The following is a 54723-nucleotide window of genomic DNA, read 5'->3' on the forward strand; positions in this document are numbered from 1 at the left end:
ACATTTAGACGTCTCCATCAAGCTAGCAGAAGCAACAAACAGTTTTTCTCTACCTGGGGGACTGTGCTGATGTGCAAGCAAGAGAAAAGTTCTGAAAGAGGGCGATGATTGCTTGTTACTAATCAGATGTTACAAAAAGAAAAACTATTGTTGCCAAAGTAAAAGCAACACTGTAGGGGTGGGGGGACCTATAGGACAGCTCTCTGTCTCCACATAAAGCAAGAGAGAATTGGATATCTGTCTTGTCTGAGAGACAGGAGGTTGCTGGCTGCTAAACATGAACCACTGAAAGAAAATTGAATGAAGCTCCACCTTTCAGGGACCCTGCCATCAGTGTTTTGTTCTCATGCCAAATTCCTGGGCTATAAAAATCTGCTTATAAGCCAAGGAAAAAACACTCCCCTGGAAGGATTTTCAAGTTACTGCTTCATGGCAAGATGGAAATAAAAAAGCAGAGGTCATTTTGGATCTTCTGCCTAATTTGGAGTTGTTGCAAGGGCAAAGAACCAGTTCAGATAGGTAAGAAAAAATCTAATTCTCAGATTATTTGCTCACATATTGCTTTCCATAGGTGACAAATAGACTTTTCAAATGATAATGTGTAACATATTCGTGTAAGAGCTGTAGGATGCCAGATACTGTTTAACTGTACATTTTCACCCTTAATGTCAATCATTTAAGTATTTTACATTTTTTCTTTCACTACTAGGTAGCTTATCAACTGTTTCATGTCCTAAGTGACTAATCTTAAAGAGGAGACTCCTGGATGCAGTTTGCATCACAAAAAAATGGTGACACCCTTTTCAACACAGTTCACATATATTCTTTATAGAAGAAGTATGTTACCATAATGCCTGCTAGGCTTGATAGACAAGTATGAAATACTGCATTAGGAGTAATCACATTTTTTGTGGTCTGCTGCATTGTTACCTCCTGGTTTGGTTTTGAATGTCGTACACTTTTCCCAGTTGATTAATACACAAACAATTGATGTCACAGTTATTGCTGTCTTAGTAATTCCAGCAACTCCACTTCCAAGAATAGCCAAACTTTCTCATTTGCCCTCATTATTGTGTAGAAAAGTGCTAAATTAGCCTACTCTACTTTAGTGCTGCAAACACCTATGGCAGATTACAGTCCCTTTAAAAAGCTGTTTCTGTAAGCACTTCTTGGCACTTGAGTTTGTGTTGCACATTTCTGACATCAAGATCTGAATTTTTCAGTGTTCCCCTGCTGGTTCTTAGCTAGGAATATTTAATAATATTTTAGAGTTCACTAAATACATTAATGACTGCTTTTGATTTGATCTGTGATGGATGTCGCTATGTTGATTTTCCTAAACATGCTACATAAACAACACAAAGAAATTTGCCTGTTTTCATTTCCCATTCTTTCAGGTGGGCCTAGAAGAAATGCTAAAAACATTTTGTAGCAAGCATATCTTATTTAATTCAAGGCGATTCCTATTGGCTTTCTGCAGCTCGGTGGTATGAAAACTACTTTCTGAAGTGATGTCTTATATGCACTTAACGTGTGTATCAATACATTCAAGAGAGGTACAACTCAGAGGTCCAAGACATGAGTTTTGGTTGAGATGAAAAACAAGTAGCTCTGAGCTGACTGCTGAAGCTGGTGGCAGCCTCAATTGCTGAGATCAGCGGCTGCCATTTTGCTGAAGAGTCATGCTACCTGTGGTATCTCCTGGAAGGGACTCAATTCAAGGCTTTGGACCAAAGTCTTGCCTGGGTTAAGAAGCAGGATTTCAAAAGTAGAAATGAGATTTAGGCAGCCTAGATGGGATTTCCCTCACTTCACTTTAGATACCTACAGTGTAAATGCTGAGGGGTGCCATCTACATTGGCACCCCTCAGCAACCTTTATAGACAATGGAGACTATCATGCAGTCTTGGAGCATCTTCTTCCGAGGTAGGTATGTAAGGTAGGGAAGCTGAACCTCTTCTGCTTCTCACTGTTAACTTCAAAGGAGCCTGGGCTCATCTGCTCACAATGGAGGTATCTCTGGCACGGACTTCAAAAGTTCAGTGAGACGAAACTGCTTCCCACAAGCTAGTATCTTCCGGGGTTAATATTTTTGCCTGTGAAAATCTCTCCTTTTAATGTTTTCAACAAAAAAAAGAGCAAAGTACCTCATGCGGGGTGAATTTCTAAGCTCCCCTCCTATGACTCCTTCTTTAGTCCAGGTCTCTACTGTCAGTAGGAGTGAATGTGCCACCTGGGGCAATTTCCACTTTCATACATTTGACCATGTTAAGTTCACCTTTCCTGGAACCTGTACATATGTCTTCGCTTCACACTGCAATGACAGCTACCAGGACTTTAACATCCAAATCAGGCGCAGTGACAAGAATAGCTTCCTGATTTACTTCACTGTCACCATTGATGGAGTGATCTTGGAGGTGAAGGAGACAGGCATCACAGTGAACGGGAACAAGTGAGTAAAGACCATACTGTTGTTTTCTTGTGGGGCAGTTTTATTGCTATGTATTAGCAACAGGTGGCCTGTCTAGAAGGTGGTCCTATTCTGAAGAGGTGCAAATGGCTGTGTATGATATGTTCATAGCACTTTGAACTGGGTATTGTGAAGAGTCCACCCCATAGTGGTGGAGGAGGCAAGATGCATATAAACTACATCTCCCAGGGATCAACACCAACATGTTAAGCAAAAGGCTATGTGTATGTTATAAAAACAGAAGGTGTAGATTTCCTTAACATTGCTTTGATTTGGGAGGGAGAGGTGGAGGGAAGGAGTTAAAATCAACACTTTATTTACAGAAGGTTTTAATTTTGTAGAAACTTTGAATTTTTTCATCAAAACATTGTTTCTGTGGTACTAACCCTACTGTTGTATGTTGCTGTTCAGGACCAAATGGTCCTCTTAGAAAAAGTTTTCTGTTGCCAGATGATAGATTAGTCTAGAAAATAGCACTGCTTTGCAGATCACAGCTTGCCTTGGGATCTACTTACACAAAAGACATAAGTTTCAGAAGTCAAAATCCACACCTTTAATTCTAATCTGAAATGAACAAGAAAGCAAACTGCAAACAGAAGGGTAAAAATACTCCATAAGTAAAAAGTCATATGCAACAGTAGCTGAAAGTTGGGCACAATAAAATTATGATGTGATCATACCTGCCCTTAAAAAGGGCAGCCCTCATGAGAAGTGCAATGACCTGCTCCCAGCATATAGATATGAAGGGCCAAGGCAAGCTTTGATTTTGGGAAAAACCCTCACAATCTTGTTGGAGAGAAAATTGCAAGTATATAGGGTGTATTCTCTTGACAGCCTTCTAGAAATAACCAAATGTAGAATAGCATCACTCAGTTGTATTTATAGTAGCAAAGCCCAGATGTATCTTCTAAATAAAAAGGGCAAGAAATCTCCTATCCTTTAGCCATTTTCTGATTTTCTAAGTTTTTCAGGGAAAATGAATGGTAATTGTCTTGGTGAGATGAAAAAGTAATGTAGGTCTGAGTCATGTCAGTACATGAGTAATAGAACAGAGCTTTTTTCACACCTCTGTGAATCCCAAATGTCAAGGAAAGCCCGGAGGGATGATGAGAACCTACAGTACCCTCATGCGGAGGGCCATTTTCCCAGTATTGTGGTCTTGCTCCTTGTAACATTTTGGGCTGGGTCCTCGGGATATGTAAACAAGCAGAGCTGCATTGGTATCACTTGAGTGACTAATGTAGTATTGACATGCTCATGACCAAAATACATTGTGTTATGGGTTAAGGTTGGTAAAAGGTCACAGTGGACAAGGTGATTATACCTAAATTTAATGCATTGTGTGGATGAAGGCTGACCTTGAAAAGAATGTCCCCATGGGTTATTTAGCTCCTTTTGACTCTAGTTTTTCTTCCTATATCTCTGAGAGGATTTCATCACTTTTTTTCAATGCAATCTGTTTTCTTTTTTTCAATGCAATCTGTTTTGTTCCCTCCAATTTCCAGGATCCCCCTGCCCTTCAGCTTGAAAAGCATCCTGATTGAGGACACCTGTACTTACTTCCAAGTCACTTCCAAGCTGGGCCTGACACTCAAGTGGAACTGGGCTGACACTCTCCTAGTATGAACAGCCAGTTAGATGTTTTTCTCTTGGTGAACCTCATCAATGGCAAAAAGCAGAGCTGGATGCAGGCACTGTGTTGGTATAAGAGATTGTGAGGGGGAGGTATCACTGTATCCATAAGCTGATAGGGACATACCAAACTAGGTAATAGTTTCATGGGGTAGGGGCATGGAGTCACAATGCTCAGGCATTCCAAACTAATTTTATGTGACAAAAGGTGCCACTGTTAACCCTGGAGATAGCAACTCTGTAGTTATCTGCTTTCTCCATGGGGCACTGGCAGCAGAACAGCTAGTGCTTCCAGTTCTGACTTGTTAGTTAACCCTCTGTCTCCATGCACATCTTGTGTGGGATACTAATCTGTGTGGCCAGTTCAGACCTTAGCCTCTCTCATTCCAAAGCCTTGCTATGCGGGAGTTCCCCTCTATACATCCACCCCCAAATATCCTCTTTTGAAACAGTCTATTTACACTTTTGTGTGTGAACACTTACCCTCCACAATCAGCACTGAGATTAAATAAATGAAAGTTGTATGTCATGTTTTGCAGTTCAGAGAGACAGAGAGAGGGTAGAAGGTGAATAGAGAGAAAAAAAATCAGGAAGCAATCAAGTGGTATTCAAATTCTGATTTAATGAAGCATTTACGTTCCCCCTTCCCCTGTACTAATTAATACCTGAAGTATTACAGGCACCACCTGTAGCGTGGACAAAATTTTAGGGTGACACACCTGTAGGTAAAGCACCGCCTTTTTTTGGTGGACCTGAGTGATGCCAGTACTACCCTCCAAGCATGTAGGAGTGATTAGGTGCAATAGTTTTATCTAGCAAGGCAATAATGTGCTAACCTGGCTCTTCATTGCCCCCAAGTATAGGCAGAACAAGTTATGCTAGACAGACCCATCCCTAGAAATGCTATGAAGTTTTCCATACAGCCTATGGACTAGAAAAAGCCTTAGATATGGCTAAAAGCTGACCAGCAGCATCCAGCATCAAAGCAGTGTTATCTGACCTGCTCAGAGTGGAGCTGTGGTACCTTGCAAGAGGTACCACATGTCTATATACCAGTGTCTCTATACTGGGAGACACTGGTCCAAGGATTACTCCAGCATTCAGCGTGCTTCAGTTAGCTCTTTAGTAGATGGCAATGACAATTGCTAGAAGATTATCTTCTCATTTAAATTCAACCTGTCTGCAGGTAAGTTTTATGGCAGATTTGTAATGGAAAAGCAGACTGCTGCAAATTGTTAATGAGCATTTCTGCTACTGTGCTTTTCTATTGTGAACCACTTTGTAACATGTGCTGCTGATGTGGGGAAAAGCCTTTAAACTCTTTCCTTTTGTTTTGTAGCTGGACCTGGAAGAAACATATAAAGAGAAAATATGTGGTCTATGTGGAAACTATGATGGCAGTGAGAAGAATGATTTGGTTTTGGATGGTAGGCCATGAATACACAATATTCCACATAGAACAGAACTGTTAAAATGTGACACAAAACTTGGTATCTGTTTCCTCTAAGCAGGGTTTCAGATTTCCTGACAGACACTCTGAAATACATGAACTTTTCTGTATACAGGAGATGTATCTTAAGAGGTTCTGGGATGATTTAGGTTCCTCTGCTGTCTGCAAACTTGCAAGAGTCTCAACCCTTTTTGACCCAAATTAATTGCCTGGCTATCATGCAGAAACATTGCCAAGTTTCCCACTGATAGTAGTAAACTTTAAGGAACTTGTAGTCTCAAATGAGGCATGAACGCATTTTCTGTCCTTCCATTTTCATCATTTTACAATTGGGTATCAAGTGTGATCATTCTTGCCTTTGTAATGAAATGAAAGCATCATCACCGAGCCAGAGAGATTTCACTGAGCATCTTTGCAGAAACCATGGTGCTATCCACGGATACCTTCAGATATTGTACTGAACTGGAAATTGGCCAACAGAGCAAACAGCTGAAGCTACAATTCTGCATCAGGTTGTAAGAGCAGAAAGAAACCTGCATCCTGGGATATTAGCTGCAGGACGGAAGCCAAAGTTATAACATCATCCCTTCAAGTAATACTTGGGGTTCTTAAGTCACCAGAAAAATATTGTCATCTACCTCACTTATTCAGAAAGAATCCTGAGATTCAATTAAAAATACCGCTTGTATTTTTACATAGATAGATAGATTTGGGGTTCATTTTCATATTTCATATTAAGCTTTTTGGATGCATCTTAGTCATGTTTCTGCCCTTTACTTCATAAGCTCAATAGGTAAAAACTAAAGGTGGCTCACATTTTTCTGAAGAAACAGTTTGGTACTGAGAAGCATTGCTCTAAGAAAAACAGGCTCTTCTTTTATGCCTTTGGTTCCACAGATAACAGGTTCCCACACCCAGGGACCAGGTGGCCTCCCACGTCCCTCCTTTCTGCTCTGAACACATCCTTCTCCCTGGGCTGAGCAGGCAGCAGTCTGCCTGCCCAGGCTAAGATCCACTGCACGTAAAGGTCCAAAATTTATTCTCACTTTCAGACTCTCTTCACTTGAGGAAAACAATTATCAGGAAATAAAATGCCATTTTTGCATGGGGTAGCTCTTCTTGAAACTTTATATTCTTTAATGTCAATTGAGATCCTTGGCAAATCACATGGTTCAAAGAGCTTGGGGCTTTAGAATGGCCTTTGTTTCCAGAAAAGTTAGTGGTAAAGCACCTGAAACCAAAGTTTTTTGGAAGCCATTCTCTCAGGCCTGCACTTAGTTAAGGGACTGAGCCAGTATAGGAGGATAGACCTGGTCAGAAATCTGTCTATTAAACCTTTTCTTAAGAAAAAAAAAAAAAAAAAATTAAAAAAAAATCAAAGAACAGCAATTTATGCATACTTTCTGTAAAAATATATAAATTTCAAACAGTCAGAAAGATTTCTCACATCCAGGATCAAGTTTCTGGTAATGCTTTGGAAAAATGCACCCCGCTAGCTAGTGTAATGGTTACATACATGTATTGTGTGCCTGTCTTCTTCCTGCTCCCTCTTCCCATCTTCTCCAGCCTGTAAAAAGTCATAGATTTCCAGATGATTAGAAACATATGCACCTAAGATGGTACTTTAGGTTGTGATAGTAGAAGGCAAACTAAAATGTGTGACCATTACACATGCAACTACAAAACTCTGTAAGATAAAATACATCCATAATGAACAGAAGTCTTTGGAAGTGATGAGGTGCAATAAGAAAGGTCAAGAGTCTCATGCGATTAAAAATGCCCAGGCTGACAGCAAGCCTTTATACAAATGTGCCAGATTCCTGGCTCTATCTCAACAGAAGTTGTATCAGGCTGTCATCCTCTATAATATGGATGCAATGGTTAAATTTGGGCATTTGGTGAAGAGCAGACTGCCTTAGAGCCCAAAGATTAAGTGCATCTTTATAGCCCATTAACTGATCTAAAGAATTGCAGGCAGTTACTCAGATGTGTCTGGGGATTTTGCAGGGTATAAAATGCATCCAAGGCAGTTTGGGAACTTCCACAAAGTAGAGGATCCATCAGAAAAGTGTGCTGATGTGAGTCCAGATGACCACACTGGAAGACATCCTAGGAGGAACGACGATAGATGCAGTAAATATGTAAGTATGTGTGGCCGAGAAATATAAACCTTCCTGAACTACAGCCCTGGAGAGACTGTGTTGAAACAAGTGTTAATTACAGAACATGGACTGAACTGAACTTTTCAGGAGTCTATCCATGAATCTGAGCAAAATGTTGATTTTATAGCTGAAAGAATATCCTATTACAGTGTTAAAGGAATAGATAGTGAGAAAATGCACAATTAAATGACAGTTTCCAATCCAAGAAAAAGAACATCATGACAGAAAGTTAGACTGCATAATCTCTCTAGGTCCCTTCCAACCTGAATTATCTTGTGACCCTGGAATTGTGTCATCAAAAATTGGGAAGCACATCCATAAACATGAAAGTTGGTAAAATGTCAAGTATTGCTTTTCTTTTCCTTCTTTTCTTTTTTTTTACAGAAAAAAAGATGCAAGAAACTTATGTCCCGTTTTGGAAACTGCCCCAAAGTGGTTGCATTTGATGACTATGTAGAGACCTGCACTGAGGATATGTGCCACTGTGCAGTTAATTCTTCCCACTCTGATTTGGTTTCCAGCTGCATATGCAGCACTTTAAACCAGTACTCTCGAGACTGTGTCCTCAGGAAGGGAGACCCTGGGGAATGGAGAACCGAAGAACTTTGCTGTAAGTAACTACTGCTCTGGAGATTTCTTTCAGGTTAGACATATATGCATGTATTCTGATCCCAGCAGAGCAAAGCTAGGAGCTCTGTTAACTACTGTGAATCAATCTGTGGAAGTACTTTGACAGAAACATTGTTAATGGAAAAGCTCCTTAAATTAGAACTATATCTCAGTATTGTCACCTTCTTCCTTTTGGCGAAGTTTTCTCCAGTTCTTTTTTAAATTTTACCATGCACAGTTAACTCAAATAGCGTTGTTTTAAATGCTGACATCTAGTCAGAAGAAGTCACTTGGAAGTCTAATGTGCTCGTCCTTAACTTATCCTGTGTTTTCATACTCAGTAGTCGCAGCTACTGAGCAGGAAATCACTGTAAATCCAGGGGGAAGGCTACAGGTAGTTCTCCCAAACTGCTGATGTGGACTGGGATAGAAAATTAATGCCAGAATGACTGATGCTTCAGGCAAACATAAACTATTATGACTTCACAAATTATTCCAGTGTCCTTTGCTTGTATCATGACTTCAGCCAACCTTGAGCTAGTAAAATAATGTGAAATAACTCATATTTCCCAGCAGTACTGTTTTCTGCAAAGGTGAAGTAAAAGTGACCATAAAAAGTTCCCTTAGAGGTTAAACAAACATGACACATCTGAATAGAAAGTTTTGCAAACAAGATATGGGGGAAAGGAGGAAGAAGGAGTTGGGTAGTGATACAGTGATCTGAGAGCTCTTAAAAATACATCATTAACACACTACATTTTCATTTGGTCGTGCAGATCAGGAATGCCCAAACAACATGGAGTACATGGAATGTGGAAACTCCTGTGCTGACACATGCGCTGACCCAGAAAGGAGCAAGATTTGTAAAGCCCCATGTACGGATGGCTGTTTCTGTCCTCCTGGTAAGGCAGTTCACATCTTCCAATGGGTCACACATACCAAGGAACAAAGAGGGAGGTTGTTCCCTTTCAGTTAGTGGCAGGGTTTTTTTCCTTTAACATTTTACACTAAAACCAATGAATAAACTCTTTCTTTTAGCATAATTTAACAACTTTCTTCTCAGAAGAACCAGTTCTCTAAAGTTCCTGACACTGGGGGAGGGGAGGGAAAGATTTCTAAGGACTAGACAGAAAAAAATGGTACAGGTGTGGAAAGAGGAGAGGTGTTCTTTAGAGAGTAAGAATGCAGGTGAAGATGTCTGCTGAGGTGCCTCCCTGTTACGAGGCTAGATCTTGCTGTAGCTTAAGTCACATGTAATATAAATGCATTGCCAGGTATGTGCATGTGTTAAGTTTGCACATGCAAACACATCTTAGCACAGAGGCTAAGATGAGGGTCTGATTTCTGTTAGATTCACTGTTAGGAAAGGATGGAAACTAGTTCACATCCTTGCAATCTGGCACTTGATAATTGGGCTCACAGTGACAAAATCCAGTAGCATGCAGAAATATTCTTTGGGTTTTGCGTTGCTTTCATTTGAGCTCTAGTAAGAAATGTTTCCCATCCATTAACACCTGAAAGGGCCTGGTGCGCTGTTTTCCTTAAGACATATCCTATTCATTTACAGAAATGTTGAATGCTCCAGAGTTTTTTCCTTACTCTAATCTTCCTTGATGGTGTTTCCCAGACTCACCAAAGGAATATTAACTAGCCAATGTGTCTGAACAGGAACTATCCTTGACGACCTCGGTGGCAAAAAATGCATCCCCAGAGACAGCTGTCCCTGTATGTTTCAAGGCAAAGTCTACTCATCTGGAGGGATGTACTCCACTCCCTGCCAAAACTGGTACTGTTGTGAACTTGATTGCATTAACAAGGCAGAGGCATTTATCTCAGAGTGTTGATGAGTTGCATTCTGTTCTTTTCTCCTTTTTTTTTCCTATTCCTAACATTTGTCTTAAATAATAATGCAAAATCTGGGTCTGAATCTCAACAGTACAGGAAAACTTAGATGTAGTCCTCAACCTCACATACTTACCACCCTCACTTGGAACTGCCAGCAAAAACTGAGCTCAATATTTAAGAATGCAGGAAAATGAGACTCTTCGCTGGTTAGTTCAGAGGCATTGGCCACTAAAGTGAGGCAAGGAGTCATACCATGTTAATGAGTTACCTTTCCAGTCACCTCTAGATCTACAAAAGGCTGTTTCAAGGCCTGGATCTCAAAAGTCCTGATCCTTGAGAATGATTTGATTTAGAAAAAAAACGTAGCTTGAACCCATCTCTACTCTGCACTAGTGAAAGGTGATAAGACCTCAGGTATATTATTCTCAAAACTGTTTTATTTCTTACTCTGATATCCACCTAGTGAACGAACAATCATACGTGTTGTTTGAGCTCCTGCGACACAGCATCGTTTCTTGACCATAGGCCTAACCTCTACTATAGGGAGGAACGAAATATGCTGTCATGCATGGTGGGGTAGATCAGATGTTCTGAAAACCCCTTTGGATGGAATATTTCCTGCATTTTGAGGAAATACTCCTCAAACCTGAAATTTTGAGGAACTGAACTTGATGGGCTCTGGGTGGTTCCCATCTAGCCACATTCTCACTTAGTCCTCACAAAGCCTGAGCTGATGTGGCTGGGCTGTTCCCCTCTTGTGTGCACAGCTCTAAGAGTTGTAACTACTCATTATCTCACATCCTCCACAATTAGTTGCTGAAATGTTGCATCAGCAACTTGCTGAACAGTTGCATCAGTAGCACAAAATGTTGCAAGATCCTGCTTGAAGAGGTTCTTTCTTTAAAAAGTCAAGTAAACAATTTAGGCCCTGAAAAACATTTCTTGCTTGACCAACTCAGTGTCTCTCTGAAGGAGCTAGTTTGAAGCCCAATGCAGTTAACTCTCTCATTGAGCGGCATTGAACCTTCACATTGTAAGGGCCTAATATAGAGTCTTCCTCCCACAGGGATTTAACAAGCAGCTGGATAACAAGCTAAAAAGACAAAGAGAGTGTCCTCTGTGCAGATTCAGATACAGATGTTATCTCACCATTGCTCCTTTAAAGCTATGTTTATTTATTCTAACTACTCCTTTTTGGGTTTTGTACAGTACTTGCAAAGGAGGCCACTGGAGCTGTATCTCTCTGCCCTGTTCTGGAAGTTGCAGTATAGATGGAGGATTCCATATAACAACATTTGACAACAAGAGATTCAATTTTCACGGCAACTGCCATTATGTCTTAGCTAAGGTATGAACAATCTCCCTTTTCACTCCTAAATCTCTTGAGTAGTATGAGGCATTAAGCTGTGCTGGAGCTTTATATGACTTAATTTAATTAAATGGCACCAATCCACCAAAGCACTTCAACACATGATCAGCCTTAAACCCCATAAATTTTCCCATTTGCAATGGATTGCAAGTCAACTGCGTGATGCTTAGCATCAAAGTTTTGCAGCTTCAAATTAGTTTTACATCTTTTTTTTTTAATGAATTAATTGTCTTAGTCAATGTATTAGTGTTGATTTGAAAGCTGAAGCTTTCTTCATATATGACTGTCAAAAGGAAGTGGATGAGCAAAAACTCCTGCAAAAAGATTGAATTCCACATGACTGTCTGCAAATACACAGTTCACTCAGGTTAATAGCACGGAAACAGAGTGCAGAGGAAAGGCAGTGAACGTTATTGGTTTTGGCAATGAAATAAAGCAGTTTACAGTTAGAGATTAAATGCCCTAGTTCCTTCATTATTCCATTTTAGCCTTTCAGAGACACCTTTTTTCTCTTCTAGCTTGCTTCCTGTAACATGCTAACAATGTCTGCAAATTCCTTTTTTCACGCCTTTTCAGAATACTGATGACACTTTTGTGGTGATTGGAGAGATCATCCAGTGTGGGACATCAAAGACAATGACTTGCTTAAAGAATGTATTAGTCACACTAGGAAGAACTGTAAGTAACTTGCTTTAATTAGTGACACATAATATGTCACTTTTATTTAGGTTCAAAGATGGGATTTCTCTAACACTGTGGACTCATTTTGGTCTCTTGCAGTCCTGAGACTGTAAGATTAATACCAGCAGATGATGCAGTGCATGTGTTTATTGGTTTTGTTCTACGATAGTGATTTCCTTTCCAGTTCTTTTGGATTCTGGCTTTTCCATTTTCTGTAGATGGAGACGGCTAAAACTTATCCTTGTCAGCTGTCCCTCTCTTTTTCATGACTTCAAACTTTTTCACTTGTTTCTTTTTGAAAGATTGAGATTCCTACAAGGAAAGATCCCCTTCTTTTTACAATTGTTCTGAGTCCTGAGGTTTTTCCTAATGAAATGAGTGAAATAGCAGAATTTTCCAAATGAAGGCCAGAGGCTTCTCCTGCTGAAGATTATGCCATAATTCAAACTGAATTCAGTGGAAGCTGAGTTAGGGCTGGTATTTATGGACTCCTGAAGTTAGACAGATTCATTCTGTCCACCTGGTATTTAACTGGTGCAGTCCTAAACTTTTTAGGAGAACAAACAGCGTAACCTCCTTCTGTAGTCAATAAAGGAAGATGGGGATCTCCAAAGGACAAGTCAGCCCACCTAAGGTATGAGGTGTTCTTCTGGAGGGGCCTGTCTCCCTCCATTGACTACTGAGGGAGTTTGACTCAAATAGCTCTCGTTTTGGCTATGTTACATTTCCAATGAGATGGATCCAAACCTACACGTAACAACTCACATGCAGTTCTCAAAAAGATAACTACACCTCTTAGGTATGTGAGAGCACTCAATCAAAGCTGTTGCTTACAGAGAGGGTTTTTCATTTTTTGTTATAGCCTAGAGGTTTGCTCTATGTTACTCTATGGCATCAAGACACTGAGTTACATTGACCACAGACGGGATGATGTTTTGACGACGCTACTTCTTAGTGCTTAATGAAGCTTGTCAGGTTGCTGTTGTCTGTCTCATGTCATATGCATTCACTACTGTGGGCTTTTTCTTTTTCCTTTTTCCCTGCAGACTATAAAAATATGTTCCTGTGGAAATATCTACATGAACAATTTCATTGTGAAGCTGCCAGTAAGCAAAGGTAAATGTCCTTCTTCACATCTTCCCCAGACTAGCCTACTTCTATTTACAGAGGAATGCCTGCTCTTTTCTCTGAAAATAATATAATCCTGCTCATTGTTAGGTCATTTGACTTAGGTGGAAACTAGGTCTGGGACTCCCTGGGAATTCCTGTGTTACACTGGATGCACTGGTAAATGGAAATTCCTGTTTACTCAGCTTCATAAAGATTTGCAGGTGCATACACCTTTTTTTTTCTTTTTTTCCTCTTTAGATGGCATCACCATCTTCAGACCCTCTACATTTTTCATCAAAATCTTGAGCTCAACTGGAGTACAGATTCGAGTGCAAATGAAACCTGTAATGCAGCTCACCATAACAGTTGATCATTCTTATCAGAATCGCACATCTGGTAGGACATATCATGCTTTTTCAGTTTGCTCTGAAACTGAGTTACAGCTGGTTATCTATCACTTTAAGTGAACAAATTATTTGATTTTATATTGACTTTGGTATGTTAGAAGCCCTGGTTAAATCTATAGCCTTTCTGAAACAAAGCATTAGCTGAACCCTTCAATTTGCTGAAGAAAATTAGATAATCTCTGTGATGTTTCATTTGTGCAGGTCTTTTAGACTCTATCTGTAAAAGCAGGCCTTCATCAGAGACTTGTGAGATGCAGACTATGTTCTTGGTTTTGCCACCAACCTCCTGTTACATCTTTTAAGCTTTTTGTATTCCTGTTTCCTATCTATGTAATGGGATTACATCCTGTCCCTCTGACCCGTTTTGTTTTGCTTTTGTGATTTCCTTTGCTTATAAGCCTTTGGGGAAGGCACTACTCTGTCTCCCAGTGTTTAATGAAGCACATTAAAGCAGCTTCCAATCTCAGTGCTATCACTAAGTGTTACTGTAATGCAGAAAAATAATAATTACACTCTAAAGACAGGGTCCTGTCTGATTTGTGGGAACATCAGGAAGTCTCTGAAGGAAAATGGGCTTCTCTCAGGCAAGGTCCATTATAGAGCTAAGAGTGTTCATCTAGAAGTAGTGATTTCTTCTTTTCTTTTGCCTCCGCTCCCCGCCCCCCGCCCCCCCCCCCCCCCCCCCAAGGTCTTTGTGGCAATTTCAATAACATCCAGACTGATGACTTCAGAACAGTCACTGGAGCTGTGGAAGATTCAGCTTCTGCTTTTGGTAACTCATGGAAAACTAGAGCCAGCTGTTTTGATGTTGAGGACAGCTTTGAAGATCCTTGTTCAAACAGCGTGGATAAAGGTAGCAGGCTTTCCGTGCCTGGTTTATCAGTGCTAAATAATTTTCACATGATGGATAACCAAAAAAGATTTAGAAATCTCATAAACATCAAAAGCCACTGCATTTGAAGCTATTACTAGAGAGAACACACTGGGTTTTGCAGATCTTTAAGGTGACAGCTTTGCTTTTAAAACAAAAAGACTGCACTGCTAGAGAAAGCCAACACCTTCGTCACTGATGACTTGGAAAGCACACACAGCATCAATGAGAACAATTTAGGTTTATGGCAGAACACAGCTGGTTGTCAATATTTGGGCAAGATCTTCATCCAATCTACAGCTGTGCTGAAGTCAAAAGGAGTAAGTTATCAACAGTACCGACTTCTTCAGCAAGCATTGTACTGTACTAGCTGCCCCGTCTGGTTTCTCACTTTGACTAGGTTTGGATATATATAGGATTCAGACTGTACTCTCCTAGATATTGCACATGTAATTAAAGCTGCAGCTCATAGCCACAGCTCACTGATTATTACATGCTTGATGTTATTGCTTGACTATGAGGAATTATCTGACTGTAAAGAATTAGGAAAGTTTGATGGAAAATGGGAGTTTTTGCAGATGTTCTGCAAATCCAGACCCCGAAATAATGTTAGTACTTGGAAGGTGAAACCTTTCTTTTAGGGGGATGGCTGGTCACCCATCCAACTAAGCTTATCACCTTGATATGTTAATGTCCCGTATTTCCTTCTGGCTTTATCTGAACACTTCAAGACATTCTAGTTCTGTGTGATACCTGATAAGAATATTGATTCATATAGTAATGCGGTTTAAGTGACTATGGACAATGATTTTTTTTCCCACTTCAGAAAAATTTGCCCAGCATTGGTGTGCTCTTCTGTCTAACATAAGCAGTGTGTTTGCTGCCTGCCATTCTGTTGTAGACCCTTCTGTGTACATCAAGGTAAGGCACTAGTCTAAATGGGTGGTTTAATCTAGTCCAGAGACTGATCTGCCATGAAGGTAGTCTGGCCTAGGGGAGTGAAACAGGTTACAGTAATGCCTGTTTGCAAAGAAGTTCACTGATGCTGATGAGAAAAATAACAACATGAGAGTTTAAGCAAGATACAATTGGCCTTTTTTGGCTGCAGCCCTGAAAATATTAAGTGACTGCCATCACTGACAGTTCTGTTGCATGATCCAGAAGCAAAATAAGAAAATATGGGTTTGCTGTTCTTGAAAACTGTTCACTCTCTGAAAAGCCAAATCAGTGTTTCTGTGTGGAATTGAACTGAGAGTTTTTTCAACCCCATGGATTCCCTCTGACTTGGTTTAAAATTCACATCTAGGGGGAGAATATATACTATATTTACAATGTTTATATCCCATTTATTACTATGGAATCATGTTAGTCTCCTTATATTTAGAATGCAAGAAGTTGCCCATAAGTACTCTTGGTGTACAGCTCTATAATGCTGTTGAGGAAGTTGGCTGAGCTAGAGAGTTGCTGCATTTATGTGAATAGTAAAGAAGTTTCTGCAAAAATGCAGAAAATCCATGTAGGGGGTATGTGTGATACAACTTACTGAGAAAATACCTGAGCCTGAAATTTTGTCTAAAATTTAATGTCTTCAGATACTTTTAAAAATATGGCTTATGTTTTACCTCTCCCAAGTTTCCCTCAGAAAATATATCTGCTTGAGAATTCATGTTAACTATAAGTGAAATAGGAATTTGCAATTTTCAATTAAGAAAAAGTAATAACCACTTTCTTATGCATATGTCTGTTACTCCTGCTGATCTCATCAGATTTTTAACCATGATTCATGGAAGCATTTTCCATGACATCAGTAATGGCAGGATAAGTCACCATCTATGCAGTATGACCCTGCTGCCCTTGAGTGACTGGCTGTATCTGGGTTCTTCTGTCCAGCCACCCAATTAAAAGAACTTTAGCTTTAAATCCCCTTTATGCTTACCTAACTAGTTCTTTAGATGTCATTACATATGATTTCCTATCAAACCATCTTCTGTTATGCACCTGTCATTTAATTGGGGGTATCTTACCTACACACTAGATAGGTACACAAGTGCCAGTCATCGCTGTGCAATATTTTCAGTTCTGTATATTGTCAGATTACATATTTTGACATGTCCTAGATTGTGCATCCTCATGGGAAGCTGGTATGGATATTTCTTAGTGCTTTAATGAAGTACAGGTGCCCTTATCATTCTTATTATTCATCTATTAATGAGTGTTAGACGCAACATCATTGCAGTTACGTGACTGTAATTGATTTCCTATTTCTCAGGTTTGCATAGTGTTTCATTAGCATACATTTTCTCTTAGAGATATTACAAATTAAGTTTCATTGGTAATAATACTTTTTCAAAAACATATTGGTTGGCTACTTTTTGAATTGCTATATGTTTCCCTGTTTCTTCTGTGAGCTGGGCATAATAATACCCATGTCCTTTTCTGTCCCCTAGAAATGTATGTATGACACCTGTAATGCTGAGAAGAGTGAAGTTGCACTGTGTAGTGTGCTCTCTACTTATTCCAGAGACTGTGCTGCAGCTGGCATGTCCCTGAAGGGCTGGAGGCAGGGCATCTGTGGTATGCATCCCAAAATACCTTGGGTAGGGATATGGGGGAACAGCTTCAGGAAAGCCCAGTCTGCGGCAGTGTGTATCCTTTGTGCTTAGTCATCAAGTTAGTGGGTCTTTGAAAAATAGAATAAGCATATATTCTATAAAAAAATTCTGCCTGCCAAAATCAGTTCATGACCACTTCATGCTCTTACAATGCACATTCCTTGTGTAAAATATTAGGTAAATTCAGTACTCAGAGAAGCAAAAGAGTATAAGGTGTATTAATCAAATCACAACAAGGCATTGCAATTAGGTTAGTTTTGAACACATGGGCCTCCCCATGTATTTTAATTCTGATACCTTTTTTGCAGTTCATCTCAGCCCTCTTGTCTCAGACGTTGCCCTTACAAATGGTATCACTCTCATTAACTGCATTTTTCCACGTTACAGTAAAGTAGTAATGGTTTTTAATAAATACATATTGGTGATATCTGAGAATGTGGAAGTGTTTAAAGGCATTTTCAGCTCAGGACTATCTAACAAATGAACAAAAGTTTCTTGGACATACACATTGTCACTAAATCCTGGGTTCGGAGTCCACATATGTGTATATTTTTCTTTAGCATTGCCACAATTTATTATGAGGTGGTATTGGAGCTGAGAATAAAACTCACAAGTCCCAGCTTCTGAATTTTACTTCAACATTTCCATTTTTCCACTGATGCTCAGATAGTTCAAGTGAGATTTGCCTATATCAGCGTGAAAATTCTTGACTAATAACACATCTGAACAGGAAACATAACAACAACGATTTTTATGCAGCTTTGATGCAGCTATGATCTATTTAAGTGCCTGACTTAGAGGTTAGCTGGGATATTTAATAGAAACAAACAATGTAACCGATATGGTGCTTTGCTGAGGGCATTTAAGATTGCAGGAAGAACAATTTAACAAACCTGTGCTGAAAAAATTCAAAGGGAACACAGTGTAGTCCACAGCAAATTATCCTAGAATCATGCAGATTTATGTACTAGACACAGTCTCTGTTTATTGAAAGCTTTGTTATTGACATAGTATTGCTGACATTTTTTATGCCAAAGCGAGACTTGTTTGCAGCATGGGTTAGACTGAAATCTGTGGACAGTAGGCAATATTGACTCAGTGCACTAACCTTGGGAAAAAAATGCTAATGGCTTAATCAACACAATCATTTTAGGCCTTATTTAAGAGGACATAATCTTTTGGGAACATACCCATGATAAGGTTGAAGGTTGCGCTATTCGTGACTGAAAAAATAAATGGGCCAGAACAATCACTCTCAGTAGTCTGTCCCATTGCGGGGGTTGGAAAGGCCCTTCGAGCTCCTGCAGCTGTGTCCAGCTGTGCCAGGCTGCAGGCAGCATCTAAGGCAGGTTATATCCTAAGGGGATGTCTACATAACAGTCGGTAGAGCATATGAAGTAAATAAATCCTACTAGCTAACTGTTGGCAGTGCGTGTATGTGACACAATCTTTAGTGGAAGCATGAACCATTACTTGAGTTACTGGTTACCCAGAAGACCGTTGGGGTTAGTAGCCTCTGCTAAGTCATGGTACTGTTTTTCTAGTGCTCCTTGTGCAAGCTAGCTTGAAGCTATCTTTGGTATGCTCATGTTATCTGCACTCATGCCAGCAGTCGTGAGGTATGTAATCTAAGATTACAAATCTGTGACCATGAGTACTATAATCAAATAACCTTTTTCTTACCAGATCTCGCTTTGCCAAAATTGATCTTTTTCCTCTATGAAAAATTGAAGGGAGAAAGTAAACACATTATTTTATTGCATTAATAGCTAACAATCGAGACACTCATTCAGGTAAATCTGATGTAAACTCATGTTCAACATCTTTTTTAATATCTTCCTTATTTGGCCTATTTTGATTTATGAATACCACTTGCTGCCTCTTCATAGTATGCCTATAACGTAGGACAGCATGGCCTGCTCAATTTATATACAGGATATCGTGTCTGCTCCAGCTAAGACCAGGAAACCAACTGGTTTTTGTTGGTGGAGGTGGTGGTTTTGAATGTGTACACAAACCTAGCACACTAGCTAATCTAAGAAAGTGTACTGTGGTCATGGACTGGAAAACCATACAGACCTTTGTTTAAGCGTGGAACCTATTGCCGATATGGTGATAACATTGCTGCAAAGTTGATTAGCACAATTGCCCATGAACAGCTCTCCTGTACCTTCTAGCACATCTGTGTGTATCTGAAAAACAGCTGTGGGGTTAAATCTGTGGATGTGAGTTAGAAAGAAGTCCAAGATGACTAGATCCCCAGTTCTCATTCATTGAATTTCAGAGGAATCTGGATGCCAGGCTTTCTTGAAAACCACAACCTTAATGCAGGTGATATTTCCTGACAAAATTTGATGTCTTCCCTATGGATCACTACTGCAGATTTTATGGCAGAGTTTTGAAGGTGTTGTTTCTTGGTAGGCTGTGAAAATTAACCAGCATTTCACCGTCTTACAGGGTCAGTTGAGCTCTTTCTTTAGATTTTGGTATTTAACTTTTGGTCCACCCAGAGGTCTTAAAACCTGTTGTTTCTCATTTCCCCAGAGGATGACAACAAGAGTTTTCCTCAAGACATCTATAAGAATTCAAACACACTTTCTTTGGTAGCATCAGATGATTAGCAGATTTCCTTGGCACTGCCCACTTAATGTCAAAATTTACACCTTACAAAATATACTCATTTCTTAAATTATTTCCAGCCAAAGAAATCATTAGTAAAGGACAGAAAATTAATTTTTAATGACAAGGACAAGTCAGAAGTTATTGGTTTCAGTTCTTGGCATAAGATAGAAATGTAAATTGTACAAAGTATAAAATTATACCGATTCCCTTATTCAGTCAAGATATACCCTGCTGAGTATTTCAGTATTCAGTGTCACGTTGTTTAGGCTATGTGAGCAGACTTCCCCCAGACCACTGGGGGTCAAGGTCTTCTAGTTTGAAAAAGGCACATTTATGGCTACCAACATGCAGAAAGCTGCATTAACAGCATGAACGATGATTGCACAGAGAAGGCCATACATCCATTTTATTTCTCTTGCAAAGATCCCTCTGAGGAGTGTCCTGAGACTATGGTTTATAACTATAGCGTGAAGTACTGTAACCAGTCTTGCCGCTCGCTGGATGAACCTGATCCGCTGTGTAAAGTTCAGATTGCTCCTATGGAGGGCTGTGGTTGCCCTGAAGGGACCTACCTCAATGACGAGGAGGAATGTGTAACTCCAGATGACTGTCCCTGCTACTACAAAGGCAAGATTGTTCAGCCTGGCAACTCCTTCCAAGAGGACAAACTGATGTGGTAAGCTGCTCTGATGATGCAAAGGCTGCATACCTAGGGGATGTCAGGGCTCATTGGAATAATGACAAATTTCTCCTAGACTGTACCAAAGCAAATATTCCCCTGGCAGGAAGTGCAGCCACAGCAAAGGTTAAGATCCTATATTCCTGCTAGCAAACAAGAACCTGAAAACATGTTAAGTAGAGTAAAGTTTGCAATCTGTTTCTCTGCAAAGTTCATTGTTGTGTAAAAAAATACCCATATACAGTGGGAGCAAGTTTTCTAAAAGACAGGGGCCTTGGGGGAGTTTCTGGCTTTGAAATGAAAAAGCAAAGCAAAAACCACCCTCCAACACACCATTCTGCAGACTATTTAAAAAATAAAAATGGGCCAGGAAAAAAACCCCAAATCTCAGTTTTTAAACTGAGTTTTTTAAAAAGACAGAGAGAGGGAGAAATTTGGGGGTAAATATTAAAAATAACATAATTAATTTGCATCTGCACTGAAAAACAATCATCATTTTCTCATTTTCAACCAGTTCAGGGCAGCAATGCAAACAAATTCCAGGGGAAGGCTGTTTTATTCAAACAATTTATTTGTGTATTTAGATGTCTACATATTTTCTCTCTCTCTCTTCCAACTCCCATATTTTTTTCTGAGGATTCTAGACTACTTTGTAAACACAGATTCATTTAGTAATGTAAGAAGTCTCTTATTTAAGAAAGTATGAGTCTCATCTCATGGAGATGCTTATGAAAAACTTGATCTAGAGAAAACACACAGTAAACCAGTGGCAGATGAAGGAAGATTATTTAAGAGCTGGGTGTCTTAATCTTCCTTCTGGGGATGGTAAATCATGTCTGTGAACCTAATAACTGTACCAAATATTCATTTTGATAGGAATTTGTTATTTGTGTGACTCATGAAGCTTTGCAGTGCCTTTCTCTCTAGTGAGAGAGAAATGTGCAAAGAACTGATATGTTTCATTTTATGGAATCTCTTTAGCAAATGCATTCAAGGAAGATTAGACTGCATTGGAGAAACTGTCCTGGTAAAAGGTGAGATTTTGTTAAATAATGGCATTATGGTGTCAGCTAGTATTTATAAGGTTTTTCTGTGTTATCTCTCACTTCCTGTAACATTTTAGTATTCTGCACATTTTTGCCTTCTCCCTGAAATGGGCTGGTTATTGATAACAGTTGTCTTTGTAAAAATGTCACCAGCCTTGCTGAATTCTTTAAAAGATGTAGAAATTTCCTAAAGTGTAGAAATTATCTGCCTCCTTCTCCCCGCACTGTTGGTGGGCAGAAGCAAAAGCTAATAGAACTGTAAATGAGAGGCACATGCTGCCCTCTGAAATGCTTCACCCTGTTTTACAATTGCTGGTGGCATCCTTATTGTTTTCACTAAATTACCTTCCTAAAATGTTTTCTTCCTCCTATAGATTGCCCAGCTCCTATGTATTACTTCAACTGCAGCTCTGCAGGTCCTGGTGCGATTGGATCAGAGTGTCAGAAAAGTTGTAAGACACAGGATATGCACTGTGTAAGGACTTCACTTCCTAGCAGGAGCATGGGACAACATGATTAAGCATGTATGATTGTCCTTAACAAACGCTGACGGTAACATGTTACACTATTCACGGACCAACTGCTTTACTGATAACACAGCAGCTATAGCTACCCATGTAGCTGTGATACTTGTAGTTTGACTGTCACTAACAGTTATAGGATTTTTCTAAAAAATCCAAAAGTTTGGCATCCAGAGCTAGCACTGCTGCTGGTTCCCTGTACTTTCTGAGCATTAATGAGTTGCCTTGTGTTGTATCTTTATATACGCAGTATGTCACAGAATGTGTTTCTGGCTGCATGTGTCCCGATGGGCTGGTATTGGATGGCAGTGGAGGATGTATTCCCAAAGATCAATGCCCATGTGTCCATGGAGGACACTTTTATAAACCTGGGGAAACCATCAAAGTGGACTGCAACACATGGTATGTTATTCCAGAGAGCCTTGTTTTATAACAAAGGCTGTTAAAATTGTCAGTGCATAGTAGGCCCGTGGGACAGGATGTATTTTGAAGCCTTCCTCTTCATCATTAGAGCCATCAGGCTTCTAGTAAAAATACAAGGGGAAACATTTCCTCTCTGCAACATGCTGCATGAGCCTGCACTTGGGGAGAACTAGTACCAAGACCTTCTGTCAAACAATTTCCATCCTTTTCTGCAAACTGCTTCCACACCAGCTTTAAAGTACCAGCCTCATCCAGGTTGGTCTGTGGCTGGACATTCTACAAGGGGGAATTGACTCTGTGTCTGTTGGGCACAGCTGAACCCAGAAAAGGATTGAATTGCAATGATCTTCCAGTGACTTGCAGTGCTTCCAGGTGCGTGGTCCTCAAAGAAGATAAATTAATGCTCTAGTTGCTCCAATTGCTGGTATAACTCTGCCATAGACTTCACTTTTATTACTTATCAAGGTGGGTAAAATGCTTTGAATCCTTACCCATTATTTAGTGAGAATGAAACTGTATAGTCCTCCCAAGAGGATGCACAGAAAATAAGAGCGAGAAACACTTTGGTCTGATCATCACTGGTACAAGCAATCAAGTTTAACATGTGAAGCCAAACCCTGATAAGCAGTTGTTGATATCACAGAGGCCATTAAGAGGTTTTTTTGCAGTGAGGTCTTTGTTTTCTTATGAGAACAGGACACACGGGGGAAAAAAAAATTGTAGTCTTTGTGTCAAGTGTATAACAACTAAAATTTTGTCTGTGGTCACTGAACTGGAGGTGAAGTTTGTAAATGTGTGGTGGGTTGACCTTGGCTGGAAGCCAGGTGCCCACCAAGCTGCTCTGTCACTCCCCTTCTCATCAAGACAGGGTGGGGGAGAAAATAAGATGGAAAAAACTCATGGGTCAAGATAAAGGCAGTTTAATAAAGCAAAAGCAAAGGCTGTGCACAGAGGCAAAGGAAAACAAAAGATTTATTCTCTGCTTTCCATCAGCAGGCGATGTCCAGCCACTTCCCAGGAAGTAAGGCTTCAGTAAGCATAGTGGTTGCTCTGGAAGACAAACGTGATAGCGAATGCCCCCACTCCTCCTTTCTCTTAGCTTTTGTTGCTGAGCAGACATGATATGGTATGGAATATCCCTTTGGTCAGTTTGAGTCAGCTGTCCTGGCTGTGTCCCCTCCCAAGATCTTGCCCACGCCCAGCCTACTCGTGAGGGGGGAATGTTGGAGAGACAGCCTTGATGCTGTGCGAGCACTGCTCAGCAGTAGCAAAAACACTGGTGTGTTATCAACACCTTTCTACCTACCAGTACAGAGCACAGCACTATGAGAGCTGCTGTTGGGAAAATTAACTCCATCTCAGCCCAACACACAAGGGAAGACAGGGATAATAATTGGTTCACACCACTGTAGTCAGGAACAGAACCGACCACATGGTACCTCACAGATTAATATTCAGAAATGGTTAAATATTCAGTTCTTCACCTTGAATTTACCTCCTAAATCCCCACTGCCTGCTCCCAGGACTTAATGATTTGAAAGATCTTTGAATGAAAAAAATAAAATAAAAATAGACAAAGTTCAAATGTGTCTTGGTAGTAAACATGAACTTTCTGATTAGTAGGCCATCTCATGGCATGGTCTCAGAAGAGTTGAGAAGGTAAGTCTGGAAGAGTGAGAGATGATTGCTTTCTTTGAAGTACTGCAAAAGACAAAGCTTTTAATTACTCTGCCCCTGTTTGGGGTTAAGGAAAAACCACACTTCATATGAAGTTTGTGATTCTTCGCATTTCACCTCCCAGCACCTGTAACAGAAGGCAGTGGAACTGTACAGACAATCCCTGCAAGGGAACCTGCACTGTGTATGGAAACGGGCATTACATGAGCTTTGATGGGGAGAAGTTTGATTTCCTGGGAGACTGTGACTATATCCTAGCTCAGGTATCAATTTTTTTTCACTTTCCTATCCATATGCTTTTCACAGCTTACACTGTAGGGTTCAGTCTGAGTAATTAAAGAGCTATCCCATGCAAAGTAGTCGACACCGATGAGCCGAGCCTACCCTTTCCTCTTGTTCCTAGAGCAGATAGAGTGAGATTTTCCATTTAAAAGCAAAGCAATTAACTCTCAGAAGTGACACAAGAGGGCACTGTGTGATCCTAAACGGTTAACTCCTGGGGTGGGCAGCCCTTTCCTGATGTCATGCCAGCATCTGCAAGGGAAAGGAGTAGGTGTGGTGTTGAAAAGCTAAGTGTTTCTCTCAGCCATCCAACACTGACAGTATTTTTGTTGTGACAGAAGCACGTAGAGGTTAATGTGTGAGCCTCAGGTATAATACTTGCATGTAATGAGACAGTACTCTGTGAGACATTTTGTCATCCCCAAATTACAGTTGATTTTGCTAATTTTAAGGAAAAATATTTTTACCTTTTTGGCTGTGCAGGACTGGTGCTATGAAAAGCTCAGTTTTTTCCTTAGCTTTTCCCTTTGAAATTCCTGGTCAAGTATGAACCTGCCACCAGGTCAGCTGCCAGCAGATTCTTCTAAAATGTCCAGAGTTTCGGTGAATAAAAAATTGTCAGAATAGCAGAAGTCAGATCAGAATGGTTTAAGATTGGTCTAGTTGCCTGAAAATATCTAATACAATGTTATCTATTTTTCTAAGGATTTTTGCCCCAATAACATGGATGCTGGCACCTTCCGAATTGTAATTCAGAACAACGCCTGTGGGAAGTCACTCTCCATCTGCTCCCTAAAGATCACACTGATTTTTGAGGTTTGTCTAGAATTGGTTATAACTGAGGAGCTGTAGTCTTGATTTTGTAGCAGTTAGTGTAGTATCCCCTAATATTCCAACACAGTTGCTGCTAGAGAGTACCTATGGAAGTCAAACAGCCAGAAAGCAGAGGCAGGCAAGCTGGGAAAGTTTTAGGTATTTGGTGTTAACAGGGCTGGACACTTCTGCAGGTGAGGGGATAGGTGCAGGGAGTCAACAGCACTCTATGTATGTGCATGTGTGTGTGTATTTACATCTGTGACTTTAGTGGTATAGGAGTGATGGTAAAGTTTTTAGAGGAGCATATTTCTGTACCATGGTTTGAGCACAGGGCAGATGTAACTACAGAGGGAAGAGCTTCTTCCCTCCAGCTTAGGCTTAGCATTTCCCCAAAGTGCACACAAAAGAGATTTCTCCCATAGTGGGGGGTGAGGGGATAGTAAAACAAAGCAGCGTGGCGAGGGGTGTTCCAGCATACCCAATGGCCCGTGCACTCAGGAGCTGCTGTGCCAGCAGAACAGATTTCATCGAGAATGAGGACAATTTCTGTGGCTGTGAGGTAAGACTTGTCATGCAAGGGTAGACATTTCCCATTGAACTCAGTGGGTCTTGTCTGTGGCTCACATGTCTGGCAGTAGACCAAGATATAGTGTAAAGACTACAGGAAAAATAAGATGAAGGGCAAGAGGCAGAATACCAGTGCTGTTACACTAAGTTTTCTATTCAATTTCCTTTCATGCAATGTATCTGTTCCTTGTAGAGCAGTGAAATCAGGCTCTTGGAAGGAAGAATTCAGGAGATAGCCACTGATCCAGGAGCTGAGAAGAATTACAAAGTGGATCTCAGAGGAGGTTATATTGTGATTGAAACAAATCAAGGGATGAACTTCATGTGGGACCAGAAGACTACTGTTGTTGTTCATGTGGCACCATCTTTCCAAGTACGTATGGGATGGACTGAGAGTTATGATTTCAACCTCAAAGTTATGCATCCGGAACTGGAGCCCCAACTTGAAAAGCAGGGCTTGGAAAAGTATTTGATGCAGTGGACAAGAAGAAGCAAGCAGGCCATGTCTTGTGTTTTATTTCATTGTTCAGTCAGTATGAAACACTCCAGAATATTTGGAGCTAGAAGTAAAGCCACACACTTTGCAGTATTGGTGGGCTAACAGAGTGATCTTGTCACTTGGAGTCCAGCTTTTTCTAAGCCATATTTTGATGACTGTTTAGAAATTTGCAGCTATTTTGCCTTGGCCTGTTCTATAGTTTATTTTTGTCGAACAGTGGGCTGCACTCAAAATAACCAAAGCATTTACTGTGCCTATGCAAATTACCCAGGGAAAAGTCTGTGGCCTTTGTGGGGACTTTGATGGCCGCTCAAGGAATGACTTCACAACCAGAGGGCAGTCCATGGAGATGAGCATCCAGGAGTTTGGAAACAGCTGGAAAATAACAAGCACCTGCTCAAATATAAACATGACAGACCTGTGTGCTGATCAGCCTTTCAAGTCTGCCCTAGGACATAAGCACTGCAGCATCATTAAGAGTAACATCTTTGAAGCCTGTCACAGTAAGGTAATCCTGTTCTCTTATCCTCAGTAGTTTCACACTAGGTATTTGTTGCTATTATGCAGCACATCTGCACACAAATTTTTGCTATTAAAGCCTATTACACAGCATCCTTGAGTACAAGGGCTACCTCACTCAAAACCTCACTTTACAACTATGCCAGCTGAATCCTGTTGCACAGTATTGAGGAAACAGCAGTGCCTGTTTTGAGCAACTGAAGACAGAGGATAATAGTTGGCCACCAGAAGTAAAAAGTTAGCTACCTGTTTGTAAAATCTGGATCTAAGTTAGTGTAGGACTGTTTGTATGGGGATCCTTGGGAAAGTTTATTCAAATTACCTAGAGAGATTAATTATTTGGTTTATTTTAGACACAAATTGAATTAATCTAAATGGAAACAAGGCTACTAATTCTTAATGAGAACATCTATACAAAGCTTCAATGCAGTTTAATAAGCCATTTTAAAAGCAAACTTGGCTTAATTTCCTTGGTTAGTTCATGTTGGGACAGGTTAAAACACAAGAGATGTGAAGTTCAGTGGAAATAGGATTTCCTTTTATACTCAGTTAATCACTATCTCTCAGTTAGAGAGTGCATACATTATATAGTTGTGCTAACCCAAAGCAAGGTAGTTCAGTCCTGCAGAAATTACACTGGAAAGACATTTTGAGCATAAATGCCAGTATTACACACATAATAGCTCGTAGCTCTTTCATTACAATCCCAGTCTGTCACAGACTCAACCTGGTTCTGCCAAAGAAACTGTAGTGGAAGGCAGAAATTCAGAGCCCTTTCTCCCATTAAAACACAATGCAGCACGTATAACTGTGGTAACAGATCTGTTGGTATTTTGATAGGTGAACCCAATACCATATTATGAATCTTGTATTTCTGACTTCTGTGGCTGTGACAGTGTGGGAGACTGTGAGTGCTTTTGTACCTCAGTTGCTGCTTATTCAAGAAGCTGTAGCAGAGCTGGTGTCTGTATTGACTGGAGAACGCCTGCAATTTGCCGTAAGTATTGCACTGAAAATGCACACAGAAAAGCAGTGTTCCATGCGCTTAGGCGCACGGGAGATAAAGAAAAGCAGAATTCTGACATCGCTGTGCATGCATGACTTAACAAGCTCTTGTTTGCAAGATTTAGAAAATGAACCCTGCCCGGTGTCTGAGACTTGGAGGTTTTTTATGCTTCTGTTCCAGCTGTGTTCTGTGATTATTACAATCCACCTGACAAACATGAGTGGTTCTATAAACCCTGTGGAGCCCCTTGTCTAAAGACCTGCAGGAACCCACAAGGGAAGTGTGGGAACTTGCTGTACAGTTTAGAAGGTAATTCTTGCTTGACTTCAATGCAGTTTATGGGAGTTGAAGGTATTAGTCTCGTTTTAAATGTCTTAAGCATCAAGGCTGCTGAAAGGCTATCCCATTTGCCCCAGAAACTCATTGACCATGCCTCGCCTGGGCTAATTCCCCATGTGGTGGTGCCATTCATAGCATAATTTGCCTGTTGCCTTTAAATCTGGGGAGAGATAAAAGGTCATTCAGACTAAATTTGCAATGAATAATTAGCTGTTGACAAACAGAGTTAATGAAAATTTTTGGGAGAGAGGGAAAAAGAGGACATGGAAAAATAATTGGTAGTATAAAGAACATTCATACTGGGATGACATTCATTTTGGGATCAAATCTGCATCTGATAGAGGTATTTATGTGTTTTCCCTGGATCTATGTGAAGCAGACTAAGAATGCTTTGTCTACTTCAACTTTCCAGGCTGTTACCCAGAGTGTAGTCCTGACAAGCCATATTTTGATGAGAAGAGCAGGGAGTGTGTCTCCTTCACCAACTGCACTTCATGGTAGGTCAGTTGATGGTAAGAGAGGCAGAATAGGACTGGAAAGGACAAGCTAGGCAATGTTTGGTTTATGCTCATATGCAGTGGCAATTATCATTAAATCCTCCAGGAGTAGGCTTTTATGTAAAAGTAGATGCCGTTGCAGACATTGTTATTCCACATACTGATTCAAGTCAATAAAACAAGTCTTCTCCTTTTCTTTTTATCTTCAGTGATCCTGAAGAGAAACTATGTGCTGAAGACTCCAAAGGTAACTTTTCACTACCCTCACCATTCATTGAGTGATGGTAGGCCTTTATTTTTATTATTATTAACATCACATGTTACTGCAGGGGTATTGGTAATAGGACTCCAGTTAGCTAGTTCAATAGGTGGATGCACAGCAGCACAGATATACTTTGATAGGCAAAACGCAGCCTTTGACCTGAAGAACTGTCTAAAGGATAATCATAGGGAGGAAGGACAGAGGCGTGAAATATGGGATTCATCTCACCCAGATAAATACCACTTCTCCACATTTATACTTCCTTGGTAGTCAGTGAAGACAGACAGAAAGTAGTCTGAAGCAGGCCATTCATAGTACCTGTTTTAACGAGCACTTTTAGAACAGGGCAAATCTTGTAGAGGTGCTATTTCCTGCCCACTAATTTCATAATAAGCCTAGAGAGCTAGCTTATGAGAGACATGTTTGTGTGCCTAAAGGACACACTTGCTTAAGGTATGGTATCAGTTTATTCCCATATCTGGAAGAAACCACATCCCGAAATGCGGGGTGACCCAGTAGACAACACATCTTCAGTTTTGCTGATTTTGTTACAGTAATAGGTATATTCCCTTGGGTTCCTGAATGTACATTCTCCAAAACCTGGAGAGCTTCTCACATATTTAAATGAAATTGTTTATCACTGCATGTTCCTCATTAGTGGGTGGAATTGGCTGTGCAACACCTTCTGAGCCAGTGTTTTATCACTCAGCAAGGCAGTAATCCCAGTCATGTTCCCTGCCAAGAGGGAATGCACCTGTGCTCCATGCCGGGTGAGGATAGTGCCAGTTCTGAAGCTTTCACCAGCCAGTAATTCCTCTATGCAAGCTGACTCCAAGAAACACCAGCAACAACAAAAATCCAACCCACTTTAAATAAATGAGGTAGACTCCCTGTGCAACTTCTCAAGTAGAAACTGAGGAAGTTTTTCAGCCAGGTAATTCATGTTTGATAATATGAGCTACAGAAGTTTGGTTTTCTTTTCATTTGTATTTATATTACAAGTGTCACCTGTTACCATGACATTTCCTCTTTAGGTGCCTCAGATTGCCTTTGCTGCTACAATGGAAAGACCTACACCTTAAATGAAACTGTGTACAGCCAAGTATATGGGACCGAGTGCAGTGATGCTGTCTGCGGCCCTGACGGAGAGATCATTAAAACACTCATCCCTTGCAGTACACCATCCACACTAGCACAAGGTACTAGGTTTATGAGAGGTTTGGTGGTGATTATATGAAAGTCTGTAATGGTAATAAGATTCCTCCATCTTGGAAAAAAATTCCTACTGCATGTCTAGGATAAGCACAGAATTTAAGGTCGTTGAAGGTTCAGGAATGAGGAGTCAAATCTTCTAAACCTTGTTTTTGTCCTTCTTATCACCTATATCACACTATGGTTCTTATTGTGCTGTTTTCTGCATTGGAATAAGTCAGTCTCAAATGGGTCACTGGAGCAAGAAAATAAAGCTGCCTGGTGGTTTACTCCTTTCCCAAAAGAGAAGTTGCAGGGTGAAGGGGATGTGAATGAACAGAGAATAGGAAGTAAAAAGAAATAAAGAAAAGGTGGAATTTTGCTACATGATGATAGCAAAGAAAAATAAGTGGCTACAAAAATATGTATTATCCTGGTAGCAAATTATAAAAAGGGGACAAAGAAAATTAAAAGTTAGCTTATCTACTCAAGTGAGTGGAAGAGCTAAAGACTTGATGGTGAGCCCGTGTGTTTGGTATTTACTAAACGTGTTAACAAGTGGAATAAGAAATATAATGGAGTAACAGCTAGGAAAGGAAGGACTATTGAAAGCAGAGTGTAAGTGGCATAGTAAAATGTCTAAATGATCTGTCTGTATTTAAACCAACAGATTCTTCACAACAAGGCATTAAAAGGCAAAATGGACCGCCACTGGAAATCACTTCTCCAAAGTCAGGTGAAGTCCTGCAGGATTAGAAAGTTCAAAGAAACCTTAATTTGGAATGAATAAGTGACAGTAGAAGGGCAGTTTATTGTATTCTATACAGAAGAAAACTAACTACAAGGGGGAGTGTGTGTGTATTACTCTAGTAGCATACAATGTAATAGAGTGTATATAAATACAGAGAGGATGATTTTAGTGTGTACGTGTACAGAATGTGGTGGGTGTATAAAAATGATTATTTTTTCCTCTTTTTGTGATTGTAGAGAATGTAAGAGATACCATAGGGCTTGAAAGTAGAGTTGCAGAGGATTTGAATATTAATTGATTTAATTTCCTGCAGAACCACATATGCAACCTGTAACATCTGCACCTCCATCGTCAGTGGTAGCCACTCCCTGCTTCTGCAATGACAATGGACAATTGATGCAAATAGGTGAGAAATGAAGCAATTTTTTTTTCTGCATCATTGATGTGGGAAGATGTACTGTTAGATAAAGGCGCTTCAGCAAGTGCTCATTCAGCCCACTGCAGTCACACATTACCACAAGTTGTTACATCTTTGAAATGTAACTAACACCTTCAGAGCTAGAACTCTCCCATATCCTATAACTTTGTCCTGGTTTGGATATCCCTGCTGTAAGGAAACTTATACCAGATGCTAACTTCAGTGGACTCCAGCACAAACCCTGAATCCCAAACTGCTGAACATGGGCTTGTAATCCACAGTCATATTCCAAAAACAGAGGAGGGAAGAGTCTTCTTCATCTCTTAGTAGGTCCTGAACCACCTATCTCCTGGTCTTTGTGAAGACCAGGTGCACTCAGTGTTGTATTCAGTATTCTCTCCTCTTGTACTCATTTTCAATTCCCGCTAATGTACTTCAGAGCAGAATATCAGTTTAGCCGCCTGTGGCCCTCCCTCAGCCTTTACCATTTGGATGAACTGAGCTCTGGTTCAGTCACTGAATTCAAGGAGTTGCAGACAGTCACACCTGAACACGGCCATCGGGTACAGGCAGACCCAGCTAGTTAAATGCAGGGCCTGAGTATGTGGCCGACCCGTGATGCATAGGCCTTGAGAACTACCAGTTTCATGCATAGTCCAGTGCTAACAGTCAGGTTTTGGCCTTGCAGGAGAAAACGTTTCTCTGCCGGTGAATGTATCGGGTCATTGTGCTTACTCCATTTGCAATTCATCGTGTCAGATTGAATTAATTTGGGCAGAGTGTAAAACTGGTCATACTGAGGCCCTCAAGATCTGTGATCCAGACTCCGAAGCCTGTCCACCAACGTTGGCTCCCAGTGCAACAAGCCGAGTTCCTGCTTCCACGGGGACTCCTGTGAGCGATTGTCTTGGGCTCATTCCTCCTAGAAAGGTGAGAGGCTTGCAAGAAGATGTGTTTCTTCAGCTACAACATTGCCTGCAGCCAAGGTTTGGTGTTCTCCTCTGATGCTGGTAACCACCACTACAGCAGGACTGTAGGTGTGGCTGACAGATGATTTAGAAGTATACCAGAAGCCCCCAAATTATTGAGGGAATAAGTTGAAGATTATTCAGTTCACCTGAAACATCTAAATGATTGTACATGGGCAGAGCTACCTAAGCTGAAAAAAGGCCAGGAAACCACATCTGGCAGTGTCCCATCATCAGAAGCGGTCAGGACCTTAATATTGAGTCCTATACAAAACATCATAGAACAGAAGTAGATATCAAGGCTCTGTTGATTGCTGTATTTTTCATATTGCGTGGTTTCCACAGAAAGAGTAGATAGCAAATAATGCCATGCTAGACAATTATCTGAATGGAGCATAGTTGCTGTGAGTGATTTTAAAGATTTTGTTATATTGCTTTGTTATGTGTCTCTCTCCTTCTTTTTCAATCTGTCAATAGTTTAATGAAACATGGAACTTTGGAAACTGCCAGATTGCTACTTGCCTGGGAGAAGGAAACAATATTAAACTGTCCAGCATGACTTGCCCTCCTCAGCAACTGAAACTCTGTGTCAATGGTTTCCCATTCATGAAACACTATGATGAAACTGGTTGCTGTGAACTCTTTCAGTGTCAGTGTAAGTACTGCAGCAGGAGATTTCCTGAAATTTATGTTACGTTCAGCTGGGCCTCAAGAAAGATAAGTTTATGTGGTCAACATCCACATTATGTTCATATTAATTCAATAGGATGTGATGGAACAGAAGTTCCATCTAAAACATTGACTGTTAAGAGCAGATAAGAGGGTCCTTTCTGGGCTAATTTTTCTTTATCAAACTGGTTATTTCAGCTCTCACTGAAAGCAAGTAAAAGAGTTAAAACCACCTTGTACTTGCAGGAAGCTCAAAAGCCAAACTTGAAGTCTGTCACTCTGTCTTCCAGGTATCTGCAGTGGATGGGGAAATGAGCATTATGTGACTTTTGATGGAACATACTATCATTTTAAAGAAAACTGCACCTATGTCCTTGTGAAGTCAATTCATCCTCATTCTTACATCTTCTGGATTCACATAGACAACTACTACTGTGGTGCCACTGATGGAGCAATTTGTTCAATGTCCCTTCTCATTTTTCACTCCAACTCTGTTGTTATTCTGACACAAGCAATGGAACATGGAAAAGAAACAAACTTGGTAAAGTATTGTGTTAAAATGAATTTTCAATATTATTTTGCAGTAGTTATATTACTGTACTGCCAAATGTCCTGTCACGACAAAGGATGAAGCTTGTAAAAAATGGAATGGGTAGGAAATGCAATTACATTGTTTTCTTTCTCTTTTTTCCTTTGTGTCAACAAAAATTTGTATATTCTAAAAACTTGGGAAATGATCACATAATTGAAAGTTGTGTTTTTCTTCCTGACATGAGTATTCAAATATAAATTACAACATATTAAAAAGAAATCATAGAGAACTGCTTAAACGACTGCCTTTGACAGACTTCATTTGGTGCACCTGCAGTCTGAATTTGTGCTGCTCTACTTTCCAGTTGCACAAACTGTATACCTTACATAACAGAAGGATGTCCATAGAGACCTTTTGTTTCTCTTGCTTTTTAGATTTTGTTTAATGATAAGAAAGTTGTTCCAGACATTTCCAAGAATGGTATCAGAATAACCAGTTCTGGCCTTTACGTCATAGTTGAAATACCTGAATTAGACGTTTATGTCTCCTACAGTCGACTTGCATTTTACATAAAACTCCCTTTCGGAAAGTTTTATAACAATACCATGGGACTGTGTGGTGAGTGTCCTCATCAGCTGACAGGAATGAATGCAATAAATTTTCTTCCTTCTTTCTCTCGTCCCCTTGTAAACATCTCTAAATGCTTGCAACTCCACTGATTTCTATTTCTCACAAATTTTAATAAATTTATCTCTGTTTGGTGGAAAGACACTGCCAGGAGACAGTTTTAAGTCACTTTCATTCTGTTCACAGACTGTTGGTGGATGGAGATAGGCTCTTTCTAAGCCATTCCTCTTGATCTTACTTACTCAATATGGGATTGTATGAAAACTCGACAGTTCTGTGCTAGACAGAGCCATCTCAGTTGCTTTAGCCACCAGGAGAAATGTGTCAACCAACATGTCAACTCTGGTTTTCATGAGTAACTGGCAAACTATTTCTCTTCCTACAAACAGCTCATCCAGGACCCCACGTGTTGTTACCTTTCCACAAGGAGGAAAACTTCCCTCTAGGTTTTCTCTAAAAGCAGCTTCATCAGCATCAACTGTCCTCCAACTGTCACTTTGCTTTTATATTGCCACCAGGTACCTGCACCAACGAGAAGTCTGATGATGCTGTGAAGAGGAATGGTGAGGTTATCGAGTCCTTCAAAGAGATGGCATTAGATTGGAAAGTCCCAGATCCTACCAACAGATACTGTAATCCAGGTGTCTCAGAACCAGCTGAGATTGAATATCATCAGCACTGTGAGCCTTCCAATCTGTGTAAAATCATCTGGTAAGACAACTCCAAAAAGCGCCAGAAAAATAAGTCCACAAGATAACTTTGTGCTTCACTACGTGACTTGGGTGAACTGCTTATAGGACATGATGACAATACGAAGTCTAGCACACCTTGAAAAACTGAGCAGTGAACTGATCTGTGGATGTTCCTGAGTTTGGCAGATATTTTTCAGCTGCATCAAAATCAGTCCTCCCTCAATAGGGTCTACTGCTTGGCACTCCCTCTGCCTGTCAGTTCTAGAGAAGCCAACCAGGAACTAGCTATAATTCGGTATCTGAAAGCTCTGGATGAAAAGGAACACAGAATATAGAAAGCAGATGTGCGTGTCTTGTCTGTTTTTAAAATAATTTTGTGGTTTAAAGCAGGATTGTCAAACATGCTGACATAAAAATGTCAGCATATAGAATTGTAATTGTGAGCTGTGCAGGAGACTTTTCTTTGAAGGTATGAGTCCAACATAAAATTGCTTCCTTTCAAAGCATTATAAAGAATGGGAGGTAAAGCTCATTCTTAATTAAGCTGTGTGGGTGTATTGCCTATCAGAGCAAACTGTAGTTGTATCTTTACCTTGAGGCTTTCTCTGGGTGTGGATGGGTTTGGTTCTGAGTTGAATTCTTCCTTGGAAGTAGCCCAAGGAAGTGAAATGCCGTGTCTGTCTCCTTGCTTTGCAAAGGAACCTGACCGAGTGCCACGGCGTAGTCCCCCCACAGCCCTACTATGAGGCATGTGTGGCCAGCGGGTGCTCAGAACAGCACCCCAGCACCGAGTGCCAGAGCATGCAGACATATGCAGCATTGTGCGGGCTCCACGGGGTCTGCGTGGACTGGAGGAGGCAGGCGAGCGGGCAGTGCGGTAAGCCTGGGAAAGACCTGCTGGATGTGAAGCAACTCTGGTCTGTTCTTCCTCACCTACACGCCTGTTTGGGTTCCTCCACATCATCAGGCTTCAATCTTTCATGAGTTGCTCTGGACCCGAGAAAAAACAGGAACAAATCAAAGAGGTTGTTCCAGTCCAGAACTGGTGCAAAACGAGTGGGAAACAGCCTCATGGTCCCTCCGGAGCAGCTCAGCTGAGGAGCCCTGTGTGTTAGCTAGAGCTTCACCACCAGACGGCAACACACAGCTGCTCCCCATGTGCTTTGCCCTGCTCGGAGGAACTCAGTGATTCAGGGGCAAGCACTACTAGTACTGGCGCAAACACCTTGCTAAAGCCATCCATCCCCTCTTACTGAAGGTGCAGGGACCCCCTCACTGGGCAGGGGCCTGGGCTGTGTGGCCCCATGGGGAGGGCTGCCTTAGCATGTGTGGTTTGTCCGTTGTGCATCGAAGGGTACACATGGGTTTAGGCTTTCTAACCTGGGTGTCGTAATCCTCCACAGAGGCCAGCTGTGCTCAGGATCAGGTATACAAGCCATGCGGGGAAGCAAAAAGAAGAACTTGTTTCAGCAGGTGGGTCATTTCCTAAGGCACTTTTCAAGTCCATAACTTGAAAATTGCTGAGGAAGGCTAGAAGTTCATATTCCCTTGGGATTTAAGTGTCTGATTGCCCTGGGGCACATTTCTGCCTCTCAGTAGTTCCTGTTTATATTCTAATTGCGCAGAGAAGTCATTATGGACACCCTCCCCTCCCAAACCAACACACCAGTGTTTGTTGAGGGATGCTACTGTCCTGATGGAAAAATTCTGCTGAATGATCATGATGGCATTTGTGTTTCTGTCTGCGGTAAGAAATAATGCATAATGGTGGGATGGGAAGGGGGGATAAGAGCCTGACTAGAAGTGCAGATTAAGGGGAATGTTCTGGGTACAGAGGAAATGGGGGAAACCTTGGTACTGACCCATTCTAGTTAGGTTGGAAATGTTTCAGATTGGCAATTTCTGCCTGCTCTTATGCAGGAAGTGCAACATTCAAAAGAACAAAGAGGAGGATCTTTAAGATGTTTTGGGTACACAACATGTGACTTTGCACTCTGGATCTGTCTTTTTCTTTGTGGCTGTTTCTTAGATTTCAAGACCTTCCTTCTATTCCTGTCCTGATTCTGTTGTTTTCCCCAGTTCAGCTATCATTAAAGGAATCTGTAATTCATTTTATAGGTTGCACTGCACAAGATGGGTCAGTGAAACGGGTAAGGAAAAGGAAAATACTGTCTTTATACCATAGCTGGGTGCTGTGACCTCCTGTAAAAATGACTGCATGAGTTTCTTCTTTTAATTCTAAGCTTAAATACCAGTGAACTGCAATGACAGTGGGGAAGAAAATGGCAGATTTTATTAACTCCAGTACTTCATTAGTCACTTGAGGTACAGAAGCAGAAATAGCAGTTTGTGGGAATGACTGTTTCCTGGTAGAACTACCAGGCTTCCCTTCTGGAAATACATAAGTCTGTAAAGGAAGGTGGTGCATAATAGCATTTTTTCTTACTGTTCCCTTATTCTCCCTCTGGGATTTGAACTCTGATTTTCCTACATAATAAATTAGGCAGCCCAGCCGTACACTGTCTTGCAGCAGGCATTCATTAATATAATGCTTCTAGTTCTTGCTCTCTGAACTACTATCCTTATTGTTTTCACAGCCTAGAGAGGCTTGGGAGCATGACTGTCAATACTGTGCTTGTGATGAAGTGTCCTTGAATATCTCTTGCTTCCCCCGTCCTTGTGCTAAATCTCCACCTATCAACTGCACTAAAGAGGGCTTTGTACGCAAAATAAAAACACGTCTGGATGATCCATGCTGCACAGAGACAGTCTGTGGTGAGTTGATAATTCAGATGTCATAATGTAGCATCACTTGCCTTTAGCAGCAATCCTCAAGTGAGATCTGGTACCCCACAGGTACCAGATTGAAATAAACACACCGGAGTGGTCATTTCTTCCATCTACATGCCAGGAGCTCTTGCTATCAGAAGAGACCTCCTCTGGTCTGGTGTGTATTCTAAACTAGTGCCATGACCTGCCAGATACTTATGTTGGAAAATCCCCCATGGATCATTGGGACCACTGGGTGCTTCACAGGATCCTCTGGCTCTTCTGAGATGAGAGGGTGATCCTTGCACAGAGATCCATCCAGTAAGGGAGGATGTGCTCATCTTCCAGGCTCCCCCAAGCCCTCCTGTGGAGGTTCTTGATATACGTTTGCCCTCACCTTTCCATTTGCATCCTCCCAGTCCCAAATGCCCACCACAGCACATGACCTCCTCTTCAGCCTGCTCCTAACCCTGGCCGTTCCCAGTACCTATAGGAAGATGCAGGACAGGGGATCCTGGCAATGGTGGTGGGATGTTTTTCTGTTCCTCCTCCTGTCATGCTGCCAGGCAGAGGTCCATTAGGCTCCTTGGATGCCTTGAGGGAGCAGTGGGCACTGTCAGGGTGCTTTGCCTTGCATGTCCCAACCTCTACATCTCTGGCTCTCATCCACTGCCTCTTCATTTTTTTCACTGTCTGACTCATTACCTTTACACCAACTTGTTTCTTTATCACTTCTCTCAGATGAGGTTGTTTAGTTTTTTTAGAGATGATATCCAGTGTGGGAAGAGAAGCAGGAACAAGGGCCAGAAGTATATGTCCAGGGAAGAGCTTTACAGTAGAGCAAGCTTAGGGAGACTTCACCTGAACATGTCCCAAACTCCAAAGATGTGTGGTTCAAGAATCATCTATTTCTACCCAATTTCTTGGATGTCCAAGCTTTATCTGCAAGTAACACTGCTGGACAGGATGTTTTGGCTTATTTTATCTCTGTTGTCTATTGCAGAATGTGATATAAAAACCTGCATTATCAACAAAACAGCATGTGACTTAGGCTTCCGACCAGTGGTTGGTATATCTGAGGATGGTTGTTGTCCTATCTTCTCCTGTAGTAAGTACGATGTTTCCTTAAGGTGTTTTTTTTATTCCTTGGTCTATTTCATTTTTTCTAAATGAGTCAAAATCATAAGCAGTAGCCTCTCCCCTTTTCTCTCAGCCTTTATTGGTGCTTTATTGGTGCTTTTTTTTCTGGAGGTGGAGTAACTGGTGCAGATTCTCTGTAGCTAGTATTCAGTGAGTGTAAGATATTGATCAGATACTGAATGTTGGTTACATTGAATCCATCCAGAAGCTCTGCTGCCAAATTATATTTCCAGATTCACATACCTGACCCAGCTTCCCATTGGCTCTGTTACCAGCAAGGTGTTTAACAATAAAGAAAAGCTCAACTAATTTCAAGTATGGGTAAAAACCATGAGGTAAATAGATTTTTCCATATGGAAAATACCAGGATATAGAACTACCCCCCACTTCATGCATAACATCTCAGCAGATGCTACATGTGGGCTTCCAAATAACAATTAGCACCATGTACTACTTTTTTCCCCTCTTTTGTGTTGGATATTAAGCCTGGTGAATAAGCTCAGTTCTACTCTTTGTCTCCTCTAAATCACTCACAATTCAGAAACGAGTACAGTTACTCTTTACATCATTCTTGGCACATCCTTTTAATTTTATTTTTTCTTACAGTACCAAAAGGTGTATGTGTTTCTGAAGGAGTTGAATTTAAGGTAGGTCTTCTTCCAGACACTTCTTTCCAGAGGTTAATGCTGCCTGAGTCAGAATTTTCTGAAGTTGTTATTGTCAACACTCACATAAAAAGCAGGGTTAGAATGGCACATAATTTTTCCCTGCCAGTAGTCTATCGGGAATGTTACCAAATAGGTAATGCTAGAGACCAGTAGCTTGCTTACTAAATGACCTCTTACCTGTGTTTTAGAGTCAAGAAGTCAGAATTGTGATTGAATACAAATTTAAAATCTCATTGGATGTTGTAAGATTAATTACTAGGTCAAACTGAGTGAAAATTGATGCATGGAATTTATAAGAAAACGTAATAACTCATTTAACGTGATTGATGCGCTTGGGAGTGTCAGTCTTGTGTTCATTGTGTGATACTGACAGTGTGAGGTTTTAGAGATCTGGAGGTATTCATGTCAGGACGTTCTTCTAAAAATAAATCCCAAGCGTAAGCATTCATTTTTGATAGTCCAGGAGACATATGTTTATTCTAGAATCCACTGAAATCTTGCCATGGCCTGTCTCCCCTCTCCACTATATTTCCAGCCTGGAGCAATGGTACCTAAAAGCTCTTGTGAGGACTGTGTGTGCACAGATGAGCAGGACATTGTAACACGGACCAACCGCATCCAGTGTGTTCCAGTGAAATGCCAAACCACCTGTCGGCAGGTCAGCGCTGCATGCTCAGCCTCCCCAGCCATGAGCAATGGTTGTTGAGGGCATGTACTGTAAAACTAGGATAGTGTAACAGCTTCCTCACTGAAAGAGGAATCTAATCTTCTTTTAGACTTTTTGTAAAGTCCTTTTTAGGGTGCTGGTTATTTTTGCTCTAGCAAATTTAAGAGATCACCCTTGGAAAGATGCCCTGAGGGAGAATGATTGCAAACCTGTTAAAAAGTCCGACTGCTGAAAGACAGTGTTTGTGCTGTTCTGTTGGTGTTGCCCATTGTCAGCTCAAAAATCAAGATTGTAAAGAAACTGCACAGTGGTTTATATGTTTCCAGACACTTCTCAGTACTCATGAGCTGAGAGTCTGCACACAAACTTTCAGTCTATTACTGAATGTAAGCAAAGAGTGGTTTCTTTTCCATTCTTGCCCAGATAAGGCCAGACCCACCACCAACTGTAAAAATGGATAAAACCATTTATCCTGAGCCAGCCACACCCACCAAGAGACCAATGGATACCTTAAAAAGAGGGGAGGAAATAACTGATGCATGGTCTTCACATGTCTGACAGCAGCAATTCTTGAGGATAATCATATCAGACCAAGCACTGGTGGTAGACTGTGCAAGTAATCACATGCTGAATTGATTTATTTGGCCTGACTTGATTAGCCTGAAGAAGAATAGCCGATGACAGGGTCTTCATGGTAAATGAAATGTCCAGAAGTCAACATTCAATAAGGGAAAGAAATTGTCAGCTTTGATTGTCAGGCTTAAAGTGGTTCCAACAGGGTTCTAAAGACAACAGAAATGAAACCAGAAGGGTGGCTCATTTCCTGTGCCATCTCCAGTGTGGCTTTGATCCAAAGGTGCTTCATGAACAAGACATCAGGTAACACGACTAAACGGAAACTTTATTCCCACAGGGTTTCCGCTATGTGGAAGAGGAAGGTCAGTGCTGCAGCCAGTGCCAGCAAGTGGCATGTGTGGCAAATTTTCCATTTGGCAATGTGACCATTGAGGTAAGCACTCCCTTGCTCTGCACACAAGGCTGAATTATCAAAAAGACCTCAGCATTTTTTGAACCAGTGTCATACATTTTGAGGCTGGGAAGACAGAGGAGATTTTGAAATGTCCATATTTCCAAAGTAAATGTAGATGTTTATACAGCTGCTCTCTGCTGTGTGCATCTCACAGACACCACTGTGTTAAAAATTATGCATCTCTGGCAGGAACGGAAATCATGTTACCCTCCCTCCTCCTGACATGCAACAGAGAAAGAATTTGGAGGGGATGGTGACATTGTGTAATACTGCTCTTGCAGAGATATGTGAGCTGGCTTCACATCATACTGCTCCAATCTGGAAACAGTGTCATTATCTTGCCCCGGAGATACAGGGCTAAATAGTGTGAGCGAGCTGATATAGCTGTACTACCACTAGTTCTGAATTTGCTGAGGCAGAAATCAAAAGTGGCATAGCTGCTGTAGTGTAATGTGACTTAGTAACACACCCAGGTAATACATCATGTCTTGTGAGTGTAGCATTGTGCAGACATGGACTGAGCCTCAGGCTAGCTCTTTGGTTTTATTACAGCCTGCTACTCCTGTGAACGGTTAATGGTGGTGTCTCAACCAGTGACTGTTGTCTTACATGCTATTGCTTCTCTGGTAGCTCTTGTGTTCTGCATCTTTTCTATTTCATCTTTTTATTCCTTGGTAATTTATCTTGTAAGCTAGATTCTCCTGTGCCAGTATACAATTTTTATGTTTCTGTGAGGAGTCTTTGCATTTATCCATTAGCCTCTATTATGAAGACTTTTCTCCTCTTTCACACTTTTTGCTTTTCTTCCATCTATTAAAAAAACTGTTGAAATCCTTTAAAAGAATTATTTTTCTTTTGTGTATATTTTATTCCACATACATTAACACACCTACCTTCTGGCATTTCCACTCATACCTCTATGCTCATTCTGCCACCAGCTTTTGATTCTTTCCACCTAGGTGGCCACAGAAGGGATTTTGCATAGGCTGATAGTGGGTGAGTCTGGTACATAATTTGCAGATGTGAGTTCCAGGCATCTCAGCACTTTCAGAGTGATATGAACAGCCCAGTTCCTCTGCCAGTTCATTGACTATATTACTGTTGCATTATTCTATTTTTATTGCTATACTATACTGGGTTGGGGTTTTTTTTCCCCTATTTTTATTCAGGTTGGAAAGAGTTATAAAGCTCCGTATGACAACTGTACTCAGTACATGTGCACTGAATCAGCGGGCCAGTTTTCCTTGACTAGTACAGTAAAGGTCTGCCTACCATTTGAAGAATCAAACTGTGTTCCAGTAAGTATTTTAGAGCCAGAAAAAAAGACTTCTGGAATGAGCCCCCCTGCTGGTCTGGGACTTTTCTTTACTGTTTCGAATGAGCCACTTCAGTATTTCTTCATCTTTCTGAGCTGATCATCCCTGTTTGAAGGAAATGTGCTTTTTCAGCCCTGAATGGAGTGTCCCATGGAAGTAAAACAAAACTATCTGCAAACAACCCACACATTTTACTTGTTGTGGGATAAGCACTGAACTTGAAAGAGTGAAGTATTGGGGCAATAGCATTAGCAGGATTTTTCATCACTTGAGAAATGCCAATGTTACGAAATGAAATTGAGCAAATGGTAACACACCATGGACCCCTGGGGGAACTGATGGACACAGTGTCTTCTGATATGTGGTGCATCACTAAGCAAAGAAGTGGTACATGAATGAGTAAGGGGTATCATTCGTGCCCTAGCTTTCAGCAATTAGTGGTTTCCAGTAACCTTCAGAAGCGTTGTGGGGCTTCGCAGCAGATCTTAAAACCAAAGCAGGGACAAAGACAGCCATTGAGTTGAATTAGCTTTGGGTAGGTTCTGTGCAGGTCAAGGTGTTCAATTCCAGAAGCAGCTGTCATTCTCTGGGGCTGGGTTTTTTGTGCTGGCTTCAATAGGACAATACATAAGGCCAGGCACGTGTTACAGGACATCTCACCTGGCTTGTGAGAGGATATATAACTTTAAGAAAATTCACTCCCTTCATTGCTGGATTTTTTTTTTAAGCAGTTTTATATATAATTGGTACACAAATAGGTTTGATGAGAAATCTGTGTTGGTTAGAGATGAGGGAATATACCTGAACTCTCATTGTTGCTACTAGCTGCTTAGCAATATGTGCATCTGAACTGTTCTGGTTATGTTTGCTTTCAATATAGGGGACAGTTGATGTGACTTCAGATGGCTGTTGTAAGACATGTGAGTGCATTAAATCACTGATTCCCTATTCCAATACTGTTAGGTTCTCCCCTGCTTGTAGTCCTGTTTCTGCATGCACTGGGAGTCTGCAGTTTCCACAGACTGGAAGACTTCTTAGAGTAGCAGAGCTGTTTTGTACCTCACAGCTGAGGCTAAAAATCTGCCTCATTCTTCCAATGGGGACACTGAAATTCTTTGATCTCCATTTCTGTGTTTTTAAATAACTGAAATATTGTTAGTTTGAACTACACTCCTGATAAAATTTGTAGAAAATATGCTCTGTATTCTTTCATCTGGAAATTGCATGGAAAAAAGGGTCTTTTTCCTGTAGCATTCACCCAGAAATCATAGGTTGCTATAGAGTCACAAATGTCATTTATAGCAATTTTAAAAAGCCTAAACCCTGCATGTCTCTTTTAGGTCTTGGTTCAACAGTATCTTTACATGAACTTATACATAAGTCTTCATTTAAGCTAGTCCACAAATAGAAAAGTACCTTGACCAGCAGGCAATTGCTTTGCTGAATTGGTGCCTCTTTGCACTCTCATTTGTTTTTTTGGTTATGAATTTGAGCTGTAAAAAGTTTTAGTAGGATGATCTGCCCTTGGTTTCCTAGCAGATACCTTTCAAAACATTTACTCCCCAGTCTGAAGAAGTCTAACAGAAGTGTTCTCCTACGCAGGTATTGACCTGCCGCATAAATGCAAACGCAGCTTGAAAGAGCAATATATCGTCCACAACAACTGTAAGTCAGCTGCTCCAGTTCCAGTGCCCTTTTGTGAAGGGACATGCAGTACCTATTCTGTGTAAGTAGGAAACCTTTCTCTGTCCTCCCCAATGTCTGGTCTTCCTGGGTTTTTGTCACCAATGGGCTGCAGCTGTTTGTCCCCTTCCTGCTGCTTAAAAGGGCCTGGTTGGGAAACTGGATGTGCAGAACAGCAGTCATTAGCAATGTGACCAAATGTCTTTAGTGTGACAGGAATGCCTTATCTTAGTTAGGAAAATAGGTCCCTTTGAAAAGACATCAGCTAAATTTATTAACTACCTGTTTTTAAACATGTCCTTATATGGTTTTTGAACAGCTCAGGTGTTTAGTGGAGTTTTTTCCTGCTCTTTGGTCTCTGCATGGATTGTTCCTTTCTGCCTTGCCAGAATGGGCCTAATCCAAAATCCACTGAAGCTACTGGGATTTTCCCCGTTGTTGTCAGAGGATCTGGCCCTACATGGCTAGTAGCATCCTGAGGAAAGACTGCTATGAATAAGCAGAAAATTAGATAGGATATTTTGCACCTCTGCTCCTTAGAAGTACCTCCATTTGGAGCAGCAAATACGGATCAGTTTGGGAAGACGACAGGCAGCAGACTGATGTGCAAATCTCATTTCTACAGGTATTCCTTTGAGGCCAGTGAAATGGAACACAAATGCATTTGCTGCCGTGAAAAAAGAAGTCATGAAGTGAAGGTGGAACTGGTTTGCTCTGAGCATAAGACAGTCCAGTTCACATATGTGCATGTAGATGAATGTGGATGTATGGAAACAAAATGCCCAAAGAGGAGAACATGAGCATAAACTAAAGGAAATATTTCAGCTCCCATTTAATGCTTCCCTAGCAAGTGAGTAGTTTAGAAAACAGCTGTGAGTAACCTTCAAATGAATATACTTCTCTCTTGTGCTTTTTCCTTCTGGTATTATAGGCAGTTATGGAAATTAGATACAGATTTTACTCTAAATGTTTGTAGAATAAACTGCATTTCAAAGAGGACTTGTTCTCCTGCTTCAGTGATGCTGCTAACGGGGCAAGGTGGCTAATGTCTTTAATCCCATAGTGGTGTATAAACCAAGGTTATTACAAGACACTCTAGAGACAGCTGATGCCTTTCAAAAGTCCCGCCTGAAGAAAGTGCACATTGTAAAACCATAACCACATGCATCACTTCATTTCCCTTAGAAGGGAAACAGCAATCACTTCCACAGCTGTGGGTTCAGTTGGAAAGAGAGGACTCAGCTCAGGGGCACGTTTGCATTCTTCTCTCCAATGGTCCTGAACCGACTTTGGCTGTGACTCTGGGTCACTGGAGGAAAGCAAGGTGCTTTTTTCCTTTTGCATAGTGTGCACTACATCAAGAATGTAAAAACATGTTTTACATATACACTGCAAAATTACAATATTTGCAGCCTTATTGTGAGTCCTTCTCTCACTGGTGTTTTTTATTATTTGTCAACATCAGACTCTGAGCTGTGTGTCAGGTGAGAGACTGATGTTCAATCTCACTACCAGTTATATGACTATGATTTGCATTATAAACAATTGACTCCCAGCTAGCATGTCCAATGGCACTGGTGACAGTATCTTATGTGACAGGGATCAAAGTGGTCCAACAACACCTTCAGAGTATGCAAGAAAGGCAGATGCTTCTGCTACTTGAGCAATTTGGTCTTTCATGACCTGAAAGAGAACTGAGGACTGTGGCTTTCTTAGAGTGCAGTGTGCTGCAGCCTGCTGTGTGGGGGCTTTTGGGAATTGTTTTGAAGGGAATGCTTTTGAACTGACCGAGTAGATATGAAGTGCATTAAACTTTAGAATTCCATTTAAAAATGCTGCAGCTCTTGAGCCCCAAGTAATCTTTAATTTAATTCTTTTTCATAATAAATCAGTTCAGCTGATGTCAGGTTACTTTCAAGTGTACTGTTTCATTATGGTGTTACTGATCATAAAATTGTGGGAATCCTTGACTTTGAATAGGCGTAGGAGTTGAATGGTACATGTTTTTCTCTGCTCTCACCTAGGAGTCCCATGCTTATTGGGTCATCACTGTGATGCAATAGGGCAGTCCATGTTATGCCTCTGCAGGATTCATCTCAGATTGTTTTAACTAACCCATTCTCCAGACCCTTTCTGGACTGATTTGTCTCAGACTAAGACTGGTGTAAGAGCCCTTGGGAAGTTATCAGTTTCTCAGCACTGGGTATTTTGAGAGCCAGGGTAGCTCGCTTAAACAGCTGAAGTCAGAGGAGGTGAATTTCATCCTTTGTTTTTATTCTGTTTCCTTATAAAAGAGATGCTGGGTGTACCTAATGATCACAGTGGGAATAAGAGCACTGCAGGTATCTTTGGAAAACATGGATAACAAAATCCAACCAGGTGTTTGTGCTGAAGTAATGAATTATAGAATCATAGAGTATCTCAAGTTGGAAGGGACCCATGAGGATCATTGAACTGAACCTGACTCTCCCATTCCCAGCCTCTGTACTAGTCAGTGGACCAATTTGCTTGATTATAAATGATAGGAATCTCAAAATAATTTGGTTAACTGTCAGTGTAATGCAACTCACTTGGAAGGCCTGTGTTGCAATTGCTTGACAGTAAGGCTCCTGTATAAATTTCACGTTAGCCCAGAAAACGGTCTTACTGATACAAATCAAGTACGTGCATGCATGCTTTTACAATGCAAAGAACAGCAGCAAAAAAAATGACATTCCTTTCTTTCCTCCTTGACTTTCCCTGAGGGGGAAGAAATCATTCGTGAGCGCTTTTGTCATCAGAAGAGTAAACAGACTCTGTAAGTAGTCAGATACACACTCATGTAAACCCCGCAAATGAATCATTCTCAGCAGAATGGCTTAGCCAGAACAGGATGATCAGAAACCTTTCCCATCTCTGCATTAGCTTCAGGTGGGAGAAGGGCGTAAAACACAATCTACTCTTACCAGGTATACTTAGATTTCTGTTCTCCTGTGCGTTTTAGTGATGATGAGACTTTATACAGAAACTAAGAATGGCATTGATTTAAAGGTATACTCCTCTGTTCGTTTTTGGCATGCATCTTGCTTTTCAGGCAAGTGGAATGCTGGAACCAAAGGCATATTCCCATCTCCAGAGTGCTTTTGAACACGGGATCATGTGAAACCTCACATGCTTCTTCTTTCCCAGTTACACCTGGCACTTCATTTGCTCACTCAGTCCAGCACCTAACTGGCCTGTGCAATACTACTTACAGTTCCGATGGCCAGGTATTAAAGTGAACTCACTGGTCCTGTTTGCAGATGCAGAGTCCTCTTTAGCTGAGTTGCAGCCAGCAAGGCAAAGCCTTTTTAATGAGAACTTTCAGCTTCCTCAGCTGAGAGACAGTCAATGGGTCAAACATCCCCCGCCCCCCGCCCCTGCAAATGCACAACAAAAATCAGCCTGAAAGCTCGACCTTGGGAAAGGGTTACACTGGAAGCAAATAGATATAATGACCCACTTGCAAGCTGGCCCTTCTTGCTGAGTGGCTCTGCCTCTGCATGCAGCAGCACTGCTGCTTGCACAGAGCAAGCTGGACTGCAGCTGAAGTCATGACTTGACCATGATCCTGCTGCTGCTGCTGTGTGACTGCTTCTCACGTGTGCACGGTCAAGCCCTTGTCTCTAGCCCAGGCCATCTCTTCCAGTTAGTGACTGGTGTCTGCAAGTCAAACATTTCATTTCCCTGGCGTAACTCAAGAAAAATCAGTGGCATTGCTCCAAGTACTGTTTCTTCCTTTTGCGTGAATTCTTTACACCAGCATCCACTTCAATAGGGTAACCCCAGGAGAACCAGTGTTCAGCTGAGCCAGTTGGGCCAGGACTCAGCTGGTTTCAACCTGTAGCCATTCTTCTCTTATCATGCAAGGATGGTACTCCCACTCACTGAACATTTCTGAGGCAACATACCAGGAAGTACTGTCCCATATTGCTAAAATAAATATTTGCCAGAGATACTGCCTTGTGTCAGGTGAACAAATCCTAAGACGCTTTATCATGTCACTGGTGTGCTCTGAGTCTAGGTTGCCGTTATGAGATGAACTCTGACTTGCCTATTGGCTTGTGGCTTGGAAAGGTCAGTTCCCAACACTACTTTGACGTAGTTTAGCTAAATTTTTGTTTGGCTTTTGTCACCAATTATTGGTGTTTGCTAGGAGGAAAAGAAAATTAAAGGTGTGCTCTGGATTTTTGTTTGGGGAGAGGCACTGTTCTTTTACAAACTTTTCTGCTGAGCGGATCCCTTGGCTGTGGAATTGGACCTCTAATGTTATCTATGGTGTGCTGTATTGCTATCAATCTATTCTGGTATCTAGAATCTCCAGCTGAAAACAAAGATTGTGAACTGTAAATGCCCTCTAAGACAGAAAGGATTGTTTAAAAGAATGCTGCACCTATTTTGTTTTAGCGTACCTGCTTAACAATTAGAAAGTTGCGATGTAAACGTGAAAAAATTTGTCTAAATATCACTCAGGAAAGTTACCTGATTAGTAATGAACCAGAAAAGAAAATAATCTGGCAAATTCAATGGTTCATCTTTCAGGTGAGGGGGAGACAAAGCATTGGGTGGTCTGAGAGCTGTGCCTCGGTCTTCTACAGATTCATGTGCTCAAATACATGTTCTTGGCCTTGTTTATATTTCCTTTCTGATCTAAGATAAGGATAAAGGTAGGCCTTAGTTTCTTTTGTGTGATTGTAACATTTAAATTAATAAAGCCTTTTTGCAGTAGTATACAACATGCTATTTGCAAACCTGAAGCAGCTATACTCGCTTTTGCCAGGCATCCCAAATATCCTTTAGGAGAAAGAACTGTGACAAGTTTCCAAAGACACCAAGACAAATGTATCAGTTGCGAAAATCTTTCTGGTTTTTACACTTCAAAGGATCTGATTATTCAGTATCTTTGGGGCAACAATGGAGTCTCAGTTTACCTTGTACAAGGCCATTCTCACATCCATTTAATTCTTTGACAACCGCAATTCCTCTCTCAGGAAAGCAACCCCATCAGTGGTGCCCCATCAGTGGTGTGCCCAGGCAATTGGCTTTGTGTCAAAAGTAGGCCAGGGTTTGACCATGAAGCTACAGAGAGGTTGTAATTTCTTAGGCACTTTACTTTTCTCCAGGTATGAAGACCCAGTTTTCATCAGTAGTCTCGAAGGCAGTTTAATTGATACTCACTGGCTTTAATTTAATGATTTTTTTTAATTCAAAGGGGATCTGTCCAGTGGATACCTCTAACTGTAGGTTGACACCTCTGTCTATAGATAACCCTGTTTCACTTGAGCTTGCTTTCTGTGAAGGCCTGTTTTTAAAATATCCTCCTTGTTGGAAAGAAATATTTAACTACTGATCCTCCTGAGGATTCAGTCCAGTGAGGTCTCCCATTCATATGAGTGAAGAAATCAAGGAGGACTAAGTGGGTTCTGGTTCATCCCATCTACCTAAAAGAATATATATATATAAATTAGGACTTGAGGTACTGAAATCTTTCTGTGTAGTTACTGAAAATTGCTATGCATCTTTCCTGAGAGCTCAACTGTCTTCTGGAAATGCCCACACCTCTCCTTCTTTTGACTTCGTAGGCAGTCTAAGGTAAGTACAGCCCTATCTCGTCTAAATCCTTTAAAGCAATGTAAGAAGTTGATCCCAAATGCCAGTTTTATATATTTGTAATGGGAAGTGCCAGATATTTACCACAAATTCTGCCAACCCTATGTCCTGCCTTGAACATCTCAACCATCCTCACGACTTTCAGTGAAAGACTCTTTTGCCCTGATTTCTAATAAGAATGATGCTGAGAACAGTTTCATTATTTTTGACAGGTTCTTTGGCAAGGGCTTCATCTCATTTGCTTTTAACTTTTGTAGTGGTCTTGTGAATTTTCCCTTTACTCCCTTCTGGTTTTTTAAATGTAGTCCTTAGTAACTGATCTCATTCTTAACCCTGACACAGAGTGAGTCATATTTTGACCTACACCAGTGTCCCTTAGCATGACTTCAGCAAATCAAAGGGAGCTTAAAAATGGGCTACTTAGCAGGCAGGGAGTTTGCTGCCATTCCTATGTGTTTAATATGTAAGTTAGATTCAGCTTGAATTTCTGAAGGCCACTGAAGAAGGGCATAAACTCTTTTGTGCTCTGAAATGTTGTTTTCTGTGTCACCACCTCTCCCCACACTGCTATCCAAAGATGGTCATGAGGCAAGTTCATTGCCACTCTTTTACAGCATCTTGCCTTCACTTCTTTACATATCCAGACATTTTTCTATATTGACTGATCCATTTCCTGTAAAGCCATAAAAACCTGGCTTAAAGCCAGTTTAGTCTGACCCTCAGTGAGCATTGTTCTATAAACAAAAGGCTACCAAAGTGCAATGTAGCCATACCAGCTGCTACTTTATGGCCTGAAATTAGCTTTCCTCCAGGGCTAGTTCTCTCAAGGACCATAGCAGATACCTTTACGTCCCCAAGCACCCCAATTTACTTCTAGCGTGCCTGCTTACACTTCCTGTTTGCTTTTGATGATGTTCTCTGGCTTTTTCAGATGCAGTCATTTCAGGTTAGGCATGGAACAGGTTTCCTGGGTATACTATAACTTCATCTTTCTTTACTGTTACCCCAGGAAAATTTTCAGGAACTGCTACAATTCACCATACCCTTCCTAAATGACTAGTTTGGGAAATCCCTCAAAGAATTTTTATAGCCTGCAATGCTTGCTCTATATGGTGAAGTGCTTGTCTGGAGGCTGTTTACTGAGAACCAGAATAGCCCCTGTGGCACCAATGTGGGTGCTTGTTCTTGTCCATCACCAAAGAAATTGGACTGGACATCTTTCTAAGGACACCTGTGCCTTTCCAGCAGCAAGCAGTTGATTGGGTGACATTTCTGTATCCTATGTTGTGCTGGTCAGACTAGATTATAATGATGACCCTTATAGCCTTTGTAAAAGGAAAAGCAGTTCCAGGCATGTTCTCACCCTGCATCCACACTTTCATAATTGGATAATTAGGTATTCACTTACTGGTCACGCAAAGATTTCTGGCAGAAACAGAAGCTATGCCTACTAATTCACCTTTCCCTCAAGGTCAATGGCTTGAAAAACATCTGACCCCCCCCCAAGTTAAAAAACCAAAGTTTTCCCAGCAGTCTCATACTTTGCTTTCAGAGCAATGCTTGAGAGTGTGCTTGACTTCCCTGACATGTTTTTATTAATAACTAATGAATTAAGCTGCTTGCTTTTGATGTTGATTTTTCACTGCAGAGTAAGACTCAGTGAAAGGAGTTTCTTTGCATCCTGGACATAAGTGTTACCGCTGTGTCTTAGTTCTACCTGACAGATATTTGTTCTGGGATAGCATGGCACTTCTGTTAACAAAATTGTCTGTTCTATAAAAATCCTAAAGAAATTAGTTGTTATTTGGTGATCAGTTCTACATCACTGTGTAATATCACCCTTGCTCGTAGATACTGAGGGATTCCGTAATATAGTTACGTTTCACTGGTACTGAATCACTTCAAATTCTCCACTTTCTAATAGCTTTGGGCATGATTCTCTTCTAGTTTCTGGTTTATAAATCTCGGATGATTCAGAAATCATCTTTTTTTTTTTAATCCCAGCCTTTTATTACAGCTTTAAAACTGAACTGCATTTTTAGTTTTTATTTCCCTCATAAGGTGGGCTGCCTCGCCTGAGAAAGATTCTCCTAACAAAACAATAAATAACAAAGTTTTTCATTATCATCAGCAAAGATGAATACTTTGTACATGGAGCTTGTAAAACACTGCAGGCTCCAACTATTTGAACAAAATAGTCTGTTAATAATGCATGCAAGGGATTATTAGTAATTAAGAACTGTTTCTCCTTGTTCCCATAGTCAAACCAACGGAGCAAACATTGAAACATGTAATCTTTGTTGCTAATGGATTCTGACTGGACTAGCAGGTCCTGCTTCATCTGCTCAGCTTTCTTTGAAGGAAATACAAATTAGTTATGTGTTCAGTCTGCACTACAGCTGGAGACATGAGATGGGTCAGTACTGTCCTTTAGAGTGAAATATGCGCTTAGACCAGCAGAATCTGAAAGTGAGAAAAGCCCTTGCTCTCTGTGAAAAACCCAACCTGTCATTCGATACAAGCTGACATTGAAAGCAGTGTTATCATGTGACAAAAACGGTGTGACAGGATCCCTAGCCAGCCAGTTCACTGAAGTGGAATGTTTTTAAAGTGAAAAGGGCTCTCCCATGCCAAAAAAATACCAGATACTTCCAGTCCCTACAACTGGATTTTACTGAGTACAAAATAATAATCTGCAACAGGATGACTCTCAGAAGAGGAACTGCAGAGCTGTTGGGCAAATCTGATTTTAAAACATTTGATTAAATAGGTCCCCTGTCAGCTGTGTTCATGAAGAGTGGGTCCTTTCCCCCAGTCCAGCCCCTGCCAGCACCACTGGGGCTGCCAGGTGTCTTCAGGGTCCCTGGGAAGCCTCCTTCTCTCCCTGACTTCTGAGGTGGGGCTTTGGGTCTGCTCTCAGCTGCAGAAAGCCCCTGCTCCTTCTCTCCCTGTCTGCACTCCTGTTGCAGGCTCATCACATGTCTCTCACACCCAGCCTAGATCCATTTGCCCTCCCAAATCTTCTCCCAGCTATGCCTGTACAGTTACTCTGAGGAAAGGAGCAATGTCCCCTTTCTTGAGAGGGTCTTCTTCAGGCTGCAACAAGTGTTGGGAAGTCCCCAGTATCAGTGCAGACTGGGTGATGAATTAATTGAGAGCAGCCCCGCAGAGAAGGACTTGGGGGTACTGGTGGATGAAAAACTGAATATGAACCGGGGATGTGTGCTCACAGACCAGAAACCCAATTGTATCCTGGGCTGCATCAAGAGAAGTGTGACCAGCAGGTTGAGGGAGGTGATTGTCCACCTCTACTCTGCTCTCATGAGACCCTACCTGCAGTACTGCCTTCAGCTCTGGGGCCCCCAGCACAACAAAGACATGGACCTGTTAAGTCCAGAGGAGGACCACAAAAATCATCAGAGGTCTGGAACACCTCTCCTATGAAGAGAGGCTGAGAGTTGGGGTTGTTCAGCCCAGAGAAGAGAAGGCTCCGGGGAGACCTTACAGCAACATTTCAATATATAAAAGGGGCTTAGAAGAAAGATATAGAAATACTTTTTACCAGGGCCTGTAGTGACATGACAAGGGACAACAGTTTTAAAGTGAAAGAGGGAAGGTTTAAGTTGGATATAAGGAAAAATTTTTTCATTATAATGGTGGTGGGACACTGGAACAGGTTGCCCAGAGAAGTTGTGGATGCCCCATCACTGGCAGTGTTCAAAGTCAGGCTAGATGGGACTTTGAGCAACCTGATGTAGTAAAAGATGCCCCTGCAGGGAGGTTGGACTAGATGATCTTTGAAGGCCCCTTCCAACCCAACCTACTCTATGAATCTGTGATTCTAAGTGCTCTTCCTCTCTACAGAGACACACTCTTTAACAGAACGTACAACAAACAGCAGTTATTTTCACCAAACTAAAAATCAGTAATGGTTACTTGGGGGGCTTTATTTTTAATGAACACAAAGACCAGTGAAAAGCATGGTAGTACTCTGCATCCCTCTTAGGCTTCCCCGTTAGAGGAAACCACTCCAGTACCTACCACCACCACCAAAAATCCCTCCTTGCTTGTTCTCTGGGCCTTAATCTCAAACCTGCCAGGGCACACTGGCTGGCTTTTTACTTGTTTGACTTGCAACTGGTGTCAGCCTTTTTGCAGAGCCACACCCTAGCCTTTTGTCCCACAAAAATATTAGCAAAGTAACCACAAGTTGTAATAATTTCTGCTGTTAAAAATTTCATGCATAATTGCATCACTGGAAAAGAAACCTGTTGCAAATCTATCTTTTCCCTTCAGCAACATTGTTACTCCTGAGCTCACTACAAACACTCAGCATGGCATCTTATTTATTTTGCATAAATCCTGGTTTTCTTTGAGCAAAGAGTTGCAATACTGTGTCAGAAAATAATCTTGGTCTGAACCTTTTGCAGTATTTTTAAATGTGACAAATTGTCAAGGTGAAAAAAATCCAGAAGTGAATTTTTTTAAAACTGTTTGACTTAGATTAGATTACTATACTGCTATATTCATAATATTATTTGTGCTCTGGCTTTTAAATTATACCACGGGTATTGTAGGCATTCCAGAGATGAAACGTTATAAAGTACCAGTTCATTCACTCTGGCAGGCCTTGATCTTTCCTTTATAATATCTAGAGAGCACAATTAATACAATGAAACTATTAACAGAACAAATTAAAAGCCAAAAGTCTACGTCACACCTAATAGTACCGAGATGCTTTCTCCTGTTTTGATAGAGGATTCGACTAAAGTGCATCCACAAAGGTGAAATATTGAGAAAAAAAAGCCACAGTTTGACCATGTGGCAATCCTAGGTAAACATTTTCTTGATTTACTGGAAATTATTTTTAGATTTAAGGGAAACATGGAGAAAAATTCTTTCTAAACCAGTTCTGGAGATAAATTACTTGATGGCCTTCCATTTCATGAAATGTCAGAATATTTAGCATGATAAGAATTTTATTTATAATCCTTATGGCTA

General features: G+C 41.0%; 1 protein-coding gene across 1 annotated transcript; it reads left to right on the forward strand.

The window, feature by feature from the left end:
• Positions 1 to 329: 329 nt before the first annotated feature.
• On the forward strand, positions 330 to 45005 carry LOC115351737 (mucin-5B). The gene is made up of 48 exons (XM_041129163.1): positions 330 to 519; positions 2197 to 2452; positions 3976 to 4090; positions 5442 to 5529; positions 7560 to 7693; positions 8099 to 8324; positions 9100 to 9225; positions 9992 to 10109; positions 11378 to 11516; positions 12114 to 12215; positions 13265 to 13334; positions 13587 to 13724; positions 14424 to 14588; positions 15433 to 15527; positions 17054 to 17180; positions 20264 to 20516; positions 21501 to 21553; positions 21940 to 22040; positions 22337 to 22488; positions 24311 to 24449; positions 25174 to 25284; positions 26045 to 26224; positions 26622 to 26858; positions 27710 to 27866; positions 28056 to 28184; positions 28627 to 28711; positions 28921 to 28958; positions 30008 to 30172; positions 30835 to 30900; positions 31229 to 31321; positions 32022 to 32263; positions 32779 to 32956; positions 33261 to 33511; positions 33937 to 34120; positions 34648 to 34840; positions 35520 to 35698; positions 36225 to 36294; positions 36447 to 36568; positions 36940 to 36971; positions 37419 to 37596; positions 38594 to 38698; positions 39337 to 39377; positions 39934 to 40056; positions 40979 to 41074; positions 42265 to 42393; positions 43292 to 43331; positions 44014 to 44137; positions 44720 to 45005. Exons 1-48 carry the CDS (start codon positions 438 to 440, stop codon positions 44892 to 44894), a joined length of 6402 nt encoding a protein of 2133 aa, XP_040985097.1. The 5' UTR covers positions 330 to 437; the 3' UTR covers positions 44895 to 45005.
• Positions 45006 to 54723: the final 9718 nt, after the last annotated feature.

Source organism: Aquila chrysaetos, chromosome 16, assembly GCF_900496995.4.
Source record: "Aquila chrysaetos chrysaetos chromosome 16, bAquChr1.4, whole genome shotgun sequence".
NCBI lineage: Eukaryota > Metazoa > Chordata > Aves > Accipitriformes > Accipitridae > Aquila > Aquila chrysaetos.

Coding starts and splice junctions, on each gene's coding strand:
- LOC115351737 (XM_041129163.1), top strand. CDS start 438: ATGGAAATAAAAAAGCAGAGGTCATTTTGGATCTTCTGCCTAATTTGG. Junction 33,512..33,936: donor ATGGAAAAGAAACAAACTTG/GTAAAGTATTGT, acceptor CTTGCTTTTTAG/ATTTTGTTTAATGATAAGAA. Junction 37,597..38,593: donor CTGCACAGAGACAGTCTGTG/GTGAGTTGATAA, acceptor TGTCTATTGCAG/AATGTGATATAAAAACCTGC.